This window comes from Cryptomeria japonica, chromosome 10 (assembly GCF_030272615.1).
Source record: "Cryptomeria japonica chromosome 10, Sugi_1.0, whole genome shotgun sequence".
Classification (NCBI taxonomy): Eukaryota; Viridiplantae; Streptophyta; class Pinopsida; order Cupressales; family Cupressaceae; genus Cryptomeria; species Cryptomeria japonica.
The window spans coordinates 351,273,676-351,345,764 of record NC_081414.1 but is presented as its reverse complement, the minus strand read 5'-3'; the positions used below and the strand labels follow the sequence as shown (position 1 = coordinate 351,345,764).

General features: G+C 37.9%; 1 protein-coding gene across 8 annotated transcripts; it reads right to left on the bottom strand.

The window, feature by feature from the left end:
* Positions 1 to 43,141: 43,141 nt before the first annotated feature.
* Positions 43,142 to 67,310, bottom strand: LOC131051679 (uncharacterized). 8 transcript variants are annotated; one of them, XR_009359198.1, is made up of 8 exons: positions 67,112 to 67,310; positions 66,888 to 66,956; positions 66,578 to 66,732; positions 53,844 to 53,894; positions 50,992 to 51,037; positions 50,534 to 50,831; positions 43,457 to 43,563; positions 43,142 to 43,334 (listed from the first exon to the last, which is right to left on the bottom strand). XR_009359198.1 is itself a non-coding variant. In XM_059213310.1 (7 exons), the coding sequence occupies exons 2-6, from the start codon at positions 66,946 to 66,948 to the stop codon at positions 43,484 to 43,486; spliced, it is 411 nt and encodes a 136-aa protein (XP_059069293.1). In that variant the 5' UTR covers positions 66,949 to 66,956; positions 67,112 to 67,310; the 3' UTR covers positions 43,142 to 43,334; positions 43,457 to 43,483. The 8 variants fall into 8 exon arrangements, 2 of the variants coding, with proteins under 2 accessions (XP_059069293.1, XP_059069294.1); XR_009359196.1 differs by lacking the exons at positions 50,534 to 50,831; positions 50,992 to 51,037 and adding an exon at positions 54,055 to 54,198; XR_009359193.1 differs by lacking the exons at positions 50,534 to 50,831; positions 50,992 to 51,037 and adding an exon at positions 54,055 to 54,141.
* Positions 67,311 to 72,089: the final 4,779 nt, after the last annotated feature.

Sequence of the window (72,089 nt, the reverse complement as noted above, 5' to 3'; positions counted from 1 at the left end):
TCGGAGCTCTGGTTCAGTACACGAATGAAATAATCTTCATAACCCAAAAATATTAGATGGTAGTACTCGAAACAAGCTTTCCAACGGATATAATTTTGTTATATTTTGAATTTATTATGTTCTTGATTTTTTAATTTTATTAAAAGTTGGTTTTTAACCGAACTTGAACTTCTCTGTTCAACGCATTGGGAAAAATAAGAAACTAATTCAAAAAAAATTTGAAAAATATCTATGCCCTTGGTATTGATGTCTTCTTTCTAACAAAAAAAATAAAATTGAATTTCGATTTATATAGAACAAGTTATGTGTTCAAACGTAAACCTATGTTTGAATTATGACTAGTCGGACTTCAAAACTTTATAAAATGAAAAATATTGAACATATCACTATAAAACCAAATGCATGCCCTGGATATTGATGTTACAAACCAAAATTTGAAAGAATTGAGTTTTTATCATTTATAGAAAAAAAGTTATGCGTTACGGAAGGCACATCACTCTTAAAAAATGTAGTTTGTTGTAAAAAACTACTTTTCGAGGGAGATGGAAATTTTTTTAAAAAATCTTTCAAAAAAATTTGAAAAAAATGTATATAGAATCTACAAACAAAATGCTAGAAATCACTAATTTACATCATCTTCAAATTTTTAATAGTTTAAAAGTTATAGTTCTCGGAAGTTGAAGATTATTTTAAAAATGTACATCTCAGTGTCAAAAGTGGCAAAAAAGTGGGAACCATTATTGTGAGTTCACCCCATCACTAAAGAGTCTCCCTGACTACAAGCTTTCTGCTAGAGTAAATTACTGAAAAAGAACTCAAGAATGCATCTACTATACCAAATAGAGTTCTGATTCTGGTTCTTCTCTGTACTGGTTCATAAACCCTGAACTACTACCGGTATCACTTCTTCTCCAAGAATAATTTCCAAGCTATCTATAGATCATTGCATGATATAACATTCGCATACAAAATGATCTCCATACATATATTTCACATCATACAGTTCTTCTATATTCTCCTATATCCACACATATCATCTATCATATATATCTCATCAAAATAACCTAGCAGACTGACCTATATACCTATTACAAATAATATGCCTTATGCTGGCTTACAATATATTTACAAAAGATATTCAATGTCGGCCTTGAAAATATTTACAATATGATTTATTAAGTAAATCCTCTTGGATGTCAGCTTCCAATGAAGTATTGATGTCGGTGTCGATGCTAGTGCTGGTGTAGCCCTGAATGCTCCAAAGTCGGTATTTACTGGTATATGCTTCCTAGTGCCAGTTTATGACTTCCATCAGATCTTGTTGCCATCAATGACAACAAAATGAATCCAATGAGTGTCAATTGCCAACAATATCCCCCTTTGGCATTGATGGAAACACTCATGTGAAAAATAGATTCCATGTCAATATGCTCCCCCTGAGCAATACACTCCATTTGATATCCTTCCAATGTGTTTCTCTAATATTTTTCACATATTTACATACTCCCCCTTTGACATTAATGCCAAATAATGGTGAAAGAATTGAAAGAATAAAAGAATACTGTTAGTTTCAATGGAGCTTAGTCATCTTCAGGATTTCTGGGTATGCCTTTTGTAATAACTGAAGATATGTATCCCAGCCGGATTTGAAGGTATCAAAAATAGACGCAAGTCCACTTAGTAAGTTTGAAAGTGTTTCCTTCTCTTGAACATCTACTGGTGTGGGTTTAGCTGTCATATCCATGCACTCTTTTTTGTGAACACCCAATGAATCTAGTCTAGGACTTACCAATCCTCTTAGATTTATTGCTCTTCTTATGATTTTATCTCTCTCCTTCTCAAAAGAAAAAATTTGGTTCTCCAAGGACAAAATTTGTCCATCAAAAGATATGGTCAGTGCAGTCAATCCATCAAAATAGTTAACAATTTTAGCCATCTTATCATATAAATCCTTCAATCTGCTATCTACATTAGCTATAAGACTTTCTATGTTACAACACACTCTGTAGATATTTGTACATTGTTTTAAACAAACCCCAATAGGAATAAGTTGTCCTCAATTTTCTTCTTCTCTGTTTCTATAAGCTGATCAAAAGTTGTTCTTTTTACTACTGTGAAATTGTCCAAAGCCTGTCGATCTGCAATCTACCTCAAAGATTGAAAATTGTTGGATATATGCTCTGTTAGAGTCTTGAGCTTATCAGAAGGGCTTGCTCCATCTTCAATCTGATAGTCAAGTAATAATCTATGCAATACTGTGATCAATTTATCAATTAATCCTTTATCTATAGTACCTTCCTTCAATAATTTCCAAGTAGCCATCATTATTAATTCAGTTGGACTCAACTCAGAGACTAATTTCTTCTCAACCCGAGAAGTGTCTGAAGATGGTGAAAAGGAGTGTGAGGTGGATTAGATTATAAACATGCAAATCAAACATGAAAACACATGAAACCAAAAGACATAATTCAAATCACATGAAAAACATGAATAAGATGCATATACCTCACAACCTTTTTACCTTCTCCTTCAGATGGAGCTTACATGGAGTTGAAGTGCACCCACGTGCCTCCAACTTAATGTTGATTTCCTCCTAGATTGCTTGATGTGGATGGCTCTCCAATATTGTGCACAAATGGATAAAAATAGATTTTGAGGAATGATATGGATGATATGACTAAGTAGGGATGAGGGATGATTTTGGAAAGGTAAGGATGCAATGGTGATTTTCTAGGCTCAAACTAACAACATAAACTTACTAAATTTGGAGATGATGAGTGAAGGGATGAAATCCTTAATTTATAGGAAGAGGAGAGGAAAAATGGATGGCTAGAATGGACCCAAGTTGGAGGGCCAAGATTTCTTGTGAGCTCACACAAGACCCAAGAGGAGGTGTGGAGACGAAGAGATATGCCTTAAAGACAATTCTTGTCTCCACACCCCTCAAGTTATATTGGGAAGACTTCCCAATGTGCCTTGAGAAGAGCAAGGGATGGGACATTCCTTGAGGAATGGGGAGGAAGAATTTAAAACTCTTCAAAAATGGATGATCATGGGGATTGGAGGAATAAGAAGGAATTAAAAATTGCTTAAGAGATGAGATGCCTAGAGGAATATGAGATTTTGATGGAGCATTTAAGGATAGTGGTTGGATGGAAGGGACAAGGAGTTGACTTTGTGGCTAATCATGATGATTAGCCACTAGCAACTCATTAAGAGGGGGATTAGAGGAAAGGTTAGGTGGGATGAGATTTGTAGGAGGATTTGACTAGGAGAGAGAATGAGTGGAGGGAATTAAAAATTAGAAGAATAAGGCTAAGTGAGTTTAGAGAGTTTCTAGAAGAATTTATTAGGTTAATGATGGATTAGGAAGATGATTTGTATGAATCATGTAGGTTAACCAATTAAATAAAATTAATTAGTTAAAAGGAGGATTTGAGAAGATTTATTTTTAGAAGAATAAAAAGAGGGGTTGATTTATTAAATAAATTAATCACAGACTATAGTGACAATATTAATTGTAATTAATTAATATTGAGGAGAATTCAGAATTTGCATGATTAATAAATTAATTATGTGAGGAATTAAAAATAATTAAAATAATTATTTTTAAGTGTCTACATTTTGCCCCTCTTTTACGCAGCAGCAAATTTGGCGATGGGTAGAAGATAGAAGAAGAAGAATCAGATGCCCCAACGTAAAGCGTGGGAGGTGTATGCCCCCTCGAGAAGTTTTTCAGAAAAAAAAGATGAAAAATTCTTGAAAATAAAGAAAGAAGAATTTGAGTGGAAGAGATAAGTGAGGAAGAAATATGAAGCGGACACGGAAATTTTAGGAAGAATAGAAGATGCAAGACCGCAGAGGAAAGGGGCCCTCACGGGGGCCCATATAAGCCACAACGGGCCCAATGAGGAGTCATTATTACACATAAGCCTTGGAGCCACTCAGAGCGAAGAAGAAGAGAAGGAGAGATGGACTGCATTCCTGTCCGTGATCATCGTGTCAAGAGGATCCGATGATTCGATCGACCAACCAGCTTTGGACCACCGATATGTAGGACTATCCCCCCTTTTGGAATTTTTTGATTAGGGTAGATTTTAGGGCTAAAATTAAGGGTTAGGTTTGGTGAGGCGCATGCGCTGATCGCTGTTTCAGTGCATGCGCGCCCCTAGGTTAGCACGAGCGCTAGCGAATAGCATGGGCACTCACTGTAGGGTCAGGTAGAACAGGGGTGTTTGTGGGAATGGGGGTTTAGCGCGGTTGCTCACGCTTTAGTATGAGCGGTCGTGCTTTGACACGGGCAGTCGCGTTGACGGGTCCGGGAAGGGGGGCTTGAGTAGGAAAAATTTTCCTGTTGGCCCGAGCGCTTGTCGATTGGCGCGAGTGCTGGATAAATTAACACGTGCGCTTGGGAGGGGGGAAATTAGGTTTTGGCTTAGAATTTTTGGAATAGGGGGAGGGTATGGTTGGTTCTGAAGGGTAGGAGAGAATTTTTGCGCATGGAAGTAATGATTTGGTCTAATGGATGCAAGTGGAGATGGGGCCATTGGCTTCGAGGGAGCATTGGCCCGCTACGATGAGCCTATATTGAGAGTTAGGTCGTGATGAGCTAGAGGTGCTACCTGATCTGGGGTTACATTATGTAGGCAGGTGGCCGAGGATATGAGCGCATACTGCTATGATGACGACGTTAGTGGAGAGGTGGGATAGTCAGTATAACATCTTTCGTTTGCCTACGGGGGAGGCCACATTGACTCTTTTGGATGTTTGGAGGATCTTGAAGATCCCCATTCATGGTGTTATCCCAAAGTATCAGTTAGATGCAACTGAATTTTACCTGTGGGAGGTGTGCAAGTATGAGACTCCACCGATGTTGGACAGGAGAAAGATGCATTTGGGGTGGGTGATGGGTGTTCGGCGAATTCCTTGGCTGGTTTTGGTTATTTGTGGATTCTTGAGTGGGCAGATTACTCCAGATTTGGGTGGACATGGATTTCCTCTGGGATGGAGCAGGTGTGTATATTTCATGGTTCATGATGGTGTGTAGTATGTGTGGGGTGCAGCGATGCTAGCCTAGTTATATCATGATATGCATCTGGTGGTCTATAGGGAGTATGCCAGTGTATCTATAGGGGTTACACTTCTACACATTTGGGCTTGGGAGCATATTGCATTCACTCAGCCACTAAGGGTACAAGACAGGTGGGCCCGACAACCATATGTGGACAGGTATAGGGGATTGTTGCACTATACATAGACAACGTTCGTATGGTTTTGGCGAAGGATTTTGGATGAGCTGACACAATTTACATGGAGGCCATTTTTGGGATGCGAGAGGTGGAGGGATGATTGGCTGTTGCACTGGGCAGGAGTAGAGATGTGGATATTTGGGAGATCTGTATATATTATGGAGTACTATGCCACATTCAGGGTGGCCAGATAGCTTGGGCAGATACAAGACATAGTGGGGGATATTCCAGTGTATCCTCGGATTACACGGGAGTTCAAATATTGGGGTTCGACAACGAGTCCCTTGGAGGGCAGGACCAGCTTCCAGACAACATTTCACTTGGTCTGGGATGAGCGGATGGGGGCAGGGGAGAATCCAAGAACCATAGGTGGATACATGAGTTGGTGGGAGGGGCACATGCCAGTGCAGCTTACCATTCCTAGGGTTTTGGAGGATGAGAAGTTGCAGCCAAGGGTAGACTGGGTGGTTGGTGAAGAGGATGAGGGCCTAGGGGAGAGAGTTGTGGTCGGTGCAGGGTGTGGTACGGGCAGACAACAGAGGAGAGTCTGGGTGGTATGGAGGAGGGATCCAGAGGAGGGAGAGGGAGAGGATGCCCCAGTAGGAGAGGCCACAGAGGCCGTGGTTGGCGGGGGAGAGGAGGTTGTACCTATGGATGTCCTTGAGGCACAGGCGGAGGAGAGGGGAGGGGTGACATAGGCTTATTTTGATTGGTTACAGTAGGAGCGATATACTATCCGAGCAAGGCTTTATTCCATTGAGGATGAGCTACAGGTAGAGCGGGCTCAGAGGGAGAGTATGGGGGCAGAGGTGGAGCGGTTGACATGGGAGATATCCAATTTGATGGAGAGCTTCCATACCGCGAGGAAAAAGATGGATGCCTTAAGGGGGGAGAGGGAGGAGTCAGAGAGGATGTTGGAGGAGGCCCGAACATGGACAACCATTGCAGGCCTTTGAGATGTTATTCGTTGGCAGGATACCGAGCTAGCAAGGCTTCAGGATAGGGTACAGAGGGAGGAGGCGGATGTGACATGACTGCGAGGAGAGAGGGATGCAGCCAGCCAAGTATTGGTTCGTGCTGGGCTGGCGCATATATATGTTGATATTATGCAGCAGCGAGATAGGGCAGAGAGGGCAACCAGAGAGGCAAAGTACTATAGGGGTTTGTATCATGGAGCAGTTCCTATAGCACAATGAGTATCCTTGTATACTGAGAGTGTACGATCTCACACGAACCAGAGTCAGCGACCGTCACACAGTCAAGAGACAGGGGGATCAATGGGTTTTTGGCCACTGGTAGGGGGGGAGGTAGGAGGATCAAGTGGAGGACGTACAATGGAGGGGGGTGGAGAGATAGGAGGGGAGAGTTAGCTCTTTTGGCTTGTGTATCATATTTTGACCCTTTGGGGCAATCATTGTATTATGATAGACATATTTACCTCTTTATATATATATACATGATTTGGTGATGATGGATAATGTGTGTACCTTTTATTATGATGCATTCTCTTTGTTTTTCTTGTGATGTGATGTATGGATGTAATTATGGATATGTTGTGTTGACTTATTTGTGATGCAGTGTGGATGCTTATGCATGTATGTTTATGATATGTTGCTGACACATTTTTGGATGGAGGATGAGTGATTTATGCTTTTTTGATATGTATATATGCAGATGTATGATGGATTTGTAGATATAAAATGATTTTTCATGCAATCTAAATGAATGTAAATGTTACATGGATGAATAAATGTCTTTTATTTATGAAATGTAAGTGCCACCTATGTGATAAATGTTTGTGAAAAAATGACTATCTAAATGAGTAGTGTAATGAAATAGGTAATGCAATCTATATGAATAACATGACGTGATTGAATAATACAAAGGGGGAATATGCCAATAATAACACAATGATCTTAGATAGAAAATAGAAGAATATGGAATAGACGAGGAATGGAGGAAATTGAGGACTCCATGGGATTATTGGATTTAGGATTTTATGGAATGGTGATGAAATTTGTGCACAAAAATGTGGAGAGCCAACCTAGTTTGATAATGGCTTGGGTGACTTGCACCACTGATTATAGGAATCGGGATGCCATGAGAGACCCAAGGCATGGACTGACTCTCAGATAAACAATAATTCTTTACACACAACTATGCAAGTGTTGAGAAACACTAATACAAAGTTGTGGGTACGTGCAAGGAAACCCTCAAACACACCGATACCTCTTGTACACGAGAAGGTAAGTGTTGATAAACACTAGTACCAGGTCGCCGATTTATACAAGAGAGATCCAAAACATGCCATGCTATGAAAATATGCCCCACTATGCACCTAGTGTAACATACCTGGATATGGAAAATCCAGGAAGTTGTAGATAGTTGCAGTCATAGGGCAAAAGATGCAAATCTAAATGAAAAATCCAAGAAATCAAACAAGTCATTCACTCATGACCAACTAATACCTCTTTCCAAGAGTAGGATTAGGGTGGAGGATTAGGTTGCTAGGCGAGGGAAGGATTCATCCATAGGGCAAAGTGGACTTTTAGATTAAGCAAGTGATACTATGGTTTTGAAGATTGACTTGTGGACTTAGGACTTCTCTCAAGACTTTGTGAAGCTCACACAGAGGCACAAAAGCTCAGTTTGATGGGACATTCCTTATTCATGACTTAGGCAAAGACTCATCATCATATGTGTGTTTTATTGGGAGGCAGAAGGGAAGGAATCTTGTGAATGGGTGGACTGGACGGAGGGTGTTTGTAGTGTCGACCTGATAGACAATGGATCTAATTACTTACCTTGGCGCCTGCATGGAGGTTTTCACCAAGGTACTTGTCCATAGCGCCACAAAGTGGTTTTCACTGATGGACAAATCATTTTTTTCTTCTTTTATTTTTCTGATTTTTTAATTTTTTTGTGTCACAAGGCGGCTGTTTGCCAGGTTTTCACCAAAGTGACGATTTTTTTCAGGATCTTTTTCTCATTTTTAATATTTTTCTTGATTTTTTGACAATTTAAGACTTTCTAAGGATTAGGCATAGAATATTTTGAGGTGCATGATATTCATTGGATCATCCAATGGATCGCCTTCAAGAGTAGCCAACTGATAAGCTCCTCATCCATATTTTCTTGTGATTACATATGGTCCAAGCCAATTAGGCTCGAACTTGCCTTTCTTTTCTTTTTCTTGTAGATTTTTCTGATTCTCCATGAGGACAAGATCATCAATTTGGAATTCTCGGGTTCTGAATTTTTTGTGATAACTCATGCGTAGATGGTTTGTTATGCCTGGAGGTGATTCAAGGCCTTGAGGCACCTTTCATCTAACAATTCTAGCTCTTGTAAGCAGGCAATTCTGTATTCTTTATCTAGTAGGATATTTTGCAGCGATACCCTTAGAGAGGGGATCTCGATCTCAAGGGGAAGGATGGCTTCGGAGCCAAAGACTAAGGAATAAGGGGTGGCGCCTGTGGGGGTGCAGATGGAGGTGCAGTAGGCCCATAAAGAAGGATGGAGTTGGAGGTGTCAATCACAACCAGCTTCATTGACTGTCTTTTTGATGATTTTGATTAGGGTTTTATTAGAAGCCTCAGCTTGGTCATTGCCTTGGGGGTAATAGGGGTTGGAGAAGTGATGTTGGATGTTGAATTTTTGGCAAAGTTCTTTGACATCCTGGTTTTTAAATTGTCTGCCATTATCTGTAATAATAACTTTTGGAATGCCATATCAGCAGATTAGGTAGTTCAGGATGAATTTGGATATCTGCTTACCAGTGGTAAAAGTAAGAGGGATGGCCTCTACCCACTTGGTGAAATACTCGGTGGCGGTGATAACGAATTTATGTCCATTGGAGGATGAAGGGTGGATTTTCCCAAGGAGATCGAGCCCCCACTATGATAAGGGCCATGGTGTAATGAATGGCTACAATTCTTGTGATGGTGCATGAATCTTGTTGCCATGTCGCTGGCAAGGGATGCATTTCTTCAAACAGTTATATGCATCTACTTCCATTTTAGGCCAATAATATCCTATTCTCAAAATCTTTTTAGCCAAGGTGAGCCCACTTGAGTGTGCCCCACAGATGCCCTCGTGTACTTTGCGTAATGCCCATTCCGCCTCTTGTTTATCTAAACACCTTAGGAGGGAACCATCAAAATGCCTTTTGAATAGGGTGTCTCCAAGGATGGTGTAACAAGCACATCGGTGAATGAAGGTTTGTTGTTGGGTTTTGGTGAGATGTGGGGGAATGGTGCTGCTTTTAGGAAAGCGAAGGTTTCTTGGTACCAAGGAGACTCGGGACCAATGAGTACACATACCATTTCAGATTTTGGTAGGTCGTATGTCGGTATAAATAGTTGCTCAACCAAGAACTCACACTTCTGACTGTGTGCTGGCATCTGAAGGAGGGAGCCAATTGTGGCCATTGCATTTGTATACCTGTTGTTTGTTCATGGAACTTGATCGAACTTGATTGTCGTGAAGTGTTGCTTAAGATATTCAACCATGGTATGGTAGGGAAGGAGTTTTTCATCTTTTGTTTGGTATTCATCATTGACTTGTTTTATGACAAGTTGGTATTCCTTTATTTTCCAGTGGATAGCCTAGTGCAATCCTATGATGAGTGCCTCATATTCTATGATGTTGTTGGTAAATATAAAAGCTATCTTGTATGACTTTGGGATGCCATCTCCTTGAGGTGTGATCAATAATATTCCTACCCCTAATCCATTTTGAGTTCAAGAGCCATCAAAGTATAATTGCCATGTGGAGGATGTGGTAACAGTCATAATGAACTCATTTGACAATTTTGTAAGAATGGGATGGTCACCTGGAAGTGGAGCGTCGGCCAACTGGTCTGTGATGACTTGTCCCTTGATTTCTTTTATGTCTACATATTCAATGTCGAACTCGCTTAAGAGCATGACCCATTTAGTGGTTCTGCCAATGAGGGCAGCTTTTGACAAGAGATATTTAAGCGGATCAATCTTAGCAATTGGTTTTGTTTTATTGTTCAACATATAATGTCAGAGTTTCTATGTGCTAAACACCAATGCCAAACACGCTCTTTCAATGGGGGTATAATTGAGTTCATACCCTACTAGTGTCTGACTGATGTAGTAAATGACATGTTCCTTCCCTTGATCATCTATTTGTGCCAGTAATGCCCCGAATGCCACTACAGTAGCACATATATACAAAATAAGAGGTTTTCTAGGAGTAGGAGGCATCAATGCTGGAGGTGATGCCAGATATTCTTTTAGTTTCTCAAAGGCCTTTTGACATAAGTATTCCCATTTGAATTTTGTGTCCTTGCGCAACAGGTGTGCAAATGGGTGGCACTTATCTGCTAGTTGTGAAATAAAACGTCTAACAGATTGGAGTTTCCCCTGAAGACTATGCAGCTATCTAAGAGTTTTTGGTGGAGGCATTTACATGATAGATTTTACCTTTGCAGGATCAACCTCAATGCTTCTGCGGGAAACAATGAATCCTAATAGTTTTCCCGATGTGACCCCGAAAACACACTTCTTGGGATTTAGGCACAATTTGTATTTGTCCAATCTTTCAAAGATTTTCTTTAGAATAGGGATGTGTTCCTGTCTTGTCTTGAATTTGACTAGAAGATCATCCACATAATCCTCCATAATTTTATGCAAGAGGTCATGAAAAATTGTTGTCATGGCTCGTTGATATGTAGTTCCAACATTTTTTAGGCCGAAAGGCAAGACCTGGTAACAAAAAGTCCCCCATGGTGTTGTGAATGCAGTTTTATGTTGATCCTCATCTGCAATCCTGATTTGGTTATATCCAGAAAATCCATCCATAAGTGACAACATCTCATGTCCTGATGTAAGATCCACAATCATATCTATGTTGGGGAGCGGGAAATCATCTTTAGGACAAGCTCTATTTAGATCTCAGAAATTTATACAGATGTGGATGCCCCTGACGGGTTTACCGACATGTACAATGTTGGAGACCCATTTAGCGTAGTCTATTGGTTTGATGAATTATGCATCCAACATCTTTTGGAGTTTCGCCTTGACCAGGAGTGCAATATGTGGGTGCATTTTACACAATTTTTGTTTTATAGGTTTTGCATCTGGGCGAACAACGAGATTGTGAACCACCAAGGCAGGATCCAACCCTGGCATATCGACATAGGACCATGCAAAATTGACTTTTACCTCTGTAATGAAGTTGATGAAATCTTGTTTCTCTTTTTCTGTGAGGGACTTGGCAATGAGCACATTTTTTGGAATGACTTTGATGCCCATGTTGATACTATCTGTTTCTTCTATCAGCAAATTTGATTTGTCTTGTGGAAGGTAACCAATAATAGGGAGGTCAAGTCCCTCAACGTCAAGTGACTTTTCAAGGTTTTCACTTTCGGATACGCCCTTTGTTTTTATTTTTTGCTCATCCAAAGGTGCCTCGGAGAGGTTTTCACCTCTGGAATCATGTTTTTTTCTTTGATTATCCTTTTTGCGACTAAGGGTATTGACCTAAATACCAAAGTATCCATTTTCATGTAGTTGAATGCCCTCTACTCTGTTAAAATCTTCCAAATTTTGAACCATCAGGAGAGTAATGAGAGCATTATCATTGGGGCGCAGATGTCTAAAGTGGGTTTGTCTCGTTGGCCCCAGTCTATGAGTTCAGGATGGACAAGATGTAGCTCGCGTGAAATGGGAGGGGTTATGGGGGTGATGGCATTGATGTGAGTGTCAAAGAAGATATCATTTTCATATTCATAAGGCATTTCGTTGAACTCCTCTTTGTCAGCGCTTTCTGTATCCAAAGAGGGACTTGAAGGGGTACCAACAATAGTAATCTTAGGCACTGGGTTGTACCCCAAGCCTCTGTTGTACTTGTAGGAGATAGGATTTATGGGTTCTTTTCTTCCTTTCTCCTCTTGTCCCAAGCCGTGTCCTTTGTAACCCATTTTCTTGATTATAGCTGATGCCTTTGGGTACATATTTTTAGATATTTTTCCTAGATCTTCATCTTCTTCCCGGTACAACCATGAAGAGACATCTGCATCGAGGCTCTCCTCATCAAGTGGCCCCCATTCCTGGAAGGTGGTATTTTGGCATTGCATGACAGGTTTCAGGTCTTTTTTGAGCTCTTTTGGTTTGCCAAATGACTTAGGAGATAGGGGGAGGTTACCTATTAATAAGACATCTTCCAATTTGTATTCTCCACAACCATTGTCCAGGATCTTGATTTGTGTGTCTGGTTGGAATGAGGTGGAGGCAACATTTGATGTGTCAAATGGAGGCGTTGGTGAGGGTCTATTTAGTGGGAAATGATATAGATGTTTCCCTTCTAAGAGTTTGCAATATTGGAAAGGTTGTGGATCACCTTTAATAGTGATCTCTCTTCCATTGAAGGGGAATTTGATGCATTGGTGATAAGTTGAGGGTACAGCCTGCAAGGAGTGAATCCATGGCCGACCGAGGAGAATGTTGTAGGGGAGATCAATATCTAGTACTTGGCAAGGGGTTTCAATTGTAGTAGGGCCCACTTGAAGAGGTAAGGTGATCATTCCCTTTGAAACTCTTTCCGCATCATCATATGCTTTTATGGTGATCCTTCCTGATGTGTCTACCAGGTCCTCAAAAAGTCCCAATTGTTTTATTAACTTGTATGTACACAGATTAAGTCCGGATCCACCGTCTATCAAAATACGTTTGACCTTGTGCTTTTGGATAAGGGATTCAATGTGAAAAGTCTTTTTGTGTTCTCCATCTATAGGAGCATCATTGGAGGTGAACACAAGGTGTTGTTGGGTAGCAAGGTTTCCAATGAGAGCTTGGAATTGGGTAGCATTGATGTTATTAGGAACACGAGACTCAAGGAGGGCTTGTTCCAAAATTTCCTTATGGACGAGGGAAGTCCTGAGAAGTTCTAGAATGGAGATTTGTGTGGGGGTCTTCCCAAGTTGGTCAAGGAGGTCATATCAGAGGGTGGAAGACAAGGGTGGGGGTTTTGGTGGGGGAGGAACTCCTTGGATGGTGACTTTACCTTGGCGTGTGGTTACATTGCAGTCATTTTGGGAACGGGAAGTGGAAGGGATGGCATCTTGAATGACTATCCTTGTAGGATTTGGTCTGCTTTGGGAAGAGGGAGGATTAACTCCTTGGATAGTTATGACATTAACATGGTTGTCTGCGAGCTCAATGCGACCTACTAAAGAGTCAAAGCCGGCTATCTGATTAGTGTAGTCGTAACTCGCTGCGTTAGATGATGAGCCTTTTCCTTTATCATGCTTCGAGAAGGGTTCCTGGTGCATTTTAAGTTTGTCATTTTTATCACCAGGTTTTGCATTTGCTACTTCAATATCACCCCTATCAATGAGACCTTGTATGTAGATTTTAAGCTTCATGCATTTTTCGTGTATCATGTCCCTTGATATGATGATACTCACAATATTCATTCTCATTATACCACCTAGGTTTGGGTTGATTGGGGTTAAATGGGCAAGTGATAGGAAAAACCACTGCACCTGCTTGGACAAGTTTTTGAAACACTATTTCAATAGGCTCAGCAGGAGGAGTGAAGTCTCTTGGAGTCTTGTTATTTGATCGGGGTGGTCATCCCTAGATTGAGACATTGTTGTGAGGCTTTTGGGATTGATTTTGATTGTTTTAATTGTTGAATTGATGATTATTGGTGGTGGGTTTTGGGGGAGGAACCACGGTCTAGACCTGCTTTGCATTAGTTACACCGTCGTTGACTACGTTTTTTTATTTTTAGACTAGAAATTTGGTTTGTCATTATGATAAGAGGAAGAACTTTGATTCAATTTTTGGTAATGTTTCAAGGTTCCTTCCTCTAGCAAGACACGTTCGAGGGCGAGGCCCTTATCGGTCAACTTTTGGAAGGATTTGATACATTGAGATGTCAGAGGTCTTGAAAGTTCGGGCACCAAGTTCTTTTGAAATAATTCAATTTGATGTTGTTCTGGCATGTCCTACTGGAATTTCTTGATAAGATGTCACCATATTTGTAAGAAGTTGGTGAAAGTGTCTCCGGGCCTTTTCTTTGTGTTGCACAAGTCCATCATAGAAACGTCATTAGCCATATTGTAGGCATAGTGAGCTACGAATTTCTCCACCAAGTCTAGAAAGGAGACAATGGAACCTCATGGTAGAGATGAGAACCATGCCAGGGCGTCTCTTGTGAGACTCTTGGGAAAGAGTCTAAGAAGATATAGGTCACTATAGGAGACTTCTTGACATAAGATGTGTAATTCTCAGACATGGTTGCGGGGTCTGCTTTGCCTTCATACTTGGTGAATTTAGGGATCTCAAATCCTAGGGGATAGGGTGCAACTAATATAGATGAGTCATAAGGACAAGGACAAAATTCCTCAAACGAGTAAGTTTTCCTCTTATAGATGAGTCCCTTCTTTCATGTCCTTGATGATATTCTTCATGTCTTGCATTTCCTTAATGAGGTCTTGTTGTGGATTTTGATAATGATTAATTGTATTTGCCCCAAGAATTGGATGAGTCGAGGAAGATGTACCACCACAAATGTATTTATATGATGAGGAGGTGGGAATGTGAGATGTGGTGACCGATATCATAGGGATTTGAGTGATAGTTGGTTGCGGTCCACAAACTGTTGTGACAGAATTGAGTGCGGCCCAGATAAAATTTGTGACATTGTTGACGGGAAGCGAAGTTTGTGGAATAGAAATATATGGTTGAATGGAAGAAGATGGTATAGAAGCGTGTTGGAGAATAGATGATATCAGATTTGATAATGGTATAGATGGTAAGGAGGAAGGAGGTGGGATGGAGACCACGAGGGGAGGTGCCACAGGTGGCATTGATTGCATTTGGATGATTGGTGGGGTTGCAATTGATTGAGTTTGAATAACAGGTGCAACATTTTGTGTGGGAGCGGGGTCTCCTTGTGATTGTTGGCCGAGAGTGGATTTATCAAATTCAGGTGGAAGTTGAGCTCCATTTTCAAGGAGGGTCTTTAGAAGTGCAGTAGGATTGTGTTGGATAAATTTTTCAATCATCTCTTGGTTATATGAATATGCTAGGAAAGTTTGCACTTCCGGAGAGAGTTCATCTTGGCTAACCATATTAGGATTTTGGATTTGATCTTGATTGCTAGGTTGCCCACTTTGTGTAGGATCTTGTGTAGGGTCTTCATATAGGACACTAATGTCTGGCATGCCATATTATTGTTCAACCATCTTTTTCTTTTGAGATCGAGTTGTGACCATACACAAATAACCTTAGAAAAATTTGGAGGAAGAAATTTTTGATGAGAGGACTTAGCAAGATTTGTGGGATCTTTGGATTTTGTCTTTGATGACAAGGGATTTTGCTGATTGGTGGGGTTCTTGGATTAGAACCCGAATTTGATTAGGATTTGACACCTTAGTCCTTGGATGAGGATTTTAGGTGGTAGATGAAACCACAAGCAAGGTAATGACAAAGTTGGGTAGGATTTAGACCGTGGAATGATTAAAAATCCTCTTTTCCACCAAGGGTTGACTAATGACCCTAAGCAAAGCAAAGTCACAAGTTAAGAGTCTTGATCGACTCAAAAGGATGAGGAAAAAGATATTTGGAGAGGATTTTTCTTCAAGCACAAAATCCAATTGATTAATGATGAGGTCTAAATGGAACTTCACAAGGCATGCAACCTTAATGTGAGGTTAAATCGGATTAAAGGATGATTGGATTTCAATTTTGAGAATTGATTTGATAATGGAGGGATATTGATTTGATGTGCTAAGTCCTTAGGAAATTGAGGCTGATTGATTGAGGAAGTATGATAGTGATGCTTAGAAGAAACTTGTTGACTAGGTTATTATTGGCATGAACATGACTCCATAGATGATTGGTTCGGATGGCAAGTTGTATGAAGGGACATGACCACCCCGATTTTGACAATAGTTGGTGTTAAAAGACAAACCTGAACCTTGATGGAGAGCACAAACTCTTAGTTCATCACTAACATCAAACTCATTGCTATGACCATGGACGTAATCGTGGTAATGATGCAAGAATGTCCTATGTTTGAGCAAGAGATTACAGTTGTTATACCAAAATTTACGACGCCTAAGGAGTTGTGCTTGTGTGAGCTTCTTCTTCTTGATAGGTCGGTGAATTGACTTCTTAGGATGTTTATACAACTTGGGCTTATGAAACATGAGACAAACAAAGTTTTGATGCAATTTGGACTTTGTGTGGGTAATGACTTGGATAATTGTTTGTTTTGCATAAATGTTTTTGCAAAGTGTTTGAGGATAATGGTGTGATTTTAGTCTACTCTTGACAAGTATGTACCAAGCAAAGCAAACACAATGATCAAATGAATTTTAACTCAAAGACACTCATGCTCATATAAAACACTCTTAAGTCTGGCAAGGACAATAGTCATTGGATCCTAATTGGTTTCCCAGCTATGCTTACCTAGAGTGGACACTTAGATGCTTGACCCCACTGGCTCCCCTCCATGACACTCACATGTCTGGGGCAGCCAAGCATCAATTCCCATAAAAACTCCTCATGACAAACTTTGTGTCTCTACTAAGGGCCGTAAAAATATGGGCGGCTTCGCAGGTCCAACCTCTTGCACCAATGACTAGAAGATTTTTGGCCACTATGCACAAGGTGTTTAGTATGGCTTCCCATTAGGAGCTACCCTTCGCAGTTGCGCAAGCACAATTGAAGCCTATAACCCAATGAAGCACCAAGAACTTAGTACTCATGCAAGCGTGATTGAGATCTCTAGGATCCTACTAAGCACCCAATGTGAGAGTGAACTCTCATATAGCCCCAACCATTGACCCTTTCATAGTCAATGGCCTATTTATTATTAATGAATAATGATGAAAAATAACTATCCAATAGGTATTGAGAGGGGGGGTGAATCAGTACAGACAAAAACTTTCTCCACAACTCAAACAACAGAGATTGCACTAACCGGTAAACAACATTACCGATTTAAGTCAGGGCACTATCGGTAAAACATAGTGAGACTGTGAAAAACACAAACCGGTAACACCTAGATCAATTCAAGACCTAATACCTTCTTACAACTTCACCCAAAAGCTTAAGCAAGTAATACATCATAAATACTTATGATCATTGAATCAACTTGCATTACCACTTAACATAAAACACTAAACCATCACATGAAAAGCATCACCCGTGACACACTGATTTTTCACGTGGAAACCCAATTGGGAAAAACCACGGTGGGGATGAATACCTACAAGTTGTTCTTTGAACTCTTCTAAAGTCTGCTCTATTAGGAGCCTAGTCCGGTTAAAGACTTTTACAATAGGTTCTACTAGGAACCAATCTTGCTAGGGATCACCCGGTTAAGGAATGGCTAAATACCTGGCTAAAGGTTAGAACCTGTTAAAGGTTACATCGGAAGAGGATTTGAAAAACTCATTGAATTGAGTCACCCTGTTAAAGGAATTACACAAAAGCCTATTAAAGCTACTCGGTTAAGGGATTTTCCAACTGTTGAAATGGTTAGAAGTCAACATGTAATACACTGATTTGATAACAAAACGCAATGCCAAGGAAGATCCTCTTTAGCTCCTTTGCTTCTACAATCACACTCTGCAGGTATCAACACACTTCTCCGGTCTGGCCAGAATCAAGTATGTCTTCACTTGGATACACACATAACATTTGCCAACAGCTTCACAATACAAATCATCATCGACCTTATAGGAAATAGATAGGTCAGTAGCATAAACCCTAAACCCTAAACATTTAGGTTATCAATATAGTCGGTCCAATCTTGACCGTTCAATCACATTGCATTGAATAAAATAGTCTTGAACAGATCTCAAGACGTTCTCCATCATTCGTTCTTTTCCGCTTCTGGAAGCTGATAACCCATCACGCGTTCTCCACCATTTACTGAGACTTCACACATTCCCGAGGTAGATAGGGTCAATCATCTTCATGCAAGATCCTCAAGGAAATCCTTCACGCGCACAAGGATGATGTGACAAAAGGATCCGATCTCCATTTCAATACTAACCCATCACAGGATGTCGTCGGTCGAATCATATAGACTTGAAATGCATCAACCGGAAACTCTGAAGCTAAGACTACCAACTTGTAGTCATACCAAATGAAACCCCGATACAAAACTTCCCATATACCGGTTCTCATTCCAACATACCGCTTCACTTGAACCAACATACTGCTTCACTTTTTCACATATACCAGTTCACAACATCATACCGGTTCTCTTGTCAATTTTCTTACTTCAATATACCAGTTCATACTTCAACATATTGATGTCAATGACAACATACAATATCATTAGTTGATCAAGCTCTACACACATGCCAACAATTATAGTGAGTTGGGAACCCCGGGTCCAGGTGTATTCACTTGAGTCGTTCCCCTCTTACCTTCTCAAAGAGCAAGTTGGGAGGGCAGGCCCGCTAAGGGTAAGCATGCAACAAAGGTGAAAAAATTGGAGGGTCTGGATTTCTGATCGTCTAGCTAGACGAGAGCATACTCTCCTACCTTTACGCTTTCACCAAACACATAAGACAATAATTCATTCACCCTTTAATTAAAATCTAGGTGCCTAGTTTAAAAAAGAAAGCACAATGTTTGGTTGGAATTTCTAGGCAACCTGCAAGAAATTTAGATTAGTAGTTTTTATGTTTTTCAAGGTCTTGGACGATCGATTAAAATTGCAAAACTAAAAAACAGAAAATTAGTACTCATTGCACTGCACATATAGCGCACGCACTGACGTGCAGTCAGTCACGCTGAAGCACCTGCATAGGCGCCAAAACACCTACGTATGCGCTGCGGTAAATAAAAATAACAAAAAAAGAGATAAGTCAACACAAAGCAAACGAGAATTTTATACATGTCTGTAGCACTGAAATGCCTGCGGACATGCTGATGCGCTTGCGCTCACGCTGAAACGCATCTGCCTGCGTTGATGCGCCTGTGCATGTGTTAAACAGACAAACAGAGAGTAAAATTTTTAAAATTTAAAATAGAGCGGGAAAAATTGTAAATGTCGTATAGCAGTCACGCTGATGTGTTTGCACTGGCACTGATGCACCTGCGCATGCGTCGAAATGGTTTTTCTCTCGCGCTGAACCCGAGTCGCTCACACTGATTTGTAGTCTCTCGCACTGTTCCAGAACCTGCGTCGCACAACTCACAAAAACTCAAGAAAATATTAGTTTTTAGGGACGTGTGCCAAAATGAAGATGGTGAAAAGGAGTGTGAGGTGGATTAGATTATAAACATGTAAATCAAACATGAAAACACATGAAACCAAAAGAAATAATTCAAATCACATGAAAATAATGAATAAGATGCATAAACCTCACAACCTTTTTACCTTCTCCTTTGGATGGAGCTTAGATGGAGTTGAAGTGCGCCCATGTGCCTCCAACTTGATGTCGATTTGCTCCTAGATTGCTTGATGTGGATGGCTCTCCAATATTGTGCACAAATGGATAAAAATGGATTTTGAGGAATGATATGGATGATATGACTAAGTATGGATGAGGGATGATTTTGGCATGGTAAAGATGTAATGGTGATTTTCTAGGTTCAAACTAACAACATAAACTTACTAAACTCAGAGATGATGAGTGAAGGGATGGAGTCCTCAATTTATAGGAAGAGGAGAGGAAAAATGGATGGCTAGGATGGACCCAAGATGGAGCGTGAGGATTTCTTGTGAGCTCACACAAGACCCAAGAGGAGGTGTGGAGACCAAGAGATATGCCTTAAAGGCATTTCTTGTCCTCACACCCCTCAAGGTACATTGGGAAGACTTCCCAATGTGCATTGAGAAGAGAAAGGGATGGGACATTCCTTGAGGAATAGGGAGGAAGAATTTAAAATTCTTCAAAAAGGGATGATCATGGGCATTGGAGGAATAAGAAGGAATTAAAAATTTCCTGAGAGATGAGATGCCTAGGTGAATGCGAGATTTTGAGGTGGATTAGACTATAAACATGCAAATCAAACATGAAAACACATGAAACCAAAAGACATAATTCAAATCACATGAAAAACATGAATAAGGTGCATATACCTCACAACCTTTTTACCTTCTCCTTCAAATGGAGCTTACATGGAGTTGAAGCGCACCCATGTGCCTCCAAATTGATGTCGATTTTCTCCTAGATTGCTTGATGTGAATGGCTCTCCAATATTGTGCATAAATGGATAAAAATGGATTTTGAGGAATGATATGGATGATATAACTAAGCATGGATGAGGGATGATTTTGGCATGGTAAGGATGCAATGGTGATTTTCTAGGCTCAAACTAACATCATAAACTTATTAAACTTGGAGATGATGAGTGAAGCGATGGAGTCCTCAATTTATAAGAAGAGGAGAGAAAAAATGGATGGCTAGGATGGACCCAAGATGGAGGGCCAGGATTTCTTGTGATCTCACACAAGACCCAAGAGGAGGTGTGGAGACCAAGAGATATGCCTTAAAGGCATTTCTTTTCTCCACACCCCTCAAGGTACATTGGGAAGACTTCCCAATGTGCCTTGAGAAGAGCAAGGGATGAGACATTCCTTGAAGAATGGGGAGGAAGAATTTAAAATTCTTCAAAAATGGATGATCATGGGGATTGGAGGAATAAGAAGGAATTAAAAATTCCCTGAGAGATGAGATGCCTAGGTGAATGTGAGATTTTGAGGTGGATTAAATTATAAACATGCAAATCAAACATGAAAACACATGAAACCAAAAGACATAATTCAAATCACATGAAAAACATGAATAAGATGCATATACCTCCCAACCTTTTTACCTTCTCCTTCAGATGGAGCTTAGATGGAGTTGAAGTGCACCCATGTGCCTCCAACTTGATGTTGATTTACTCCTATATTGCTTGATGTAGATGGCTCTCCAATATCATGTAAAAATGGATAAAAATGGATTTTGAGGAATGATATGGATGATATGACTAAGTATGGATGAGGGATGATTTTGGCATGGTAAGGATGCAATGGTGATTTTCTAGGCTCAAACTAATAGCATAAACTTACTAAACTTGGAGATGATGAGTGAAGGGATGGAGTCCTCAATTTATAGGAATAGGAGAGGAAAAATGGATGGCTAGGATGGACCCAAGATGGAGGGCCGAGATGTCTTGTGAGCTCACACAAGACCCAAGAGGAGGTGTGGATACCAAGAGATATGTCTTAAAGGCATTTATTGTCTCCACACCCCTCAAGATACATTGGGAATATTTCCCAATGTGCCTTGAGAAGAGAAAAGGATGGGACATTCCTTGAGGAATGGGGAGGAAGAATTTAAAATTATTCAAAAAGGGATGATCATGGGGATTGGAGGAATAAGAAGGAATTAAAAATTCCTTGAGAGATGAGATGCCTAGGTGAATGTGAGATTTTGAGGTGGATTAGATTATAAACATGCAAATCAAACATGAAAACACATGAAACCAAAAGATATAATTCAAATCACATAAAAAACATGAATACGATGCATATACCTCACAACCTTTTTACCTTCTCCTTTGGATGGAGCTTAGATGGAGTTGAAGTGCGCTCATGTGCCTCCAACTTGATGTCGATTTGCTTCTAGATTGCTTGATGTGGATGGCTCTCCAATATTGTGCACAAATAGATAAAAATGGATTTTGAGGAATGATATGGATGATATGACTAAGTATGGATGAGAGATGATTTTGGCATGGTAAGGATGCAATGGTGATTTTCTAGTCTCAAACTAACAACATAAACTTACTAAACTTGGAGATGATGAGTGAAGGGATGGAGTCGTTAATTTATATGAAGAGGGGAGGAAAAATGGATGGCTAGGATGGACCGAGGATGGAGGGCCAAGATTTCTTGTGAGCTCACACAATACCCAAGAGGAGGTGTGGAGACCAAGAGATATGCCTTAAAGGCATTTCTTGTCTCCACACCCCTCAAGGTACATTGGGAAGACTTCCCAATGTGCCTTGAGAAGAGAAAGGGATGGGACATTCCTTGAGGAATGGGGAGGAAGAATTCAAAATTCTTCAAAAAGGGATGATCATGGGGATTGGAGGAATAAGAAGGAATTAAAAATTGCTTGAGAGATGAGATGCCTAGAGGAAAATCTCATATTCACCTAGGAAAAGAGTATTTAAGGATAGTGGTTGGATGGAAGGGACAAGGAGTTGACTTTGTGGCTTATCATGATTAGCCAATAGCAACTCATTAAGAGGGGGATTAGAGGAAATGTTAGGTGGGATAAGATTTGTAGGAGGATTTGACTAGGAGAGAGAATGAGTGGAGGGAATTAAAAATTAGAAGAATAAGGCTAAGTGAGTTTAGGGAGTTTCTAGAAGAATTTATTAGGTTGGTGATGGATTAGGAAGATGATTTGTATGAATCATGTAGGTTAACCAATTAATTGAAATTAATTAGTTAAAAGGAGGATTTGAGAAGATTTATTTTTAGAAGAATAAAAAGAGGGGTTGATTTATTAAATAAATCAATCACAGACTATAGTGACAATATTAATTGTAATTAATTAATATTGAGGAGAATTTAGAATTTTAATAATTAATAAATTAATTATGTGAGGAATTAAAAATAATTAAAATAATTTTTTTAAGTGTCTACAGTGTCAATTGCCAAAACCTTTACCGGGGAATCAGTTTTACCTGCCGGTATGGACTTAGTTTCTTTTACCTTGTCCATCTCAACCTCTTTTGCACCGGTGGCTTCGCCACTTTGTGCAGTGTCGATTACTGCCAATGGAGTATTATCCACAGTATTTCCAGTGTCATATACATTGCCTTACTAAAAAATAGTCTGTGCTAGTACAAACTATACACTCTCCTTAGCTATCGGTTGTGTTTGAGTATCTATAGTTACTGCCGGTTGTGTCAAAATTGGAGTTGAACTGCCCAAAATACCTTTCATTTTTTATTTGTCAGGAATGGTGGAAGATGTTTCCCTTGCAAATTCTTCTTGAGATGTGAGAAAGTCTGGGTTTTTCTGAAAGAATTTGATCCATCCCTTACTTGTCTCATTTACCACCTCATTTACTCTCCCCATCATAAGGCTTATCTGCCAGGATTTACTACTGAAAACTATCCTATTTGCAGTGTCTATACATCTTTTCATTTCTTCATTATTTACAGCACCACACAATTTCAAAAGTGCAACTTCCTTAATCTCCCTATCCCTCTTAACAACATCAAGTCTTCTAGCCTTAAGTTTATTATACAAGGATAAAGGTATCTCCTTCAAAAAAAATTCAATTAAGGCTTTCTTATAAATGTCTGTATACAACAAAATAGCCTCTTCTAATTCATTTTGCTCATTCTCTTCTAAATCTTCATAATATTTTGATATATTTTTTAATATTCCATCTTTTGTAATTTCATCAATAAGCTCAGTATAGGTCATTGTGGTCTTACCGGTTCTAGTATCATCACCCTTCTTCTTTTTGCTTGTGGATGTCGGTGTGACTGGTTTCCTCTTCTGCATACACTTCCTTACTGGTGGTGGAGGTGCAGTAGGCTTAGTTGCCTTTCTAACAAGTCTCCTCCTAGGCTCTACCTTCTTCTTCTCTACTGGTGGTTTTACCACATTCTTCCTTTGTACCCTTTTGAAAGCCAGAGGTTCATTATCCTTAGAATTAGAGTCAGAAGTGATAGGGGAAATGTGAACTTGTGGCTTCTTCACTTTTGCAGTACCAACCTCTGTTAGTTTAGCTACCTATTTGGATATAGAGCCCAACTAAGTGTCGATCTTATAGATCACATCTTGTACATATGCAAACATCTTTTCTATTTTCTTCTCTCTTCTTTTCTCGTTAAAACTAGTTTTCACTTCAAGAGCCTTCTCTCCTACTGTACCAAAATGCTCTATCTTATCATCTAATGGGGCATCTACTAACATATTTGCATACAGTTCAAAAATGCTATCATTCACCTCATATCCAAGCCTAGTAATCTAAATTTTCCTAGGTTCAACTACTTCCATAAGAGTTTCATCAGTTTTTACCATGAAACAGATATCAGTGGAATACTTCTCCATAATGTTCTTTGAAATTCTCTCCCTTTCCCTCATGTTTTCTTGAAATATCTTAAAATACCCCCAAAGTTTCTAATCTCTGCTGGTACCAAGACCGGTGATAGCTTCCATGATCTGCATACCTACCGATATGTCATGAGCCCAATGCTTCTTCCCTAGACCAGGTAGCTCATTCAAGAAGCAAAGCATTAAACAAACAATCAAGTTTCCATATGTAAAAGTTCCTTTCTTGATTCCTTTGATCTTACCAATGTTTAACATCAACTCACTCCTCATCCACTCACATAAATCATACTTCACATTATTCCTCAACATCTGATATGCAACATGAATGCATGAACTAGCAATAGAATTCAATCAATTGGATTGAGTTACCTTGTAACCTATGATTATGCTTGTAAACTTTATATCTATGTTGGTGATTTCGCTTATCCTCATTGATCTATTATCAGGTTTAGCACCAATGAGTTTCTCGACCTCTGTGTTGGAAATTTTCTTGTTAGGTTCTTGTTCGACCCTGGGTAAGTTGGTGACAGCTTGAATAGCCTCCTTCCTGATCATGTAAGGCCTATCTAGCCAAATAAATTTGTTGTGAACCCTACCCAGAATGCATCTGATAACTTCATCTTTGAATTCTAGTATGTACAAAATACCGGTTAACCCTAGATTCTCAATCGCTTTGTATTCCAGTTTGATGGTTCCAGAGTCTCCTAGTATCACAGATTGATACATGCTTTTGTTGTCCTTTGTAATCCTCAACGGTGCAGTGAATGTATTCCCTCACATCTTCAACATACATTACACCGTCAGGAACCCTAAAAAATGCTCCCATAGAGTCTTCCTTTTTAGCAATTTTGGGAACCTCCTTAAATACTGGCCTTAACCTATCCTTGATTTCAACAATGGTGGGATTTGCAATAAAAGTAGGAGCTGAAGATCCAGATGCCATTTCGAAAAATACATAAAGGTGAATGCTGGTGGAAGATTGATAACTGCTCGAAATCTTTTCACAATGCTTCTGCTTGCTCTTAACTTGCCTTTACTTTGCTCTAAATGCTTGAATGCTCAGTGAGTGAAAATGAATTCACTTACCCTCTTTTATCAGCGAATAAAACCCTAATTTTCTATAATAAATGCTACACCAACAACCCTACGGATGCCAGTTTCACAGTTGTGTGTCGGGTGAACCTTCATCGATGATGAGCACAATTCTCCAGATCTCTTTCCAGATCTCCTTAGATCTCTTCCGAGGTAATATGCAAAATTTAGCAATGACTTTTCCAACCACTAAGGCTTATGCCTCAGTTATCGGTGGAGTTGTCGGTATAGATCCATCTCCACTTCGGTCTTCAGATTTTCTAACCCATCTCTTGGTGTGATCTTGTTGTATTTCATCTACCTTCTGATTTCCTTTCTCATTATCTTTATCATCATTAACCAGTTGAGTCTTGATTTTGCAATACTTAGCAATATGACCTATTTTGTTGCATGCATAACATGTAGCATTGTTCTTTTGAATTGCTTTGACATATCCCATATTATTTCTTGACCTACAATGATTAGTAAAATATCCAAACTTTCCACATGCATGACATTTAACATTCATTCTGCAATCTTATGATCTATGACCACATTTCTTCCAGTTTGTGCATTGACCGGGAATAGAATTGTAGTTTTGATTTGTCTTATTTCTACATTGTTTAGCCATATGCCCAAATTTATTGCAAACAAAACATTTACCATTGAATTTATAAGCATTAGATTGCCTTACCGGTTTCCTCTGTTATGATGAGTTCTGCATACCGGTTGTCTGGTCTTCATTTGCGGTACCAGAGCTTTCACATTATACAAATCCAAGTCCTCTATAATCATCAATCTGTCTGTCTTTTCAATAATTCATCCAACTGTGCAACACTGATCCTAAACTTTTGTTTATACTCACTTGCAGTAGTTAAATCATCTCTCAAAGTAGTTATTTGTCTTTCAAGTTCTTGTTCATTATTCTAGGATGTACCAAATCAGTTCTCAACAGATTATTCTCATGAGTCAATCTGCAACATTCATCAAATTTATTCTTCAGAGGTATAACAAGATTATCTTGCTTCTTTTTTCTATCCTCAATATCTTTTGATAACCTCATAGTCAGATCTTGCATTTCATTCTTCATGACCATGTTTGCTTAACTTAGTTTCTGACATTGTTCCTTAAGAGCATTCTTCTCCTCATCATCCGGTTGTTGCAAAAGTTCTTTTCTCTTGGCTTGAGCAGATGATAACCTTTCTTGCAGGATAAGAATGGATTCATTTGCAGAATTCAATTCTTCTTGCAATTTCAAGTTCTTCATCCTTTCAGCATCCTAATCCTCAAGAGCCATCTCAAGTTGCTTCTCCATAGCCATGTTCAAAGATTCCAGCTTCAGGATCTTCCTCAAACTGTTAAACTTCTTTCGAGGTACCAGGCTCTGATACCAATTTTTGGGATCCAAGAACACTGAAAGGGGAGGGTGAATCAGTGTTCTGCCGGTATGAACAATTTAATTTTCTAGACCATGCATATATAAACCGGTAAACAAATAAACATATAACAAGAAGCAAATAAACCATCCACACAAATGAACACCATAATACACATAATTTATATGTGGAAAACCTAAATGAGGAAAAACCACGGTGGGATTTGTGACCCACAATATCAATTCACTAGCCATATGAAAATATATTATACATAACAGGGGCTAGCACTTGCAGGAAGGCACACTGCCTAGAGCATACTGCTCATCACAAAAGAGTCTCACTGACTACAAGCTTTCTGCTAAAGTAAATTACTGAAAATGAACTCAAGAATGCATCTCCTATGCCAAATAGAGTTCCGGTTCTTCTCTGTACCAATTCATAAACCCTGAAGTACTACTGGTATCACTTCTCCTCCAAGAATGCTTTCCAAGATATCTACAGATCATTGCATGATATATCATTCACATACAAAATGATCTCCATACATATATTCACATCATACAGTTCTTCTATATTCTCCTATATCCACACATATCATCTATCACATATATCTCATCAAAATAACCTAGCAGACTGACCTATATACCTATTACAAATAATATGTCTTATATTGGCTTACAATACATTTACAAAAGATATTCAATGTCGGCCTTGATAATATTTACAAAAAGATTTATTAAGTAAATCCTCCTAGATGTCAACTTCCAATGAAGTATTGATGTCGGTGTCGGTGTAGCCCTGAATGCTCCAAAGCTAGTATCTGTCGATATATGCTTCCTAGTGCCAGTTTATGACTTCCATCAGATCTTGTTGCCATCAATGACAACAAAATGAATCCAATGAGTGTCAATTGCCAACATGTTCTGTATTTTATTTTATGGATATGTGTTTTTCCTTCCTTGCGGTATTTTTGGTATTTTAAATGCTTTTTCATTGATGGGTTATACCTCATTGTGCTTTATTGTGTCTCCATATATTACTGTGTGAGTTTGGTGTATTTTTGTGCATGATTGTGTAAAGAAGGTGCATGGATTTGAAGTTAGATTTCATTTTTTATGATTGGGTGATTCCAATTTTATGTTTTCATAGCCTTATTTTGTCCTCCTACACCTTCTGGGAGTGATATTGGTCCATTTTGCGAGCCTATGTGCGGAACTGAGCAGTTTGGTCACATGGTTTATCCGTTTTCTTTTAGCTTTCTACCTCCAATGCGCTAATCTGCAATGTAGATGCACTAATATGAACCTTATATGTGCTAATTTGTCTTATGGATGTGCCAGAATGGTCCTTGCATGTACTGAACTGCTTCGGTTTGTTGGTTTTGCCAATTTTGTCCAATTTGGTCACTTTTTCGGATATGGGGCTTGTGCCAGAGGCTTTTTATGATTGTGTTGATTTTTCTTAGAGATGTTTATGATATTATCTTGATCATTTCATTATTTATTTGAGCTCCAATAATATTGTTTGTTCCTTACCATTGAGGGTTATGCATATGTGTTTGATTAGCTCTGTCAAGAGGGAGAATTCCTTGTCATTGAGGGATGATTTATGCTAGCTCTAGTGAGAGGAATATGCCTCACTAATGAGGATGCATTTGGTTATGTTTGATTAAGAAGAATGCATACCTTACTCTTGTTTATTGTTATTCTTTGATTGGTGAAGGCTCTTGCTTTATATGTTGGCCTTATTGTTCAAATTATGTTTCGGTTGTGTCAAAGATGTTATGAGTATGGATTATTTTCATGTGGATCCTTCATGATTTTATTGTGATACCATTGTGTTTATGTTTCACCATTATTTATTGGTCCATGGTTAGGGGGAGTGGGATGTTGCATGTGTGGACTAGGGTCATGAGCAATAGACTACAAAGAGGTTCCTTGTAAGGATGCTTAGAGTCTAGACTAGCCTAGGGACCACATGAAGAGTTTTTATTTGTAATTGCAAGTGAGTGGGTTTGGGTAGTTATGAATTCACTTAATCAAGATAAGAAATTGGTTTTTTGGTGCCCCACCTCATATCCCTCTAGTGTTGACTTAGGATGATTTTGGGAAGATCGTTGGAGCGGTAAACTAAATTCCCTTGATTGGCTCCAAGGTTGAGACGGTTCCAAATGTCTATCAAGGTGTGGCTTGGACCCTTCTATGTTGAGGATAGCATGGGATGAAACTTTCCCTACATGTGTCCATTTTCTTTTATGTTTTTATTATTGATTATGCCTTTGGGAGTTTATCGCTTTCGAATTAGCCTCGTTATGTGATTGAGTATTGATCTTGGATGTTATCTTTGTGGATGCCATGTTGAGTCCCTTGGTTGTTAGGTGTCAACCTAGGTCTTGAGTGCGAGTTGGAATTGTTAGGGTTTCAAGCAGATCCGAAGCAAATATGAACTAACAATTATATGCAGATTTAATTACAAAAGATAAAGAAATAAAATAGGACACAGATAACACAGAGATTTAACGTGGTTCACCCAGAATGGGTTACGTCAACCATACACAGTTGTCCAATCTTTTTTATTATCTAGCAAAAACAGTACATCAACCTTACAATGCCTTAAGCATCCCAACTGCTTATAACATGTGTTTTTAGGGCAAAAACAAAGTTGACCTTTTTAGGGTTTTATTACAATGTCGATTTTCATCAACAAAAAAAATACCTAAAAAAAAAATTTCTCAGGGGCTGGCGCCCCCGAACCCCTGCCCAGGGCCTGGGCCGGCCTTGGACCCCAACAAGGATACATGCTGAGTGTACAGTACTTTGTTGATCAGTCGGCACATTTCAACAATCTCCCACTTGGAGACTGATACTACACGACACCACTGTAAATGCAACATCCGCTAGATAAAACACTAGGACTCAACTGGTATAAATTTCACAATTATCAATCAAGAAGACCAACAAAAACTGATGAAGAAATCAACTTCTCCTGTGGAACTGCCTTCGTGAACATATCGGCAGGATTCACACTTGTGTGAATCTTCTCAAACCGTAACAGATCCTCCTCCAAAACAGTCCAGATGAAGTGGTACCTGAGCTGAATGTGCTTTGTCCTTGAATGAAAAGCAGAGTTCTTCGCAAGATGAATGGCACTCTGGCTATCAGTATACAATGGGTGATCCTCCTGTGTCTGACCCAATTCCTCCAGAAAACATTGTAACCAAATCATCTCCTTGTTGGCTTCTGTAGCAGCAACATACTCAACTTTAGTGGTTGAAAGTGCAACAACCTTTTGCAGCCTAGAAATCCAACTGACTGCAGTTCCCCCTATAGTAAAAACATACCTTGTAGTACTCCTCCATGAATCAATATCACATGTCAGATCAGAGTCAACAAATCCACTCAGAACAGCATTAGATCCTTTGAAACATAATGCCTTCATAGTGGTTCCTTTCAAATACTGAAGGATCCATTTCACAGCATTCCAATGTTCCATACCTGGATTACTCATAAACCTGCTCACAACTCCCACTGCATGTGCAATATCTGGCCTTGTGCATAGCATTGCATACATCAGACTGCCAACAGCTGATGAATACGGGATGTTAGACATTTTATTAACCTCTTCTTGTGCCTTTGGGCACATCTCCTTAGTCAATTTGAAATGACTAGACAAAGGTGTACTAACTGCTTTTGCATCCTGCATTTTAAATATTTTCAACACCTTCTTTATATACTCACTTTGAGACAAATTCAAGGTTCTATTTTTCCTGTCGCGTGTAATCCTCATACCGAGAATTTTCTTAGCTGCACCCAAATCCTTCATAGCAAATGACCTGGTTAATTTCTGTTGAAGATCATTTATATGTTGCATGTTAGACCCAACAACAAGCATGTCATCAACATAAAGCAACAGGATAATATAACTTTATCCAATCTCTCAAAATATACACAACGATTAGAATGACATTTATGATAATCGTGTTCAGCCATGAAACTATCAAATTTTAAATACCATTATCGAGGTGATTGCTTTAGGCCATACAAACTTTTCTTCAACCCGCACACCAAGTTCTCCTTACCTTTGACCTCATATCCCTGTGGTTGCAACATGTAAATTTCCTCCTCCAAATATCCATGGAGAAAATTTGTTTTGACATCTAATTGTTCAAGATGTAAATCATCTGCAGCCACAAGACTAAGTACAGTTCTAATTGAAGTCATTTTTACCTTTTTCTGTGCAAAACCTTTTACCACAAGTCTGGTCTTATATCTTTTCTAACCTCCTTCCTCCTCCTTCAGCATATAAACCCATTTGTTAGGGAAAGCTCTTTTTTCTACAAGTAAAGGGACTAAGTTCCAAGTCTTATTTTTCATCAAGGAGTCCATCTCCTTTTTCATGCCTAGCTCCCACTATTGTTTGGCATCCACCTGCATTGCTTCTTCATATTCTTCGAGTTCACCAAAATCCGTTAATAAAATAGAATACAAAGAAGGAGAAAATCTTCCAGGGGGTCTACTTGACCTTGTAGAACGTCTAACACTTGCAGGAGTTTGTGGGACAATCTGTTGTTGCTGAGCATCAGGTACCTGTGGCATTTCATTTTCAGGAATCTCATCCAACACCACATATTCTTGTTTGTCTTGTTCATGCTTCTTTTCCTGCATCCATTCTTTATACATAACCTTCTCATTGAATATAACATCTCTACTTATAATTTTTTTTTTTAATTTCAAAATCCCATAACCGATAGCCATATTCATCTATCCCATATCCAATGAAGGTACATTTCTGAGATTTAGCATCAAGCTTGGTTATGTTTTCTTTATCAATATGGACAAAAGCTTCACAACCAAAAGTTTTTAGAAAGGAATAATTTACCTTTTTACCAGTCCATGGCTACTCTGGAATACCACCATCCAAAGGGGTTGAAGGTCCTCTATTTATCAAATAGACAACAGTATGTACAACATCTGACCAAAAATGTAAGGGCAATCCAGCATGCAATCCCATGCTCCTCGCGCGTTCCATGATAGTCTTATTCATTCTCTCTGACACACCATTTTCTTGTGGAGTTCCTAGAACTGTCTTCTGCTTTCGAATCCCATTTAAGGAGCAATAATCTTCAAATTCTTTGCTGCAATACTCACCTCCATTATCCGATCTGAGACACTTCAACTTTTTTCCTGTCTCATTCTCAACCAAAGCTTTCCATTTCTTAAAAGTTTCAAAAACATCTGATTTTTGTTTTAGGAAATATACCCATGTTTTTCTGGTTGAGTCATCAATAAAAATAACATAATAACAAGAGCCACCAAGAGATGATACCTGAGTCGGTCCCCATACATCTAAATGCATAAGCTCTAACTTCTCACTCTTCTTTTCTTTCCCAACCTTGAGAAATCTGACTCTTTTCTGTTTACCATAAACACAGTTTTCACAGAACTCTAAATCAATATTCTTTAGTCATGGTGATAGATTTTTGGAGTGAAGGATTTTCATCCCTTTCTCACTCATTTGCCCAAGCCTATGATGCCACATTATCGAATATGTTCTTGCAACATCTATTGTTGTTGTCCCTGTAGTAACTTTATCTGTAGCAGCTAGGGTAGAGTAAGCGTTACCAGTACACAGATATAATGTGCCTACCTTCGCACCTTTAGCTACTACTAATGATCCTTTAGTGACCTTGCACATGCTGTCTGAGAAGGTAACTATGCAACCTTCACTACCTAGTTGCCCTGCAGAAATTAAATTTCTTCTTAAATTAGGAACATGTCTTACCTCCTGCAGAAACCAGTCATTTCCATTCTGCAACTTGATCTTTATCTTTCCTTTTCCAACAATTTGACAGGGCTCATCATCACCCAAATATACCTATCCAAAATCACCTTGAACATAATCTAGAAAATATTTTCTATGGGGTGTAGCATGAAATGAAGCCCCAGAATCTATTACCCAAGAATCATTAACATTATCCAAACATAAGATTAAAACATCTTGTAAAGTATTACTTGCAATATTAGCTTCCTTACTGTCATTTTCATTTTTGTCTCCTTCTCTGTTTTTCCGAGACCAACAGTCTTTCTTTAGATGACCAGGCTTTCCGCAGTACCAGCAATCTTTCTTTCCTCTAGACTGAGAGCATCATTTATTTGACTTTCCTCGTGACTTCTCATTCCCAAGGCCTTTTCCTCTTTCCTTTGATCTTCCTCTGTTCTCCACATTCAAAACACTACCCGATGATGTTGGAGTCTCACCTGTGCTTTTCCTTCGCATTTCCTCGCTTAGGATAACACCAACAATATCATCAAATACCAAAGTATTTTTACTAGAGACAGAGTTACTTACAACCATAACCAAGCTATTCCAGATTTCTGGGAAAGAACATAAAATCAAGAGAGCCCTTACCTCTTCTGCAAATGTAATTTTTACCGAAGACAGTTGACTGGTAATTGTATTAAATTCATTTAAGTGCTCTGCTACAGACCCTCCCTCACTCATTTTCAAATTAAACAAATGCTTCATAAGAAATACCTTATTCAAAGCCGAGGGTTTCTCATACAACTTTGTCAATGTCGCCATCAAATCTACAGTCGTTTTTTCTTCTGTTATATTGAATGCTACAGACGGTGCAAGGCACAATCGAATGGATCCCAGTGTCTTTCTATCTAAAATGTCCCACTCTTCATCTAACATTGTAGTCGCTTTCTTTGCCTTTCCTTCCAATGACCGCCACAAATCCTTTTGATACAGGTAATCCTCCATTTGCATTTTCCATAACTGATAGTTCTGGCCATTAAACTTTTCGACCTTGAATTTGGAATCCTCCATTGCTCCCACTCAAATCTAAGAGTCCTGCCAATTTACAGAAAACCTCGCTCTGATACCAATTGTTAGGGTTTCAAGCAGATCCGAAGCAAATACGAACTAACAATTATATGCAGATTTAATTACAAAAGATAAAGAAATAAAACAGGACACAGATAACACAGAGATTTAATGTGGTTCACCCAGAATGGGTTACGTCCACCATACACAGCCGTCCAATCTTTCTTATTATCCAGCAAAAACAGTACATCAACCTTACAATGCCTTAAGCATCCCAACCGCTTATAACATGCATTTTTAGGGCAAAAACAAAGTCGGCCTTTTTAGGGTTTTATTACAATGTCGGTTTTTATCAACAAAAAAAATACCAAAAAAAAAACTTCTTGGGCCCGACGCCCAGGCCGGCCCCGAACCTCGGCAAGGATACATGCTGAGTGTACAGTACTTTGCTGATCAGTCGCCACATTTCAACAAGAACCCCATGTCATCTCCTAGCACGAGGGGTGGTTCCTTTTTGGTTCCACATGGTCAAGTGGTTTGATGCCTTCTTCCATTGAGATGTTCTTTATTGGAAGCTAGTATGCATGGATGTGGATTCTTATATTCTCTTCATGTGGATGGATTCTTGGAGCTTATTCTATGTAATTGAGATTGTGATTTTGTATATTTTATCATGAGGAAAGATTTAATTATAAAGAGACTATGCATCATGTTTATGTATCTTGTAATCATATGTGATAGGACGTGTACTAAGCCATGACCATGATGCAAAGTAGTAGGTTATGATTGTTGTAATCATTGTAACACTTATGTTGTAATTGAATATACTTTATGTATGTAATTTGGGATTGGATGGAAACAATTGGATGGATTAGTAACGCTATTAGATCATCTTATGTGTATCTATGGATGTAAAGAGAATGTTAAATGAACATATTAGCATTGTGGTAGATGTTCTTAATGGAAATGATGTTAATCCCTGTTATTGGTTTCCTCTTGAGTATGAATATGTGTGAGTGGTTTGTAGGCACGTATGGTTAACTTAAAGGAAAATAATTAGGTTAAATTTATATGATGTTTGCTTGGACAAGATGACATCATGTTAGATGGTTTTGAAAAGGAAAATAGGAACATTTTTTTTGGTGCTTTAAAATAAATTCAAGAGTTAATGGGAATATGTAGGATTTGCATTGATAGTTCATAGTACTCATGTTAGGAAGAAAATAGTTGATTAGGAAATAAATGTAATGGATGATAATGGTATCATGATTATGGATGTGCTTATGTGTTATTGTTAGTTAAGTAATGACTTTGAGGTGCCCTAGGGGTGGATAGTTGTTGTATTGTTATTTCCGCTTGTGTATTATGTTGTTAAGAATGTGATTATGTTTAAGTTGTTTATGCATTCATGTAATGTTATGACTAATGCATATGAGTACTTTAAGTATTATGCGTGACATTAATGAATGTTTTAAAAAAAAATCTCTCTTTCTGTTAGTTAGAGTAGTTATTTTGTCTAGGGTATTTTGGCGGACATTATATCTGGTATTAGAGCTTGTGTTGCAAACATTGGGATCTTTGGTTAAGGTTGTTTCTGTTACTTTTGTGTGGTGGATTAAATGAAGTATCATGGGAGTTAATTTGATTTTTGGATTTTTGTAATTATTCTTTCATTTATTTTTGTTCTATGTGGTGGCACTTGTCACGCTTTATTCCTTGTTTATTTCGTCGATAATTTTTTCATGATTTAATGTTGGATTTGAGAATCTTTTCTTTTTGGAGTTTCTCTTTTTTTGTTGTCCCTAGTGGTGATTCTGAATGATGAGTGTTGTGGGCCCTTGTTTTTTGTTAAGTGTAGTCTTTATTATGTTCACCTCGAACCTCTAATAGTGTGTGCAAGGGAGGACATCGCAGAGAAGTGCACTAGACCTAGAAAACAATTAGATAATGACAATATTAGTTGAGTTAATGAAATGTGATAATAGGATGAAATGCATTAGTAACTATCTAGATTTTATGAAATGCTAGATAGAAGTGCTTTTGGATTTGAGAAAATTATGATATATGAAATAGTTAAAAGAAAATGAACCGCTTATTCTCTGCCTTCAATGAGTGATTATGTAAATACCATGTGAAATTAATGGGTCTTAGTTTAAGTTGGTGTTGTGCTTCATGTTAGGTACTTTGATGTGGAGACTGGGATGTTCGAAAGCTATAAATCTTGTTTTCCCCTAAGTTTGTAGGGTATAGATTTATGAAATCGTGGGTTATTTTGATTGTATTTGGACTTGAAGGGAGCTCATTCAAGAATTTTTTCCTCATATAGGTGTATGATACGGCTTCTTTGATAAAATAAGGATGTACCTATGTGTAAATTATTGTGAAAAATGTATATCTATCTTCTTAATTGCGTGTAACTAGATGTTAAAGGAGTGTTTCCTGTTGCAAGGTGTGTGCCCTTGGTCTCCTTGTGTTGTGCAGTGCAACACTCGAGTTTGTGACATGGCTTAACCGGCTCCTGTGGATTCTATAAGTCTAGTGGTTGTATTGGGCATTAACAGGTCGATCTTTTGTTGCAACGACAACAACACTTCTAACAAGTGGTATCAGAGTTTGGTCACAAGTTCAAACCCCTCGCTTGCACTGGAGGGGATTGTTGCAAGGTGTGTGCCCTTGGTCTCCTTGTGTTGTGCAGTGCAACACTCGGGTTTGTGACATGGCTTAACTACTTCCTATGGATTCTATAAGTCTAGTGGTTGTACTGGGCATTAATAGGTCGATCTTAAGGTGCAACGACAACTACACTTGTAACATTGCCATGTTTGAATAATGTGAATTATTGTGATTTTTTCTTATAGATGCTAACTCAGAGATAGGAATTATTGTTTTTGTCTTGAAAAATGTGGTTAAATAAAGTTATCTTGAAGATATCTTAAGGATTTAGCATGCTTATTATAACTAGTAAGAGTTTTGTGACTTGTTTTTATCTCGTGTAATGCATTCATCTTGAATAATTGAAGTATACAAAGGAAACTTTTGTTGTCATTTTCTTACTTTGAGCTAGGAAATGTTTAAACTGAAATGTTTTAATGATTGATAAATCCTTTAGTGAGGAGATTATGTATATTGTTTGTAAATGTTCTATAGGAAAGATATAATGTGGTTGTGTTCAAAAGAAGTTTTAGATTAATGTGTGGGTACATCTTCACCTTAAGCTTGTGACTTCCAAGAGTAAGTCGAGTTTTAGGGGGGGGGGGGGAGGGGGGGATGTAGTGCCCCTCCCCAACTCATCTTTTTGAGAAGGAGTGATAAACACTTTTAGGTTTGTGCGTGTTCTGATATCTCTGTCTCATTCTTATACTGATAGTCTCTTTGACATTAATGGATTCATTATGATTTATGTGGATGAAACCATGTCCTTGAATAATATGATGATTAGACTTATGTGTAGTGATCTAGATGCACTCATTATTCATGTACCGATTATATTGCTTATAAGGATATGATGACATATTATTATTGCTAACCCCACTTTATGATTGTAATGGACAAGATGATGCTTTTTTTTTGCAATTGTCTTACTACTGTATGCATGATAGAGATGATGTCATACCACTCATTATGAGCTCGATATGACGTTGTGTTCCTCTCTCACTTATTTGATATATATATTATGGTATATGTCACCTCATGGTTATTGGTGGTTGCAGGATTTATAGGTACTAGACATTGACTCCACCTACCCTCACAGATCTGAGCGTGCCTTAATCCCAATGGCAAGTTGATTCAAGATGGCACGAGTTCCCTCTACACACTCTAGGCTAAAGTTGATACCCTTGTTAGTTAGTGTCTTGACTTGAGTCATTGGTCTGCGTCATGTGATATGTTGTTCAATCCTATGTCGGGTTGTCTTATGTGTTTGTAATTATATATTAATTAATAATTAATATATAGTTTATTTAGTATTAAATTAAATTAGTTGATGACATTAATATTTGATATTAATGTGTGAATTATTATTATTGGAGATTTATTATTTATTGATGTTTATTTCATGAATTTTTATTTAATTGATGATTTTATATTTTATTATTTTATGGTCTAATGTTTAATTGAATATTTAGTATTTGAGCTTTTGATTTATTGGATTATTATTTATTTATTTATCTTCTTTATTGTTTATTTATTTCTTGTTGGGTTATTTATTGTTTTCATTATTTATTTATTTATTTGCCTTGTTTTATTCTATACCTAAGTACCCCTTGTTATGATTGGGCCTCTTGAGAGTTATGATTGTGAGGATATTATTATTTAATTATTTGTTTATTTATTCATATTAATTGTGGTTTTATATTTAATTGGAGCATTTATTTATATTGCCTTTGATTTCTTTTATTGGACTTTGATTTATTATTGGTTATTATATTATTACATTATCTTATTAGTAATTGAGTAATTAAATATTATGTTTATACCTACCTTATTATTTTATTGGTTGAGATTTGGTAATATTATTTTATATTATTAACTCAATTTTTGGGAGGGGTTGGTATGCAGTATAGTTTATAAGAATATTTTGATTGGCCAGAATTCTTCTATAGTCTTGATTTCAAATTTATTTATAGAGTTTTCTTAGAATGTTGTCGGGCTTACCTCCCGGGAGAATTTTTCTTGCATTTGGAGTTTTAAATTGGGTTGAAGCTTGGATTTTGGAATATTTCATGATTGGATTTGGAGTTTTATAGGTTGGATCTGTCAGTTTGGACTTGCTCTACTTCAAATTTCCTTGCCTTTACTTCAGTTTTTCTAGGTTGGAGCTTCAACTCTACTTCTACATTTTAATTTTAAAAGATTGTCTTCATTGTGTTTGTTGAAAGATTGCTTTTAAGGGAGATTTTAATGTTTGAATATTGCAATTCTGGTTTGGGAATTGATTTATGTATATATGTGTGTGATATTGGCAAATTGAGAATTGGGGTGTTGTCAGGAATGTATGTTTTGTATTTTCCTTTATGGATATGTGTTTTTCCTTTCTTGCACTCTTGTTGGGATTTTAAATTCATTTACATTTATGGTTTATATATCATTGTTCTTTACTACATCTCAGTATGTTACTATGTGAGTTTGGTGTATTTTTGTGCATGATTATGTGAAGGAGGTGCATGTATTTGAAGTTGGATTTCATTTGTATGACTTGGCGATTCTAATTTTATGTTGTAATAGCCTTATTTTGTCCAATTGCACCTTCTGGGAGTGATATTGGTCCGTTTTATTAGCCTATGTGCGAAACTGGATAGTTTCGTCCCTTGCTTTGTCTGTTTTCTTGTATTTTAGTTTTCTGCATCTAATGCATTAATCTGCACTATAGATGCACTACAAAACATGTGGATACACCAATCTAAACCTCAAATGCGCTAATCTATCTTGCGGATGCACCAAAATGGTACTTGTATGTGCTGAACTGCTTGGGTTTGTTGGTTTTGCCAGTTGTCCAATTTGGTCACTTTTCCGGATATGGGGCTTGTACTAGAGGCTTTTTATGATTTTTTTGAGTTTTCAAGGTGTCTGTTGATACTGACATGGAGATCATCCACACTTCCTCTGTGTTTGAAGCGCATGGTCTGATCTGCAGGTTTCGGGGTTTTTGGCCAAGCCTTTCTCAGCTGCACACTTGGATTTCCCAAAGCTGGGAACAAATCATAAAAGGTTCAGTTAACATTTTTCCCTCAGCCAAGGGTTTTTTAATCCTTTCAGCTGGGAGGACAAATATGTTTTGATAGTTAAACCGCGGTTCTCAAGCTTTAATCCATCTACTGATTCATTTGATGAGATTCCTATTTGGGTTAGGCTCCCCAACCTTCCCCTTCATCTTTGGACGGATTCTCTGCTAGAGGAAGTGGGGGAGGCTTTAGGCGAATTCCTAATGATTGATAAGGAATCTTACCAAATTTATCATTCTACTTATGCTCATATTTTGGTTAACATTGATGTCTCTAAAGAGCTTCCAGCAGAGTTAGAGATTGAATCTTCCCTGGGATCTTGGGTCCAACCACTCGACTTTGAAGGTATCCCCTTTAGATGTTGAAAGTGCTTCCAGACTGGACATGTTGTTGTAGGGTGTGAAACAGATAAAAAGAAAAAAAGATCTACTTCTTGGTGGAAAGGTGCATCCTCTGAACACTATTTTGTTAAAAAGAAAAACTTCTCCCAGGTGGTGGCACAGGTTCCTCAGACTGAGGGTACGCCTCTTGTTTCTGGTGTTGCCTTGCCTCAGGAATGTGTGGATGCCTGCGATGGCATCCCGAGTGATCGTTTGAAAAATGATGGATCTTCTTCTTCGATGGATGACCCTCCCGCATCTCAGATTGCTGTTGAATCTTCTGTTGTCTCTGCCTCTCTAGATGTTGGCTCTGTTCCTCCTGATGATGGGAGGTCCTCTATTCTGGACCCATCCTCTGGGCAAAAGGCTGCTGCTAGGGTTGAGGAGGGATGGATTACTGTTAAAAGTAAAAAATCTAAATTGTCCCAGTCCTCTTTTGATATGACCCTTCGATCCCATAAGGATAGGTCAAATTCTTGATCCTTCCTGGTTGGGGTAGGGCTGTTGGTTTTTTGCAGCATGTTGGTTTTTGGTGGGGGTTAATGTTGTTCCCCTTCTTTTGATTGGCTGGGCCAAATCTCTTTTGTGTTCTGTTTCTTTGAGTGGTCTTTCAAGTTTATATTTCGGTTCGGGTTGCAGGTCCTTCTAAAACCTGTCTTGTATAGGGTTTCTGGTCCCTTTAAAACTTGTTTTTACTTAATCAAAAACATCAGGACGTTAAGAGGCATGGAGGTCCAATATGAGAAGATCTAGTTTATGACATCTGAATTTAAGAAAAAATCCAATCTCAAGAAGTTCATGGAGGAGGAATTCCAGTTCTAGAGAATGGCAATTGAAAGACTTCAAGATTCAAACAAGTATAAATAAGAAGAATTTACAACTATCTTGAATTTCCTTTGGAAGTCTAAGATCCCAATCGGGAAAGAACGAGGAGGAAGAATTCCAATTCCAAACGTTCAAGGAAGGCATTCAACTTGAGATCTAGTTAAGTGTGAAAGACTTCAAGAATGATAGAATCATTGACAAGGAAAGATATTCCAAGAAGGTGAATTCCCAAGCAAGTACATGGAAGGAAGAAAATGATCAAGGAAAGATAATTTCAGAAAAGTTAATCAAAGTTAGAACCTTGATCACAAAATGATGCAAAATGGAATATTCCTTGTGATGAGTCACCAGGTCCACATGGCATCCAAAATACTAAGGTAGTGCACTGTCATCTTCTTCGACCAATCGAGTGTTTCTAAACCATCATGACCAAATTCAATACATTTTTTGCCAAGGAGAGGGATAGTGGGTGTGCTATTTTGGGCGAGAATCTATTAAATGCTTGATGGAGTGGTAGTTCATTTAATGCATAGTGGTTGTCTTACTTGGAATGATGGGTCATTTAAGGCAAAGTGGGGATGATGCCTTATTTATTACTAGACCCACAACTTGGCGCGTTCATTTTTTGTCAAACCCTAATTAGAGTTTTGCATCTTGTAATCTCGACATTTGATTTCAAATCAATCTTGGTCATTCATTTGTGGGGAGATCACTATAAAAGGCCCTGCCTTCTCAATTGTAGTTCATTAGATAGATAGCTCATTAGTTCAAGTAGAGAGCTCTTGCTCTTTAGAATAGAAGTAGAGTAGGAGAAGGAGAATACATTGTTGTAAGACTTGGAGAAATAAAATTTGATTTCATTGAAGATACGGTGGATTCATGTTTATTTCAACTTGTTGCATGGTGTTCTTCCAATTTCTCAATTGTTAGATAAAGTGTTTTGATTTCAATGGAGAATGTAATGGTGTTTGATGAATTTCCATGGCTCATACTTTTTTGCATCTTATTGATTATAAGTTGCGATGTAAAGTAAGTCCGATCCTTTTATATGGATGTTTAACTTCAATCATTGAATGTACATTGTTCATTATGATGGTGTTCATTATGATATGAAAATTCTTTGCATAACCCTTGGAAGATTGCACCAGTTCTTGTGGAGTTTTAGTTGATCTTGGCAAAGCAAAACTTGGTTTATTTGGAATTTGTTCACTAGAGCACTATCCATTGATATCATTGTCCTTAGGAGTAGATTTAGATCCTTCTAACCCTTTCCCCTTTTAATTTTAGTTAATTCCAATTTAGTTCATTCAAAGCAGAAGCATCACATAATTGCTAATACCTGATGATCAAGTTCCAACCATAGCATTGAGAAGTGAAAGAACAATCCAAACATAAGTTCCTTTGTGATGTTAGTATATCGCATCAAGCCAAATGAGCTCATATCCAAAATAAAGTCGCAAGTTCCTAGTAGGAACCTTGGAGTCGCCTCTCTGATATTCGTGATCTTAGCATAGGAGGTCTTTGCTCAAGAGAGGATAGAGTGGCCATTGGAAACTTTATTTTGTGTTGGTGTGGTCATAAAACACCCATCAGTAGGTATCAAACAAGATGATTGAGAGTGGAATTATGCAAGCAATTGGCTTTGCATTAGCCATCCAATGCAACAAGCTAATAGTTGAATGTGCCAAGCACTAAGTTCCCAACAAAAGACAAATAGTGGCACTTGATGGCAAAGTCCTAGCGTTCCTATTAGAAGCTGCCATCAACAAAGCATTCAACATACCTGATCACAAGGACATGATTTAAAATAATAAGGGAGCATAGGTAATCTTTTATGATGACCCTAACAAATGCTTGAGCATCATCAATAAATGATTGTATTTTTTTAGGTTTTTTCAATACAACTCTATGTTTAAATAAATATGGGCTATGGGATCCTGAGTTTGGTTGGGGCACAAGGTGCCTCAATTAGGTTTGTCCTAAGCTTGTCTACGTTCATGAACTACCTTAGGGTCGGGACCCAATCTAGATATGAGACCCTGGATAGAAGTTGGATTGAAATATGAAGCTTTTAAATATCTTGTAGATGAAAATCTTTTATTAAGGCACATATGTCAAGATATGTAAATAAATAAAAAAGAATTTCTCCAAGCTAAAGATGACTTCGAGATTAGAAGATTATTCATGCTCCAAATTAGCCCAGGATTTGATAGATACAATATAGCCTTTGTCCAAAACTCTATGGCCTTTTTAACTTCTTTCTTATTGCCCTTTTTCTTACTGTTGCTCTTCTTTTTTCAACTTTCTAGTGCAGCAAATATGTTGTCAATTCAAAGTAAAAAAAAAATTGGACTAATTAATAATCTAAACAAGATATAGTATGTACTTGACATTTTCCAAGATTGGAAATGGCCCAATTTTTACAACAAAAGCTCAATTATATGCAAGAATTTACAAAAAAGTAAAGTGTCATCAGATCAGATTCAAAAAAATCTATGAAACTTGCATAATTAGAAATATTATGTCTATGAAACCTACATAATTAGAAAGATTGATGTCATGGACAAAAGAAAAAAGAATTATGATCATCACCATTCAAAAGTACATCTTCATTAGACAACAACAACAACAACAGTATTTCCTATTGAAAAACAACAAATAAAGACAGTCATAATTATTTAAATTTTTGTTTCACTGTTAACTCTTTATTGTTGCATATATTTATAGAGTAAAAAGTACAATATGTGCTGAGTTAGACAAGCAAATTGCAGTCCTCCCGCTTCTTGCAACCTTCTTACGATCTTCCTAAAAGAAATTAAGCAAAGAGTATCAGTTGTATAATCTAATACTCCTTTGGTAAAATAAGGCTCACTAATGCACTGGTTGCTTTGATGAACGTGCATAACAACAAAAGGATAAAACCAAACCTCCGATATGCGAAGCAGATATCCACGCTACGAAACAACATCCATTTGTGTAAAACCCTCAGGCATCACTTGCTGCTGATAATATTCAGCCTGTCCATCACCAACACCTGCCAAGGAACATGAAGAAACAGCTAAAAAACTAGTATATATGTGCATCATAACCATAAAAGTCAAGAAGTTTTCTCTATATCAGTCTTTAAAAAAATTGAAAATTGCTAGATCTTGTGACGTATTGATACATCGCCCCATTGCAAATGCGTACCTCTACTTTTTGCTTTCTAGGTTAGTTTTTTAGGCTTGTGCTATTAGTCTTTGCATTGGAGAGTTGCCAAAAAGCTAATTTGGATAGAATGATCTTTTTGAGTTGAAGTGAGTCAAATGAGTAGCAGGTGAATTTGGATTTCTTTTTTGAAAGCCTCCGCTTGGTTAGGCCCGAGACTTGTTTCTAGGGTTGAGTCCTGATTGAGTTTGAGGAAGTCATCGTATCATAATAGGAGTCTAGCCTTGCCTTTTGAGACCTGTGTCATTGAGTCAAGTCAAGGATGTGATTGAAGGTGTGAGTCATTTGAATCAGTGTTGTCAGGACTTCCCCTCTTGCCTTTCAATCAAGCTAAACTCCTGCTTCAAAACATCAACTAAGGAGAAATGAACTTAGATCTGCCCTTGGACATTAATTTGAGCAAATTTTGATCATGAACCATGAGGAATTTGGGTAAAATTGCCAAATTCGCTCCTAACCCTTCCAGGGGTACAGGAGCGAATTCTTCAAATGAGAGCTTCTTCCCTAAATTTGGATAGAATACTTCATTGCTAGGCCTTGTTTGATACAAAATTCACTCATTCCCACTATGGAGGAGCAAGACCATGAGAATTAGACTTGAAAACTTGAGGGAAATTGGAGAATTTGAGCTAGAGCACCAAATTCACCCCTGACCCTTCCAAGGGTACAGGAGCGAATTCCTCCTAAACTCTCTTTGCCCTCCTAATTTGGATGAAATCTCACTCTAGAATGATTGATTGAGAGAGATTACCCTGAACTTGCCCGTGGAGATACCTTTGAACAAGGTTGGACTTAGAAAGTTGGAGGAAAAGGTAAGAATTTGAGCTCAAGAGCTAAATTTGCTCTTGACCCTTCCAAGGGTACGGGAACAATTTTCCCTAAAACCCTCTCTTGCTTCTAACATGGGTTAAAATCCTTGATTCAACGCCTTGAGTGAATGAAAAATGATCTATCCATGCCTTTGGAAGTGAGTTGAAATAAAGTTGAATGAAAAAAGGTGAGGAATTTGAGCTCTAAAGCTAAATTCGCTCCTGACCCTTCCAAAGGTACAGGAGCGAATTCTCTTGAAGCCTCCTTTTTTCCTAATTTGCATCAAATCTAGGCTCCAAAGGCATTGATTAAGGTTGATTGAACTTAGAGACACCCTTAGACAAGCATTTGAATGAATTGTGGTCGCAACATGTTAGGAATTTGAGCAATAAAGCCAAATTCGCTCCTGACCCTTCCAAAGGTACATGAGCAAATTTACTGAGGGGCTCATGTACCTTCCAAGGGTACACAAGCGAACTTGACAATAGTTGCTCTTTGACCCCAGATTTTGAGCAAGGAAACCTTTAGGAGGCCTTCTAAACATGGTTCAAGGTGATAACAAGGAGAAAAGTGAGTGTTTTGATCAATGTCTAAGCTTCATACCTCAAGTTTGCTCCTGACCCTTCCAAAGGTACAGGAGCGAAATCCTTCAAAGGACCTAATTCCTCACCAAAGACATTGAATGGTTGTCATTTTGAGCAATAGAGAGAGGAAATTGACTTGAGCATGGCAAGAAAAGGATTCAAAGGTCAAGTCTAGGACAAAGTTAAGTGAAAAGAAGTATGAATTGGGCCTAAAGGAAGAAATTCACTCCTAACCCTTCCAAAGGTACAGAAGCAAACTTCTTCAAGGAACCTTGTATCTTGCTTAAACCCTTGAACGAACCCACTCCTAAGCAATTTTGGAGGCAAATGACTTGTTTATGCTTTGAGGAAGAACAATTATGAAGTTTAAAGTCGTGAAAAATGAATGATTATGAGAAATTGAGTGGAATTTGAGCAAAAATGCTAAATTCGCTCCTAACCCTTCCAAAGGTACAAGAGCGAAATTTCTTGAGGAGAGTGTCCTGCTAAAGGAGGAGTGTTGAGAGTCTCTCTAAAGGTCATTTTAACGTTCAACGTATCCTAAGCCTCCATAGGATCCTAGGTTTTGAGTTAGATTTTATCAAAGGAGTGAAAAAACCAAAGACATAACCTAATTCGCTCCTAACCCTTCCAAAGGTACAGGAGCGAATTCTCCTTAAGGGCCCTTATACCTTGCTATGAATTTAAGCTAAAACCTTTTAGAGGTCAATTTGGTTAGGAGAGGGGTTGAAAATCGAAGAGAAGCAATGAGGATCATGTTCAAGCATGAATTGAGTTGAGAAGGTCAATTCGCACATGTACCTTCCAAAGGTACCAAGGCGAATTTCTTGGAGGACATGTACCCTACAAAGGTACCAGATCAAAATTGCCTCAAGAACCTTCCGAGTGAGGTAAAATGATGTGAACATCCAACGAATGAGTGAGTTGAGTAAGTTTTGTGCTAAAGCTAAGCCTATCTTCCAAATTCGCCCATGTACTTCACTAGAGGACCAAAGCGAATTTTAATAATGTTGTGTACTTTGCTACACCTCTGGAGAAAATTTCCTTAAAGTCTTGTCCCATGTTCTCACAAGTGGTTCTTTTATGTTAATTCAATTATCCAAAGATGCAAACTTTGTTTATACTTAATACTGTCTTTTGTTTGTTTTGCAGAAAGCAAGGACGATGGAGGATCGACCAAGGTCATCACAGAGCAAATACCAAACAAGGTGGCATCCCAATCACTATTCGTCCAATCAGAAGTCTCCACATCAAAATGCCCAGATTCAGTGAATCACGCTTATGCGTGGAGGCACAAACTCTAATGTACCTACCCTTGTTTCCTACTAGTTCTCATGCATTGAATGTAATTTTCTCATTGGCTAAAGAGAGTTTGTTGTAACAAACCCTAATTAGGGTTTTGTTGTGACGTATTCACACATCGCCCCATTGCAAATGGGGACCCTTGCATTTTGTTTTCTTGGTCTTTTAGGTTCTTGTCTATTAGCCTTTGCATTTGGAGAGTTGTTAGAGGGATCATTTAGATAACATGCTCTGCTTGAGTTTAGGTGGGGCAGTGGGTGGTCCAAGTCAGGGTCCCTTTGAAAGCCTCCCCTAGGTCAAGTTTTGCTCTTGTTGCTAGGTGGGGTCTTGTTTGAGTTTGAGGAAGACAATGAAGCTTTGTGAGTGAATATCATCTTTGAGGGTTTGAGATTGGTCCAGTTGTTGAGTGATGAAGTTCTAGGCATCAATTGATATCCTTTGGAAACGCCTTGGACAAATCTAGACTTGGAAATTTGATGAAAAGGTCAAGATTTGAGCCTAATTCAACAATTTCGCTCCTGACCCTTCCAAAGGGTCCAGAGCGAAATCCTTAAGAAAGACTTAATTTGTCATCAAAAGCATGGAATTGATATCACCTTGAAGGCGAATGGACCTGATTAAGATAAAGGAACAATCTAACGACCAAGTCAAAGGGCAAAGTTGAGGGGAAAATGAGAAAATTTAGCCCAATTCACCAATTTCACTCTTGACCCTTCCAAAGGGTCCAGAGCGAAATTCTAGGATAGGTCCTGTCCTTCCAGGGGTACTTGGGCGAAGTGGTTAAAATATCCTTGTAATCCAATTTTTTGAGCAAGGAACTTCTCAAGTTAGAAGCTTGGATGTTTGAGTGGTTGTCTAAGGCAAATTCACAAATTTCGCTCCTGACCCTTCCAAAGCGTCCAGAGCAAAATTTCCCAAAGGACCTAAGATTTCACCTAAGTCATTGGATGGTTGGGTAAATTTGCATGACTATGGAAGGAAATGCATCAAGGGTTGAGTCTAAGGCGAAGCCAAGTGGAAAAGAAGGTGAATTGAGCCCAGAAGAGAAATTTAACTCTTGACCCTTCCAAAGGGTCCAAAGCGAATTTCTCCACAAGGCATTCTACCTTGCCCAAAACTATGAACCAATCCTTGTCCCAGGCATTGTTGAAGGCAAAGCACTTGTTTGGATAAGGAAATGTTGGAGATGAAGTCAAGATTTGAGCCTAAGCTTGAATTTTGCTCCTGACCCTTCCAAAGGGTCTAGAGCGAAATTCTTGGGAGACCTTATTTCCTCACTAAAACCTTGAAGTAAGCACCACTTTGAGAGCAAGTTGACTTGATAATGATAGAAGAAAGTTTGAGAAGTTAGATCAAGGCAAAGAAGTAAGCACCCCTATTTGCTCCTTGTTATGACCAAGACCTTGACTTCTAAGGCATGGTTGGGAAGGCTTTGATGCGTACTTGCCTTTGAAAGGTAGTTTAAGGCAATGAAGTGGTGAAAATCAACCTAAAGGAAGAATTTCGCTCCTGACCCTTCCAGAGGGTCCAGAGCGAAATTTCCCATAAACACCATTTTCTTCTTTGATTACACCAAAATATTTGTTCCTTGAGCATAGTTGGGAGTGGAGCGATATGTTCTTGAACTAAGAAGTGATTAAAAGTGAAGAAAATGAAGGATTTTGTCCAAAAATGTGAATTTGCTCCTAACCCTTCCAAAGGGTCTAGAGTGAAATTCTCAAAACCTCCTTTTTCTCCCATTTTTGTGTCAGGCCTAACATTGATCAGGGTTGATTGAGCTTAAAGGTACCCCTAGGCATCCATTTGACAAAGTTGTGATCTCAAAATGTGAAGAGTTTGTCCAAAAATGTGAATTTCGCTCCTGACCCTTCCAAAGGGTCCAGAGCGAAATTCTTTATAGGTCCTGTCCTTGGTCAAGATCTTGAGCGAAATCCTCCTTTTAGGCCTTCTTGAGGGTCAAATAAGTGTTCTCTTCATGAGAAGGAGATCCAAAGGTGAGAATCAAGGTAAAACGAAGTAAGAAGAAGGAGGAATTCAACCTAAAAGAAGAAAATCGCTCCTGACCCTTCCAAAGGGTCCAGAGCGAATTTCTTCATGAGGCACTATACCTTGTTCCAACCTACAAGCTAGCTCATTCACAAGCAATTTTGTTTTTAATGATTAAAGGAGGAAGAATGGAACTTAGAGAGAGAGAAAAAAAAAAAGCAAAGCATGAAAATCGCTCCTGACCCTTCCAAAGGGTCCAGAGCGAAATTCTTTAAAACATCTAATTTGCTCATATTTGAGATCTAGATTTGGTTTCCTAAGGCATTGGTGGAGAGAAGATTAGTATATACTTGCCTTGAGAAACAATTTGGAGCAAGGGATGAAATTGAGTCTTAATCATGAATTTTGCTCCTGACCCTTCCAAAGGGTCTAGAGCAAAATCCTTATTTTCACCTTGTTTGAGTTGGGCAAAAGGCTAGTTGTGAGATTATGATGGCAATAGGATTGAAATGTTAAGTTCAAGATGATGAAAATGTTGGGTAAATTGAGCAAAATGACAAAAATTGCTCCTGACCCTTCTAAAGGGTTCAGAGCGAAATTCCTATAGGACCTGTCCCTAGAGAGGATCCTAGGCAAATTTCATTCTAATGTCTTCTTGGTGATGATTTAAGGTAAGAAATACCATGTTAGGATAAATATATCATGTATACTTAATCATCTTTTGGTTTGTTTTGCAAATGGAGGACTTCAAGTGTTCGAGAAAAGCATTGGGAGATTTCAAGTGTTCAAAGAGTTGCATGTAATAGACCAAGCTATCCTCGAGGACTTCATTATACCATATGGAGAAACCACCGGATTTAAAAGAAAGATCTTATAAAACTTCAAAGCGATATGAGCTACCAAATGAGGAGTGACTTGACCGGGAAGGAGGCTTCATCAAACACATGGGAGTCATGGAGATATATCATTCATCACATCAAGGACAGAAGATGATCAACCAAGCATAAACGCAAGCAAGGTGGCATCCCAGTCATTGTTCCTCCAATCAGATAGCTCCACCTCAACATGTCCAAATTCAATGTACCTGACTCGTTAGTGATGGCACAGACTTCGATGTACCTACCCCTACTTCCTATTGGTCCACACATTGAATGTAATTTTCTCATTGGCTAAAGGAGTTTGTTGTAACAAACCCTAATTAGGGTTTCCATCTTGTAATCCTAATCATTGATTGTAAATTAATCAGAGCCATCAAATTGTAAAGAACTCCCTATATAAAGTTTTGGCTCTTCATTGTGTAAAAGTTAATAGTTAGAGAATAGTCAATAGTGAATAGTCAGCAGATTGTAAGTGCGCCCTATTTGGTCAACTAGCATTGAATGAGCTTAATTTCAAATTGTTATACATCCACTGTTCATGCATTAACTTGGATGTGATCAGTATTTGATGGAAATGATTTGAACATATTTAAAAACATCCCTTAGAAGATTGCACTGAGTTGGTGTCGAATTGTTCAGTCTGATGATGAGATCTGGCCAAGTAGGACTCCACCTAGTCATTCATCTATATATTCTTACATTCTACATCTTAGAATAGATTCTCTAAACCTTATGCTTTTGATATTTCTTTATCCCCCATTGAGTAGTTAGAACTCAAGTTCCAGCTAATCAAGCATTCAGACAATTGAATGTAAGTTCCCCTTGTGAATCCAACAAAATCACATCACACCAACAGAGATTATCCACACATAGAGACCCTACATACCGGAACCTTGGAGTTATTTCAATTGATCCTTAGGTAAATCTTCAGCATTCGAATAACTTTGTTCAAGAGAGGATAAGATACCTTGATATTTTATTCTATGTTCGCATGTGCATAAAAAACACATCAACACTATCTAACTCAATATAGTTAATCAAAGACAACAAAAAAGAAGTATTCTTGAGCATAGAGTTTGAATCTTGATAGATCACTAAGAAGAATTATATACTATTGCTTCATATATACAAAGTCAAAATGCCACTGGAACCTGTAATATAATAAGTTTAGTCTCCTAAAATTCTCTAACACAAATTTAATGAGAGATAAGCTGTTTAGTTCTTGACAAACACTAACCTGCAAAACACTTAATCCCCACAACTCCAAGCCACAAACAGCAGTATTGTTATGCAACAAGAATAGGAATAATTACATTAAAATATGGATGAATGAATCATGAATTCAGAATAATTACAGTTTATGGGTGTGCTCCAATGGATGGCATTTTGCACATTTTGAAAAATCAGTCTAGCTTGTAACGCTAAACAAAATTAAAATGTTTTCCAACCTTGATAATTTGTAGAGCAGTAAATAAAATCCATACAAGCATAAGCATTGAATATCCAGCCTATCTAATGTTGAAACGGATTGTTGCCTGGATACAGTCAGTAGTTGATCATCTATTAGTATTTCTTGCTTGTACAAGTTCAGGTTGCATATCAGGAAAACTTATATCTAAATGAACTACTAACAGCCATAAGATGTCACCAATATCTCAGGAATTGAAAAGAAAATTCGCACTTTATGGAACTTACAAGTGTGTCACACTTTGTTCTTGGCTAGATACATGACTTTCATTACCTGCACTTAAAGGAACTGAGATAAAAGACAGTTTCATCCTGTAATCATCTAATATCATTAAAAATTGAGCTAAACATATATAAATTCAAATGTTTATAGTATTGTATGTATCACCAGCTGCTTCTGCAGTTAACATGGATGAATCCTCCTCCTTGTGCGTAAAAACATGAGACAGAATTAACAAAAGGTTGTGGCAGTGGGCAAACAATGATGATATGGTAATCATAAGAACCAATCAAAGGGTATGTAATGTCCCCACTCTGGAATAGAATTAAAAATTAAAATAAAATTAAAATTAAAATATATAAGAATATAACTAAATATAATTAAAATTTAATTAAGTTAATGAAAGGTCAAACGACATGGAAGGAAAAGTTGTGACTCCCTCAAACATGAGATATAAAAGGGAGAAGAGAACCTCGTTTGAGGGGTGATAATTTGGAAATCATAAGTGCAGATCCGATTTAAATAGGAGGGGCAGACCCAATTGTGAAAGGTTGTGTCCCTTTCAAAGGGCAGGAATAATGAAGGACTGCACTCTTTCAAAGGGTTCTAATGGTTAAAGGGTGCGTCTCTTGCCAAAGGGCATACATGATGAAGAAATGTGACCCCTCTCTCACATTGAGAGATATAAGGAAAGGCATGAATACGATTCCTATCCCTTAGCAGATCAAACAGCAGCAAAACTTCTCATATTCACAGCAGTTAGTGATTACTATAAGCAGATTGCAAGATCTCAAAAAGGAGAAATATCTGAGAAGAAGATCAGACGGAATAAAGAAAGAAAAAAGGAAAGACTTCAGGCAGTAAACTGGTCACACAAACTCAGTATGAATTTCCTATGCTGCAATCATTTCTATAATAAGCTTATGCACATTGGCAAATGCAATATATCACAGCTTTTATAAGTATTTCTGTGCATGATGAATATTAGCAAATTCTGAGGAATCCTTGTTGATAATATATTGAATTCATATATTTGTTATAGTATTGTGAATATGTTCTACAAAGTTTCTGAGTATGATCAAAGGATAGAAGATAGAACAATCTTGGAAGGAGAGAACAGAATAAAGAGATCAAATCTGCAGCTACTGTTAAGTTAGGACGATATTCTGGTATGAGTTCCTGTGCACATACGTTTAGACTCTACAACAATGTTATAACTATTTTTTCATATCCATTATACCTCTGTTCTGCATATCTATACTGTATAAGTTGTTGAGATTCTGAGATCCATGATATATTTCTGAGGGTTTATTCTAAGTATTACTGAACATGATAAAAGGAGATAAGTTACAGTTAGGAAATGGTGTTGGGGTTATCTTGTAGGCACGCCACCTCATGGTTTAAGACCGGGGAGTCCCATGAGGCCAAGGAGGTACAAAGATGCTGCCCTTGGGCCTATGAAGAATAGACTTCCTCGGCACCTTACTGTAACAGCCCTCATACCTTCTATCATGCTGAATGAATATGTAAACCATGGGTTATAGGACAGGTATGACAAGTGGAGGACAATGGTGATAGGATGCCTCACTAGGTAGGCCACCTCATTGATGGCATGAGCCACATCAGGTCAAGGGGTTAAGCCACCCTTGAGCCTAGGATAGAGGGTTTCTTGGGCACCAAACTTGGTGATCCTATCCTATTCCTATTCTATGACTAAGTTCTTTTAAAATGAATTCATGCTTTACTCAAATAAGTTCTTAAGATCTGTTATAATCATGCATTTTATAATTTTATATTTTCTAATTTGCCTACAGGGCTTCATTCAGAATACCAAGTTGTTGGTAGTGGGTCAACGTCCCTCGTGGAGATTCGCAACATGGTTTAACAGCCTCTTGTGGATTCTATAAGTCTAGTGGTTGTATCCGGCATTGACAGATTGATCTTTTGCTGCAACAGCACCCATAACATGTAACAAGTGGTATCAGAGCTTGGTCACAAGTTTAAATCACACAAGCCATGGCGAGTGATGCTGGGAGGGGGATTGTTGGCAGTGGACCAGCATCCCTCGTGGGGATTTACAACATGGTTTAACAGCCTCCTGTGGATTCTATAAGTCTAGTGGTTGTATCGAGCATTGACAAGGTGATCTTTTGGTGCAACGGCAATCCTAGCATGTAACACAGGTGTCCTTAATCTCATTCTACTCTATCTAGGGCATTATATTGTTATATAGAATCAAGGAAATTGGGGTTTAATGTTAATATTTATAAGTTCAATGATTATTAATATTATTAGGACCTAAACCAGGATTGCTGTGAAACATGTATTATATTTGATAATTTAAGTTAAAAATAAATTACCCCCTTAAGAATTAAGCTGAAATTGTTATCCTAGGGCTTGAATAAGGGAGATTCCAAAAGGGGACATTACAGGGTATGATGAAACAGCTAAGAACTGGTATGTATGTATGTACATCTTAACCATAAAACTCAATAAGTTCTCTATATCAGTCTAAAAAAATGTAAAATTGCTATCTATCTCAATATAGTTAGCCAAAGACAACGAAAAAGAATGAAGTCATATAAGATGACAAGAATCATAAACTCTTGGATGGCTACATAAGTCCATTCGTATCTTCTATTGCAAGTCAAAATGTGAGCTTCGCTATTTGCAGCCAGAATTAATCTTGAGCATTGGGTTTGAATCTTGATAGATCATTAAGCAGAATAACATACCATTGCTTCATTAATACAAAGTCCAAATACCACTAGAACCTGTAATATAATTAGTTTAGTCTCCTAAAATTCTCTACCAGAAATTTAATAAAAAATAAGTTGTTTAGTTCTTGACAAATACTAACCTGCAAAACACTTAATATCCAGTACTCCAAACCACAAACAACAGTATTGTTCTGCAACGAGAATAGGAGTAATTAGAATAAAATATAAATGAATGAATCATTGAATTCAGAATAATTACAGCGTATGGGTTTGCTCCAATGGATGGCATTTTGCACATTTTGAAAATCGGTCTACCTTGTAAAGCTAAACAAAATTAAAAAGATTTCCAACCTTGATAATTTGTAGAGCTGTAAATAAAATCCATATAAGCATAAGCATTGAAAATCCAGTCCATCTAATGTTCAAACAGATTGTTGCCTGGATACAGTGAGTAGTTGATCATGGATTGGTATTTCTTGCTTGTGCATCTTTAGGCTGTATATCAGGAAAACTTATATCTAAATGAACTACTAACAGCTATAATATGTCAGCTATATCTCAGGCATTGAAAAAAAATTGGAATTTTGTGGAACTGAGCTAATAAACAGTTTCAGTATGTAATCATCTAACATCATTGAAAACTGGGCTTAACATATAAAAACTCAAATTTTTATAGCATTGCAGCATTAATTGTTTGGGGAATTCATCAGCAAAACAAAAGTATAAGATTTTTTGAAAAAATCAAATTTACAAAAAAACGTAAAAAATTGCAGAAAAACAATAAAAAACTACTTTTAGTTTAATATTTAAGGGCATTTCCATAGCATAGAGATATTGTAAGCAAATAAAATAAACTCCAACACTGGAATTATAAAAAATAGATTTTCATTGTTCATATTCATATATCGATGAGTACATTGCACAAAATATACCACAACATAAATAATAAATAGATAATGATAGTTGTCAAAATGTTGATAACAATACAGTTTGTGACTTTGTACAAACTCAACCTATAAACTAAGTACAAAGTTCCAAAAAATCAAATGTAGCCAATAACATGCTAGAGATCCATGTCTTAATTTGTTGAACTCATTCAAGATCCATGTTGGCTTGCCCCATGATCTCAAAATCATCAAGCTCAAGCAAACTAACATCATCAATAGCAGCAATGCACTCAGACTCTAGATCTATCTTGTCGAGGTCAATTGGCTCGTCTTCTTCAATAGTTCCTGTCTTTGCCCATGTAGAAACTAGTCTTTACCTTACAATTGAAAAACACAATGAATACAATTTCAACTAATTGCGAGTATATTTTAATATTCTTACCTTGAGCTTTCTTTAGCTTCAAGCGGAGGTTGTGGTGAACAAACACCAAGTCATTCATTCGTCGTTGTGTCAAGCGGTTGCGTTTCTTGGAATTTATGTGTTCAAAAACACTCCAATTACACTCACAAGCAGATAAGCTGCATGGTTGGGTCAAAATGTGCACCATCATTCACCTAAGATTTTTGCATTCGTCACCAAAACAAGCCCACCTTTGCGCTGAAAAACACATTATATGGAGATGATATTGCAAAAATTTCTTAAAATTTTAAAAAATTTAATGACCATGTTGACAAAATTAAGAGATTGTCAAAAGTTTATAGAGTCTACCTGGTTGGAAGGTCTTTTTGCTTTCCATGGCAACCCTAGAAAAAAGAAATCCCCTAGTCTACTTGTACATTTCCAATTCTCACATAGCTGCATTAAATTTATCCTAATTTGGAAACATTTTGTCCATGCACTTGAAGAAGCCTTGTTTGATCACAACATCAATATCCATGAATGGAGTCTTGTAGAATAACGATGGATTGAGAAAGTATCCTATGGCATAGAGAGGAGAGTGCATCTTTCCATCTCATCTCCTATAAATTATGTCCCACAACGGCATATACATCTCCTTGTTATTTGCCAACCTACTCCTCATCACCTCCTTCGCCCTATCCATGGCCTCGTACAAATATCCCATGGGAGATTTTTCCCCATCAACTAGTCTCAAGACTTTTACTAGAGGCTCTAAAAATTCTTTAATTTGTTCAATCAATTCCCAAAAACTAGTAGAATACATGTAGTTTGCCACTACTATGCCATTTGAATGATTTGTGAAGCCAAACTTCATCCGTTTAGCTGAAACAAACATTCGCGTCAAATTATTTTTTTGTTCACATTGAAATTGTAATACAAGAAAGTATGTTGCAAATCTTATCACCCCTGGTCGAACTAGCTCTTTGCCTCCTATGAAAGAGTGCATTATAAACAAAATCCTCGTATGATTATAAATAAATTTGTTAAGCTTGTGAGCCTTTTGCAATGCCTCATTAATCCATTCAATTTTTCCAATGTCCTCTAGGGTTAGATCAAGGCAATGCGCTGCACATGGTGTAAAAAACATAGAGAGGTATTTATTTGTCATAAGTCTCCCAACAGCAACACAAGCAGCATCATGTTTGTGATAAAGTGAACCACATTTTGTGGCCTTACATCCATAACTACCATGTCATACATCTCAAACAATGCAAATACAGATTTGATTATATCAGATGCATCCATAGATTTCAAAAAAATAGTGTCAATCTAACAAGAGACAAGTTAATGAGGGTTTGGTTCCTTCTATCTATCCATTCATCTGTCATAATGTTGCAACCACTAATAGCCCACTATAACCGATGCTCTTTAACAACATCTTCAACATCCCGTACTAAATCTTTGAATGTACTATTGATGTGTCTTTTGTACACGACCAAACACAGAATAAAATACCTAAAGGTACCTTATCCTCTCTTGAACAAAGTTTCCCGACTGCTGAAGATTTCGCCGAAGGATCGGTCGGAGTAACTCCAAGGTTCTGATATGTAGGTTCTCTACGTGTGGATAAGCTCTTTGCGGTACGATGTGATTTTGCTGGAATCACAAGGGGACTTACATTCGATGACCTGAACATCTGATTTGCTGGAATCACAGGTCCTACTTACTAACTGGAAGATAAGGAAATGGCAAAAGATACAAGGTTCAGGAAGTCTACTCTAAGAGCTAGAATGCAAGAAGATGGATGAATGACTGGGTGGAGTCCTACTAGGCTGGGTCTCACCATCATTTTGAACAATTCAACACCAACTTAGTGTGATCTTCTAAGGGATGTTTCAAATATGTCCAAATCGTACACCATCAGATACTGATCACCATTCAAGATAATGCGTGAACAACGGAGGTGTTATGACTCGGGATTAAGCTCGTTCTATGCCAGTTGACCACGCAAGGCGCACTTACAGTCAGCAAAAAGCTAGTGGTTTGGACTAGGTGGATTCCATGCAAGTGCATTCAATAACTTCTTTCATTCAGTTTAATTATCTATCATCTAAACTGAAGATTCAACAAGAGACCATGCATATTGCAAAGAAACAACACACTTCACCATAACTTCAATGAAAATGGAGTTTATTTACAATCAATGGCAACAATTTCTTGCCTTGTCCTCCTAATCTACTCTAATTGCTATTCTATCAACTGACTATTCACTATTAATAACTATTCACCGACTATTCACTATTAACTAACTATTAACTGTTAACCTTTACAAATGAGGAGTCGGGGCTTTATATTGAGAACCCTTTACAAACAGACGGCTTTGATTGACTTAGAACCAATGGCTAGGATTGCAAGATAGAAACCCTAATTAGGGTTTGTTACAACAAACTTCCTTAGCCAATTAAAAAATTACATTTTAAGGGTGAGGACCAATAAGAAACAAGGTAGGTACATCAAAGTTTGTGCTGCCTCCAGTAAATTAGGTACACTGAATCTGGTCATGCTGAGGTGGACCAATCCGACTGGAGGAATGATGACTGGGATGCCACCTTGCCTAATGCTTGTGACTTGGTTGATCCTCCTCTGTCTTTAATGTGCTTGATGAACGGTGTGCCTTTCGTTGACTCCCATGTGTCTGATGAGGTTTCCTGACTGTCAAGTCGTCCTTCTCCGAAAGTACACCTTGCCTTGAAGTGCTGGCAAAGCCTTTCTTTGTTATCTTGTGGTAGAATGAGGTCTTGAGGATAGCTTAGAACTCATTGAACACTTGAAATCTCCCAATGCTTTTCTCGAACACTTGAAGTCTTCCTCCATGCATTTGGAGTGTCCTTGATGATGATATACTAGAATAGGCCGTCCTTGTCCTGGCCTGGTCTTCTTTCATCTGCAAAACAAACCAAAAGATGATTAAGGACACATAAAAAATTCATTCTAACATAGCATTTTCTACCTTAAATCATCAACAAGAAGACATCAAAATGAAGTCTGCTCAAGATTCTCCCCAAGGACAGGCCCTATAAGAATTTCGCTCTGGACCCTTTGGAAGGGTCAGGAGCGAAATTTGCATTCCTAGCTAGTTTAAACCTTATTTCATCATAATCTCACAACTAGCCCTTTGCCTAGCTCAAACAAGGTGAAAAATAGGGGTTTCAAAGGATTTCGCCTTGGACCCTCTAGAAGGGTCAGGAGAGAAATTCTCCTAATTAGGTCTCAATTGCCTCACTCTTTCACTCTGAATTTCTCTTAAAGGTGAGCATGTGGTAGTTTTAGTTCAACAAAGCCTAGGGATTTCATTTTTTTAGCTTCCACTATGGGTGAATTAGGTGATCATGAGAATTTCGCTCTGGACCCTTTGGAAGGGTCAGGAGCGAAATTCACCTTTTAGGTCAAAATTCACCCTTCTTTCTTTCACAGTCTCTTCTAAGGCAATCTCTAAGGTCCATTCACCTTGATTACTGACTTGGCTCAACACAATCTTGAAGGAAACATGACATTTTATGAATTTCTCTTTGGACCCTTTGGAAGGGTCAAGAGCGAAATTCAAGTCTTAGGCTTAATTCTTCATCTCCTTCACTTCAACTCATCTTGCAAGGCTAAATAACCTCATTCCAATCTCAACCACACCCTAGGAATCAAAATCCTGACTTGACACAAGGAGGAAATAGTGGATTTGAAGAATTTCGCTCTAGACCCTTTGAAAGGGTCAGGAGCGAAATTCACCTTTTGCTTGTTTATCCTGACTCAACTCCATTCCTTTCACCTTGTTTCCTCTAGACTCCCTCTTTTGAATCCATTTCTCAACTTGGCAACATTTGCTTGATCCTCAAAAGCCTTGAAAAGGAAAATTCGCTCAAAAACCTAGCCAAGGATAGGACCTATCCAGAATTTCGCTTTGGACCCTTTGGAAGGGTCAGGAGCGAAATAATTGTTTTAGCTCAAAATTTGCATTTTTGATGGTCAAAAATCTCTCCAAGGCAATTCAAAGAGCTTTTCTCACCTTGGTCTAGGCCAATCTTCACACAAACTTTGGAGAAAAAAATGGTTTTCGGGTTTTTCGCTCTGGACCCTTTGGAAGGGTCAAGAGCGAAAATCTTGTTTTGAGCTTATTCCTCCATCCTTTCAACTTCAAAAGGCAAGAACACCTCTCCTCACACTCATTTAAGCCATAAAAACCAAAAGTTTGTCCTGACCTGCAAGGAAAAATATGTGATTTTAGAAATTTAGCTCTAGACCCTTTGGAAGGGTCAGGAGCGAAAATCTTGGTTTTGCACAATTCCTTCAAATTCAATGATTTCTTAGTAACTTAAAGTCATTCCTAGGGACCTCTCCCATCTCAATTCATCTTGATCCATACTTGCCTTGGCATAAAATTGGGAAAAAAGGTGGTTTTAGTGAAATTTCGCTCTGGACCCTTTGGAAGGGTCAGGAGCGAATTTTCATTTCTAGGACAAAATCTCCACCTTTCATTGGTTTCAAACATTCCCTAAGGCAACAACATGTCTATCTTCCTTCTAACATGCTTTGGATACTAAAAATTTGATCAAACAAGGAAGGAAATGAGGTCCATGAAGATTTTCGCTCTGGACCCTTTGGAAGGGTCAGGAGCGAAAATCATGTTCTAGGCTTGATTGTTCATTTTTCCAACTTCAATCTTCTTTGGGGGGAAAACATAGACCACTCTCCTTGCATCTCCACCAAGGTCCTGACCTTATCTAATGGGAAAATGAGTGTTTTCAAGAATTTCGCTCTGGACCCTTTGGAAGGGTGAGGAGCGAAATTCCTATTCTTGGCTAGCTTCTCCCCTTATTTCCTCTCCTTCTCCTTCAAAATCGATCAATTCAACTTTCTTTCATCCCAATCAAGTCAATCCACCATCCAACTGGCACCAGGCAAGGTTAAACAAGGTCCTAAGGCCAAAAGAAGGCTAAATGGAAGATTTCGCTCTGGACCCTTTGGAAGGGTCAGGAGCGAAATTCTTCTCCCATGTTGATTTTCATCATCTCAAGGTCCTAAACCTCCTCTCCAAGGCAAACATGCATCAAAACCTTCTCAACTATGCCTCAAAAGTCAACAATCTTGGTTAGATCAAAGAGCAAAGTGGAAGAAAAGTAGATTTCGCTCTGGACCCTTTGGAAGGGTCAGGAGCGAAATCCATGCCTTAGGTCAAAAACCATACTTTCAAACCTCTTCAATCACTTCCTAGGGCTAGAATATGTCAATTTGCCCTTACCATGCCCAAGGAATCAAGGTTTCCAGTGCAAACAAGGAGGAAAAGGTGACTTCAAAGAATTTCGCTCTAGACCCTTTGGAAGGGTCAGGAGCGAAATTCCTCCTTGAGCTCAAGTCTTGGCTTCATTTCCACATTTCTTCATTCACACAAGTGTTTGTACCCTCATTCAAGCCTAGGAAAGGGCTAGCTCAGAGCCTGGGTCAAGGTGGAGTGTCTTGTGGAGAAATTTGCTCTGGACCCTTTGGAAGGGTCAGGAGCGAAATTCCTCTTCTAGGCTTAATTCACCTCCTTTTCCACTTGACTTTGCCTTAGACTTGATCTTTGATTCATTTCCTTCCATGTCCTAGCCAAATTTTCCCAACTTAGACCTTCAAAGGTGATATTTCCTCACCAAGATTCAATGACCTCTTGACACAATAAGCAACAAGAGCAAAAACTAGGCCTAAGGGAGATTTTCAAAGAAACCCTAACTCTGGAGCATCGTGGACTCACCCTGGCTCAAGCAGAGCCTACCATCCTGGTGATCCCTCTGGCAACACTCATCATGCAAAGGCTAATAGACAAAACTCTTAAAACCTAGAAAGCAAAACCGCACAAAGCGAAAAAAAGTAGGGGTCCCCATTTGCAATGGGGCAATGTGTGAATACGTCACAACACGTACCAACCCTCAATGACTCATTAGATGAGGCTTGAAACCCAAAACTTGCAATTGCAATAGCATCTACCATAGCTTGCCAATATGGAGATCTGGAGGCATGGAATCACAAGCTAAAGGAGTACCAGAAATTAGCAATTGCCTTTTTTGCTTGTTCATGGACGACGATTTTCCTCCTTCCCGTACTCTCCAAAGTGGTTTGTGATCCTAGTGCAATATGAGGGTGGAAGAAATCATTAATGTTTCCTCCACTTGTGTTTGGTCCACGTGCTGTAGAAGAAGGTGTTGACCCAGATTCCCCGAAACCCCCATCTTCATCATTCTCCACCCAAACGATTCCTCCTAGCATCTACAGAACTAGAACCTAGTTCAACCTCAATTCTTGCATTTTTGGCCTTACTCTCAACAATCCCATTAAGAGCTTGTTTTGCTTGATACATGACATTTGTAGGGCATTTTGTGCAAGTCGGTGTTATTTCCTTGTTCTTTTGCCAAATGCCATTTGAAACGATAATTGTCACCACTAATGTCACTCAAACACCAATTGCATTTAATCTGTGAGCTACTATAATTTGATGATGTCTTTCCCTGCACTTCTAATCATTTTCTACTCACTACTCCATTGATAAACAAATAGGTTCCTTGGTTTTTTGAAAGGAATCAAACTTTCATCCTAGAAAACATCAAAGATGGAAATCTTTGGTTGAGTTGCTTCTAAATCTTCTTGTCCTAATAAGTTTTCACGATATGGCAGGCTTACATCATTATTGCTTAAGAGCTGATTGAATAATGTATGAATTTGTTCTTTTTTTCCTTTTTTGGCAGGACTGCAGTGCTGTGGGAAGAGTTGCAAGCTTCGATGAATAAATTATCTTCACCCTGATCTTAAACAGGGCAATTTTACCCCAGAAGAAGATGAGCTTATAATAAAGCTCCGTTCTATTTTGAATAACAAGTGAGTAATCTGTCATTGTCTTTCTTCGACACAATTTTTTCTTTTTGGCACTAAAGTACCCATGATCCAAGTTTGTTTCAGAGTTACAGTTAGGCCATCCAGTTCGGTTGAAATACAAAGTTGTCAAAAGTGGGTTTATTCTGCAAAAGCTACATGAGATTTAGTCCATCAAATTTAGATAAACTTTTGTACATGGTGACCTATTATCTTAGGCTTAAGAAAAGTCTTATTTGATGTCAATGGCATGATGTTTTACCCCGAACCATTCTCTTATGCTGATAAGAACACCATATTCAACACAACCTAACATTGTCCGGTTGCTTATTGGGTATAGTTTGTTTGATACTTTTAACTTGTCCTCGTGTAAAGACTGGTTGGTTCTCCTGGCTGGTCCAATTTAGTTGGGTAAAATAATTTTGTTGTACAAGGTTTATGAATTACCTAGAATTTTTTGATGCAACTTTATGTGTCACTTGTCTACGTTTTTATGGATTAAGCTTGAACAAGCATTAATGGGGTTATCTCTTCCAATCTAATCTGTACATAACAGATGTAAAAATATTGAATGGAACTTGAACCCAAGCCACCATTGTGACAATATTTTGCTCTTTTATGGTACAGATGGTCCTTAATTGCAGGGAAACTGCCAGGAAGAACTGATAATGAGATAAATAACTACTCGAACACACATATTAAAGAAGCTGTTAGAGAAGGGAACGGATCATTATACCCATTGCCCCATTGTCACATCTGCATCAAACTCCTCTTCCTCCAATGATAAAACTGCATGTCATTTAAGCAAGCCTGGCAGGCATGTAGCAGCAGAAATTCATTGATTTTTTCCAGCTGCTGGATAAATGCCATATTCATTTTTAAAATAAAAGTACATAATCTCATTGCATGCATGATGACCACAACATATATATTTTATAATTCTAAATATATCTTGTATGAAAAATAACTTTACCATTAAACAAAATTATAACACATCAATGAGATAATTTCTTTATAATTTCTACTTTCTATTTAATAATAGTTTTTTATTTAGACTTTAATAATTACTGATATTATATTTAGCTAATCTTTAAAGTTTATATTATAAATAAAGTTATATAATTTATTGATGATATTGAATAAATTTAATGTTTATGTATTTTTTATGGAGAATTTTATGTCATATAAAGTTAATTTTGCTATCTGATATTGGAGCGTGGGTCTATGTTGATGCCTCTTTATCTGACAGAAAAAGGCTAAGAAGTATCCATTTTGGGCTGGGCATGATTCGAGCCTCATTCCTTATGTCATATCTTCAAGGATTTGATACTCACTAATTATATTCAACCAATTAAATTGCAACCCTTTAATTATATATAATTTATATTTAATTTCTTTTGTAAAAATATATTTAACCTAAAAAGCAGTTTTTAGATACATTCCCAAAGGGATTTGTCATTACAATTTCAAGCAATTACATCTACGCTTTTAGCTTATCATGTAGGTGGAATACTCCTATGATATAAGTCATGACAACATTCACACTTAAATCTGTAACCTTAGAATTTAAGAAACAGTTGGTACATGCTGGATAAGAATCCATTTTTTGTTTTCCTACCAATGAGAGCTAAGGTCTGAAGCAAGATGAATTTTTATTGCAACAAATTCTCTCAGGGCTCACAGCCAACTGAAATATTAACTATTAACTACTCTGATCTGGACATAACTACTTATAGCCTAAATGAAATATTAAGCTGCGGCAGTAATTACAGAGCCCAAGTTGGCCGGACCCATTGCATTTTATTCTATTGTAAGGTCATTCTCCTCTTCATCCTCTTCGCGGGTCCAGAGGAAATGAGCATAAGATGCAATAACATAGCTGCAACACCGAGCCCAGCCATATGGTGGGTTATTATTAGATAGATTTTCAGGTTCTGTTGTTATAAAATTAATAAGACACTGGGTCTGAAAAGAGAGCACAATGTCAACTAGCCATAGGACTAGAGAGTGATAAGGATATGGTAGGACCTGCTTACCAGTCTTCAGGGACAACTTCCACTGCTCTTTCAAGGTAAGTTTCTACCTTTATTGGGAGATTCTATGGCTTTCAAACAAACATTGACCTTATTCACTATTGGGCTTCCAAAAGCTGCAATGTTTCAGGTCAACTTCAGGTTGGTGTCTTGTTATATAGTCTTCTCTTATTCTCCTTTCCTTCCTTGGATTTGGAAGACTGTTCAAGCGAGCTTCAGGGAGGTCCTTGATTTTTTGGTGGGGTTTTACTTCACTTAAAGCTTTGATTCTACCAAGGTTAACATGGTTCTTCCTTGGGTTAGGCTCCCCGAGATTTCGTTGGGAAGCCTAGGATGGTAGCATCATTCAAGGTAATGCCAATGCCACTGGTCAGTATGTTGCCATTGAGATTGCTACAAAAAAAAATTCAAAATTGATAAGGTTTTGCCAATAAATATTAATTGGTGCTTCAAGCTTATCACCGATCAAAAAAAAATATGCTTCAAGCTAGGTGTTTGGGTTAAGAAAATTCATAGTGAATCTTCTTCATTAATCATTGAGAGCCCCAAGATGAGGCAAGAAAGGTTTTGGATACCACTGGGCTATCTTTTAAGGACAAGGCACATCTTGGTTGTGCTCTCCCTCTACTTGCACTGTGAGATGGTGTTGGATTCTTCTGTGAGAACCCACTCCAGCATGGTTTGTGGCTCCCCTTGCAAGGAAAAATGAAAACCTAAAGCTATGTTTGCAAGTCCTTGACTTGTGATTGGTAATCCTTGAAATAAGGAAGAACTATTCATTTTGGATCTTGCTCTTCTCTAGAGTCCTTTAGTTACTTTTGGTTGAAATCAAATTGCCTTGATTTTAGTCTGTCATTTTTTATTGGTCCTTGCTGAATTTGCTTTTCTTTTGATTTTGTTTTGCAAGTTTCAATCTCAATTCTTGTGAAACACATTTTATTTGCCTTTATGAGTGCCATGTAATGAGTCTAGGCCCTTCATGTGTTTTTACCTTAATCAAAACATTCTCAAATTATTAATTGTCTTATTATGACATTTCAAGTACAACATTTTATATTCTTACATCAAAGATCTTGTTATCTTAATGCTTTTAGGAGACCACAAACATAGAATACTTTGAACCATGAGAATGTGCAAAGACATGTAAATGATCAAATACTTTGATCTTAATAACTTGATTAAAAGACTAAAAACACTCTCAATAACGATATGAAGATCATGCAATGATGAGTGACATTATACTCCCTTCTATATTACAAGAAGGAATCCACCACTAAATTGATCAGCTCATTAACAAGCTATTCAATTATTTCTCCCCTGATAATACATTGTCAAGGATTACTTTCAATTAATGTAAATTGCACTGGATCTTGATCAATAACACATCATATAAAACTCATCATCAAACTACACATAATTCAAAGCCACGTTAAGATTTATTGTATGCTTGTTTAGCTTATTTAAAATTGTGTTTGTTCCATCTAATGAAACAATGAGAAGGCTGGAAGGAATAGCCTCGTATGTAACAAATGAATCAGCAATGATCAAACTCTCCCTAATCTTCCTACTTCAACTATTTGATACAATCATCAAATTTCCAAAGATTACTTTTCAATGGGCAATTTCATCAAACATTTTACTTGTATAGTCTATGCTTTTCATATTTTGCATATATATCTCTTTTGAAAGCTCTCACTGTAGCACAAGCTGGGAGAAACGTTGATAAAGATTGCCCAGCCACCAATTGCATTTGCTTGAAACCTTTTAATCTTTTCTAAAGATCTGCTATGTTTGTCTTACACTCTAATTTTCCATTGTCACCAAACCCAAGTCAATCTCTCTAATTTCCCATCTCTGCTCTGTGGATCTATAAATCAAAAACAACAAATTTGTCTTTCAAAAAAAAAAGGATTTGCAACTATAAAAATTACTTGATACATCTTTCCCTCTGGATCAAACTCGAGGTGCACATCCACATCATCATGACATCTTTTCATGTAAAACAAAATCCTGCTTTTTGTGGTCTGTCTCGCAACTTTAAGTCAATAGGACTGCATAGTCAGTGGATCGATCACTCGAAGGGTTCTACTTCTCCTATAGAGAAACCAAGAGAACCCCATCTCCAGCTCTGAGAAACTATTGTGAGTTACTGCATCTCCACTCATCATTAAACATCTTCTTGTACACATCAAAGAGAGCAATTCCATTAGAAGACTCACTTGTTTCATCATAAAGATCCATCACCGACCATATTTCCATATTGTTTTGCTCCCCATTAGAAGAGTCACTTGTTTCATCATAAAGATTCATCACCAGTCATATTTGCATACTGCTTTGCTCCCACAGATTGTGAAAAGGGACAGAGATAGAAATAATGGATTTCAATTATTCAAAATGTCCTCTGCAATATGACCTACAAAAATTGATTCTTCCCTGACTTTTACTTCTTTGTTGGAGCCATCCTCTCTACATGAGCCGATTCTAAGTGTGGACCAACTTGAAGAACTTTGACCTTTCTCCATGGAAAATAAATTTTAAATTAACGATGAGTAAAAGTAAATTTTAAAATAATAAGGCATAACGCCAGAAACAATGGGATAAAAAAACACAATAAATGATATGAAAAAAATATACAAAAGAAAACAGAATAAACATATCACCTGGTTGCTGCATTTTGGGACATTTTCCTCTTCAAATGTTAATAGATCAAGGTACTCCCTCAGTAGTAGGATTATGGTTACTATATCCATAGGCCGCATCAAATGCCTCCAAAAACAGCGAAACCACCTTCCAGTATAGCAGGGCATTTGTAAACCTGTGGATTGTAACAAAAGGGAACAAAAGCTCCCTTTAAATAAGATAGGCTTTTTTCAAAAAAATACATTAAAAAAAAACCTGTCTAATGCAACTATCCAAGATAATAACTAATCCACCTTTGGGAAAAAATTCATATAACAAAAATGTGCCTACCAGTATGTTCTCTTTCCAATTCCGACCATTCTAAGAAACAATGGCTTCCAAATAAATTCATCACTCATACTGTAAAAATAATTCACCAAATTAATGTTTCTTGATAACATGGCATGGATAAAATGAATTTTAAATTAACAAAACAATAAAAATAAATTTCAAAATAGCAGGACATAACACCAAAAACAATACAAAAAAATACAAAAGAAAACAGAGCTTCATACCTTTTTCTGCATTTGGGGACATTTACATAATGAACCGAGTGGGGTTTACAACTTAAGGTACGCTGCACAAAGTAAACGGCATGGGGATTACAGGGCTTTATTAAAAATTCTTAGGGTTAGGGTTTGGATTCCTCCGTTCATTTTTCTTTACTGCCATCCACCGTTTTTGGCGTCATAGAAAATAAAATAAAGCGTTGGATTGATTTCTCACGTAAAAATGTAAATTGATATGTTTTTTATTAGTTCTGTTTACATTCAATTTTTCTTTCTATTGAATTATAAAATTGTTAAACAAAACTTTTATAATTTTTATTTAAAATAATTGTAAAAAAATATTTTTAATAATTTTATTGGTTCATACAGTTGTAAATTCAATTGTTTTAAAAGGAAATGTAAAGCTTATTTTTCTTCTAAACTTACACTAAAGATTTGATATTTTACTTGAATATCAAATCTTTATATATCAAATTTCATAAAGATTTGATATTCATGTACAATTATCATTTAATTTTGAATTATATTTAATATAATATATTTGATTTATGTTAAATTTTGTGTTTATGTAATTTTTTTTTCATTGAGTTTTATTATTATAAGAATTTATACTTTATATTTAAGTAACTTCTATCAATGCATTTACATGACATATTTATCTGTCTATCAATCAAATTTTCTTATATAATTACATCAAAGAGGTCTCATATTTCAAAATCTAAGGTTGATATTATATTTGAATTGTACACACTGCAACACATCATCATTAAACGGTAATAAATTTCTCGGCCTTGTGAAAGTAAATGCATTGCAATACATCATCATTAAACAGTAATAAATTTCTTGGCCTTGTGAAAGTAAACACATTGCAACACATCATCATTAAACGGTAATAAATTTCTCGGCCTTGTGAAAGTAAACACACTGCAACACATCATCATTAAACGGTAATAAATTTTCTCGCCTTGTGAAAGTAATTGAGATTACAACGAAGTAAAAAGTTTCACATATTTTCTTTTCAAATATTCCCCGCTATATGAGTCAAAGAATAGACAGTGGATGTTAAGTTTAATAAGTATACCTATATTTAAAAAATATATGTAAAATATGCCTAGAGATATCTTATAATAGAAAAGAATAATCTCTAAAATACTAAACACCAAGAATACAAATCTATTGGTTCTATTTATTTGGAGTAATAAAATAACATGGCATATTTCATATATTTACGGGTCATTTGCATGTCAAATTGTTTCAAAAATAATTTTTTGTAAAATATTTTTTTTATGTTAGGCAAACGTATTCTAACCTAGAGGAATGTTACTTTAGTGGGATTAATATTATTTTAGGTTAATTTATATATAATATTATTATTAAATTTTAAAAATTCTTTAATTCTTTATTTAATCATTTATTAATTTATTATTTATTAGTTTTAATTTTTATAAATAATTAAATTGTGATATAAATTTATTTCATATTTGTTAGTATTGTCAATTTTTATATATATTTTTTGAATATTAAAAAGTATCTTATATTTTAAAATTAGTATTTCTTTAACAATAAATCATTAAAAATAATATTTAATCATTAAAAATTTACAATTACATATTTATTATGTATATTTATACTCTCTTTTTTTTAAGAGACAAATAATAATATTTAGTCATTATAAATTTAAACTGTTTTATATTTAATTTTGTATACTTATATTTAATTATTTATTTTTTATTTATTTTTACTTTTATGATTAGTTTTTAATAAGATATTCTCTCTTCAAAGAGAAATTTTTTTAAATTATTTTATAAAATATTTTAACTTTTTAATAGATATTTTGTTGCCAACTATTTTTTATCATTTTAATTATTACTCTTTAGATCTTTGAGATGAGCTCCTCTCTTTTTCTCCCTCGCTATATCTCTCTTTATCTCTCCTTCTTTGTATCCCTATCTATTCATCTATCCTTCTTGCCCTCTCTTTTTAATCTATGTATTTCCCTTTCTCCCTTTCTCTCCCATTCTATCTATTTATATATGATTTAATTTAAAATATATAATATTATACTATTATAAATATATTCACCATCTATATATTATAAAATTATATAACATAATCAATAGTATACACAAATTAAAAATATATATTATTAATAATAGAATATAAGAGGTGTGGAGTTTGAAGATTTTACTTAGAATGTCACATGTCTGGGCGTCTGCATGCAGCCGAGCTAGGGTTTCACGGCCCTAGCTCGTGGGTGGCGTCGCTGCTGGTGCGGTAGGGGAGGGCATTGCAAGGAGTCGGGGGTCTGGCAGGGTAAATAGTGTTGGGCTAGGAGCGGCAGGGGGTGTTGTGGGGGTTGCTGGGGGGCTGAGGTTGCCCGGGGGTGAAGCTTTGGCGACGTAGGGGTGGCGTTTCAATGGTGCGGGGGTGGGGTTTTGGTGGCTTGCGGGTGGGGCTCCGGCTGGGGGTGGCTCGAGGGTCTCCCGTGAGCTTGGGGAGCCGGCTAGCTTTGGTCTTCGGTGGTGCTTGGGCAAGGTGGTGTCTCAGGCTCCGAGCCATCTTGAACAGCCTTTTGGGGGGTGGTTTTTTTTAAGCATCCTCATTTTATTTTTACGCTCCGATGTCGGGTTTTAGTGGTAAGGCCTCACAGGTTGCTCCAACCTTGGATTTTCAAGCTACGGTGGGCTCAAAACCCCCACCTCAGAGTATGAAGACCTTTAACAATAATCTGTATGCATCAGATTCAGGGTTAGGGAGTGGTGCCAGTTCTCGCATGACGAAGATTAATGGTTGTCTGGAGAGATGCAGCGAGCGGCCAAAGTTCGTTATTCCTCCAGAGATGATAGCGGAAGACATTGATTATTTTTCAAAACACTCGCTATACTGCAAGTTTTTGGGAATGAGGGTTTCCTTGCAGTTTTTGGAAAACTGGGCGCAGAGGACTTGGGCACCGGAAGGGGAAATGGAGATCATGATGTTGGCCAATAACTACTTCATGGTTACTTTCAATTGGATGGAGGATCACAATAGGGTCTTTGAAGGGGGCCTGTATTTTTACAACCAGGTGGGACTGTTCATCAAGCCTTGGCATGCAGGGTTTAATCCCTCTGAGGAGCTCCCAAATAGGGTTCCAGTGTGGGTTCGGTTACCATGTTTTCCTGTGGAATGCTGTCGGGAGGATGTGCTCTGGATGCTTGCCGCTCTGCTTGGGAGGCCTGTGGGTTCATTAACACAAACTCTGGGGAGAAAGGTAATGACATTTGTGCGTATCTATGTTGAAATTGATCTTAGTAAACCTTTGCCAGATGCTATAGATATGTGCGCAGGCTCTTATTCTTGGGTTCAACGGTTAGATTATGAGACTCTACCTTTCTGATGTCGTCTATGTCACGAGTATGGTCATTTACAGCATAAGTGCCCTGATATAAGTCGGCGGTGTGCCAACCTCAACAGTCAGACCCAAGCCTAGATAGGGCTGAGAAGGAGAAAGTTGCCATGTCGGTTGAGGGCGAGGGTGCTGATGGGTTTGTCTCAGTTAAGACAAAGAATAGGAACGGAGGACAAAAGAGGCCCTTACAGGAGCGACAGGAGGGGTATTCCTTCAATAGATTTGAAGTCCTGGATGACCTAGCCATCAAGAAGTAAATCTGGGGTTTACCCCTTTGGATCAAGATGCTTCAAGGAGGGCCCAGAAAGGGTAATTGAGAATTATACCCAAGCCTTGCTTGTGGTTGGAAGTCAGCAGATGGACATGGATCAGCCAGTAGGGACCCAGTTGGAAATCACTCCAAGCTTTGAGGTGAACTCGGTTGAGGGGGAGGGGTCTCCGATAGCTCTGAAATTGGATCTGGCTGGGGTTAGAAGTAATAAGCCTTCCGTTCACCTGGGTTTGCATCAGAAAAATATAAAGAAAAGCGCTTCAGAGAAGAGTTCAAAGGAGGGCAGAAAGAAAGATCTGAAGAAGATCAAATTGATGGGGGAGAACTTGGTTGAGTCAGGGTCAGTGAAGACTTTGGATACTCACTTTTCCAATCCTCCTAAATGATTGTGCTTTCTTGGAATGTGAGGGGCTTGAACAGTGGCCCTAGACAAAAAGTTGTTCGGGAGTTGATTAGGAATCATTCACCTGATGTCCTATTTTTGCAGGAAACTAAACTTTCAGTAGAGAGTATGATGGGTCTGGTGCCCAAGCTGTGGGGGCGAGGCAAGTGTCAGTGTGTTGGGGTAGCTGGTTCTTCTAGAGGAGTGGCCTGCCTTTGGAACCCTTTAAGATTTCGCCCTATCTGGTGGGTTGCCTCCAGATCTTCCGTATCTAGGGTTATATCTAGTCTCGAGACTGGAGAACTAATCTTGTTTTCTAACATATATGCCCCTACTGACTTTCAGGGAAAGCAAAACTTATGGTCCCATATTTCAGGTGTGCGAAGATTGGCCCCTTTTCACTCTTGGATTATGGCAAGAGATTTTAATGCAATCCTCGAGCTAAGTGAGAAGAAGGGGGGGGTTATGAGGTTGGAACCTTCTTCCTACCTTTTTCAGGATAGTATATCCTTGTTGCACCTTGTTGACATTAAGCCTGGCAATGGGTTGTTCACTTGGAACAATAGGAGGGTGGGAGAGTATTGGATTGCTGAGAGGTTGGATCATTTTTTGGTATCTAATTTTTGGATAGGGGGGGGTGGTCCACAAGTTCTAAGATTCTAGACTGAAGAGGGTTAGATCATTGGCCCATCAAGCTGGTGTCTTCTTCGGCTCGGGTTGCCCGCTCACCTTCTTTCAAATTCCAACTCATGTGGCTTCGGGATCCTACTTTGCAAGTTCTTGTAGCGGAGTGGTGGAGGAAAGGGAGGCAAGCCTTTGGCACAGCCATGTACTCTTTTGCCAAGCAGCTGCAGTTTGTTAAGTTTCAGCTTAAACAGTGGAACCATCAGGGTTTCGAGAACATTTTTCATGCTAAGAAAGCTGCTCAAAGCGTGCTGAATGG

Excerpts from the sequence above, each read along its gene's own strand:
- LOC131051679 (XM_059213310.1), bottom strand. The coding sequence starts at position 66,948 with ATGAATTTATTTGGAAGCCATTGTTTCTTAGAATGGTCGGAATTGGAA. Across the intron at positions 66,733-66,887 it reads ATTGGAAAGAGAACATACTG|GTTTACAAATGCCCTGCTAT; the intron begins GTAGGCACATTT and ends TACAATCCACAG. Across the intron at positions 43,564-53,843 it reads GGATATTAAGTGTTTTGCAG|GTGTTGGTGATGGACAGGCT; the intron begins GTTAGTATTTGT and ends GTTCCTTGGCAG.